General features: G+C 54.3%; 1 protein-coding gene and 2 long non-coding RNA genes across 4 annotated transcripts in view; all 3 read left to right on the top strand.

Moving 5' to 3' along the window:
• The window catches only part of SAPCD2 (suppressor APC domain containing 2), a 24,143-nt gene extending 13,859 nt beyond the window's left edge, over positions 1 to 10,284 (top strand). Inside the window, exons 3-6 of one of the 2 annotated variants that reach the window (XM_044992146.1) lie at positions 4,116 to 4,262; positions 5,431 to 5,532; positions 6,604 to 6,711; positions 7,367 to 10,284. In XM_044992146.1, the coding sequence (XP_044848081.1) occupies positions 4,116 to 4,262; positions 5,431 to 5,532; positions 6,604 to 6,711; positions 7,367 to 7,377 (368 nt within the window). In that variant the 3' untranslated portion in view covers positions 7,378 to 10,284. The remainder of the gene's footprint in view (positions 1 to 4,115; positions 4,263 to 5,430; positions 5,533 to 6,603; positions 6,712 to 7,366) is intronic. The other variant, XM_044992144.1, reaches the window with a different exon arrangement.
• Positions 10,285 to 25,954: 15,670 nt separating this feature from the next.
• On the top strand, positions 25,955 to 32,718 carry LOC123352290. The gene is made up of 6 exons (XR_006574135.1): positions 25,955 to 26,193; positions 26,553 to 26,675; positions 30,267 to 30,626; positions 31,085 to 31,180; positions 31,808 to 31,912; positions 32,617 to 32,718. It is a non-coding gene; the product is annotated as an uncharacterized LOC123352290 (long non-coding RNA).
• A 12,737-nt stretch (positions 32,719 to 45,455) lies between these two features.
• Positions 45,456 to 66,073, top strand: LOC123352289. Its single transcript, XR_006574134.1, has 6 exons — positions 45,456 to 45,575; positions 45,997 to 46,144; positions 61,725 to 62,103; positions 64,868 to 64,973; positions 65,183 to 65,278; positions 65,969 to 66,073. It is a non-coding gene; the product is annotated as an uncharacterized LOC123352289 (long non-coding RNA).
• The last annotated feature ends 4,030 nt before the right edge of the window (positions 66,074 to 70,103 follow it).

Genomic DNA, 70,103 nt, shown 5'->3' with positions numbered 1-70,103 from the left:
GGCTTGCAAGGGATTGCTGTGGCTGCGGGTGCCTGGCAGGCTGCATGAAGCATTAGGAAGGCTGATAGACCTCCAGTCTGTCCCTCTTTTAAAGAAGTGAAATGCATGCGAGTGGCCTCTAGGATTATGAGCTGAGTCCCTCTTATTACGCGAGCCGGCTATACACCCGCTATGTGAGAAGCGTGAGCAGCGCTCAGTGGTGTCTAAACTTGCTTTCTCCCCTCAGTAATATTGAAATTCCTGGATACTGGCAGTCGTCTCCTGCTCTGCTGTGCTTGGTTCACAGGCTTGGCAGGTCAACGTTTGAATTGCAAACTCATCTTGTGTTTGAAAAAGCTAAGCCCAGAGAAAGGTGTGGGCTCTGGGTTGTGTTGCAGGCGGGGTGCAGCCTGGAGAAGAGGGGATTTTGTGTGTTTAGCTTCATCATGATGTGGCCGTTTGAATAGGATTTTTTAGTAATGGCTTTTTAATAATTCTTGCTGTTGCTCCTTAGACGTGGACTCAATCACTTCCTGCAGTGGTTTTAAACATGCAGTTGCTTGTGTCTCTTGTTTGTATTAGGGCTGCTGTAAACAGCTATAGAAGCTTTTTTCCAAGCATCTCAAAGTGCTTTTTATTTATTTGTGTTAGGGGAGCACTTGTAGGCCCTCACTTGTCTCAGGACCCCATTGTGTTAGGTAAAAGCAGCAGAGAGTCCTGTGGCACCTTATAGACTAACAGATGTTTTGGAGCATGAGCTTTCGTTGGGTGAATACCCACTTGTCGGATGCAAGGGACTCCAGACTAACACGGCTACCCCTCTGATTGTGTTAGGTATCAGTCTAAATAGATAACAACAGTAGTACTTTTCATCAGTGAATCTCAAATATCTTTCAACAGGGAGAGAAGTATCATTCTTCTCATTTTACAGATGGGGAAACAGGCACAGGGAGGCGAAGTGTTTCCCAGAGTCACAAATCAGGTCCCAGGTTAGCACATAGGTGTCTAGCCCACATTGCTGAAGCCTTGCATTGTCTCCAGTTAGTGGGTGCTCCAGAAATGAAAGAACCTAAACTTGATTTGACAGGAAGATGTATAGCTCTGAGCTTTAGTCAGAGAATCATAGGTCTCTTCCAACCCTAATCTCAGGAATCTAGTCTAACCCCCTTCTCAAACCAGAACCAACCCCAACTAAATCACCCCAGCCAGGGCTTTGCCAAGCCGGGCCTTAAAATCCTCTAAGGATGGAGATTCCACTACCTCCCTAGGTAACCCATTCCAGTGCTTCACCACCCTACTAGTGAAAAAGTTTGTCCTAATATCCAACCTAGACCTCCCCCACTGCAACTTGAGACCATTACTCCTTGTTCTGTGATCTGCCGCCACTGAGAACAGTCTAGATCCATCCTCTTTGGAACCCCCCTTCAGGTAGTTGAAAGCAGCTATCAAATCCCCCCTCACTCTTCTCTTCTGCAGACTAAATAACCCCAGTTCCCTCAGCCTCTCCTCATAAGTCATGTGCCCCAGCCCCCTGATCATTTTCGTTGCCCTCCACTGGACTCTTTCAAATTTGTCCACATCATTTCTGTAGTGGGGGGCCCAAAACTAGACTCAATGCTCCAAGTGTGGCCTCACCAGTGCTGAATAGAGGGAAATAATCACATCCCTTGATCTGCTGGCAACGCTCCTCCTACTAATGCGGCTCAATATGCCGTTAGCCTTCTACTGGTGTCCTGATGGCATAGTTTGACTTCTGGATGTGGTGGGGCAGCTCAAGCCAGGCCGATGGGACTCTGCATGCGGGGGGGGGGCGTGGCCGGGAAGGGAGGGAGCAAATTCCATGCCTACCTGACACTTGCAGTTTGGGGGGCAAGATGTCTCCTGCCCCCCCCCAAACTAAGCCCACATTGCACCACCCGCCTCCTGATAGCAGATAATTAATAGCCCTCGTTAAGCCCAAACAAAGTAGAACAATGTGCAATGCTTTCTGCTCTGTTCTGAGAATATTGTTTGGTTGGGGCAGGGTTAAGGTTATGGCAGTTATCAGTGTGTGAGTCAGTGCCTGATTGGATAGAGGAGAACTTAACCCTGCATTTCCTAGGTTTCTAGTATGTGTGTTTCACTCTGCTGTTCTTTGCCAATAATAAACGTTCCACACAGTGTGAGCTCGCAGCCTTAAACTTCTGTAAGGTGGCTGCTTTAGGCACCAAAGCTAGAAGATGTTGGGTTAAATGACCAGGGGTTTTCAAAGGAGCCTGTGAATTTGGCACCTAACTCCCTTAAACACCTCTGAACACTGCAGTGTAGAGCTCTGGAGTATCTGAGATCCAGCATCAAGGACTGGAGGCTAAACTTCAGGTTCCTGCAGAGTGATCAGGGAAATGCTTAATTGCAGCTCAGAGGAGGAAATATCCTATTGACCTAACCCATGAAGCCACTATTTATAACAGAGCAACAGGACTGATCTAATGTGGGGCAGGGTGGGAGCTGCAGCCTGGGGGGAAGAAGGAAGGAAGGGTGTTCGGAGGGGAGACTCTACCATGACCTGCACTTGATTCAATCTAGCTGAGAAACCTGCTTCCCATGGAGCAAGAACCTTCCGAGTAGTAGCGATCTGAGTATGGATCTGCTCTCTGGTTGTCTGTCTTCCTCTGGATTTGCAGCAGCGGCATGATGGATTGGACTGGTGTGTCATGGTCTCCACCTCCCATTAGGAAAAACTCAAAGGACATTGAAACATAATACATGAAAGATAATACTTAGTCCTGCCATGAGTGCAGGGGACTGGACTAGGTGACCTCTTGAGATCCTTTCCCGTCCTACAGGTCTATAAGCTGAGTAAAGGGGCTTTTTGTGTGTCTGACCAGACAACCATGTCCATGCAATTCTGATCTAGCTAGTCTCTTGGATGCCAGTATGGTGCAGTGGTAAAGGGACACCTAGACTTGCTGAGAAAGGAGGCTCCCATGAGTGATCCCCACCCCAGAGCATCTGATTGGAACCAAGCTTCATATTCCACCGTAAAGAAGCCCCATGCTCCAGTTAGGCTACGGGTCTCCATGTCTGTTCTAATTCTACATCCTCTTGAAGGCTGGTTATAGCTGAATGTGCAGGTTGACGGGATGCCAGGGTCATGAGAAGGGGGGAGGGGGCAGAGACAAGCTTTCCATCCCTTCGCTCATCAGCTGATGTCAGGATGCCCAGATCTGGCAGCTCTCTCCCTAAAGGAAACCGAACTTTTTGCTCCTGCTTTTCTAAAGCTGCCACAAGGGGATAAGCCACCTTTCACCTGTCTGGTCCTTGCCAGGGTCTGCAGCTGGTAACTGAATTCCTGCATGTGCCATGGCTAGAGGTTGAGCATCTCCTCTGTGCTTGATGTGGTCATGAACTGGACCCAAAGCAAAGTGACTTGAGCTTTGGATTAGGTCACTCCTGGCTGGCTCCAGAACAGAGACTGGCAGGACTGTTTCTCTGAACACGTGGCCTCGGTTCGCTCCAGGGATGGATGGATGGTGTTATGGACCAGGATGTAGGTGGCTAGATCTAAAGGCAGAGCAGGCGTACAGGTTGGGGAATGAAGCCAAGGCTCAGGGGCCAAGCCAGAGTCCGAAGCTGAGGTCCGATGCAGCTGAGGTCAGATGCAGGAGTCAAGGTCGGAAGGCAGAGGCCGGGGTCAGAGCCAGGCCTGGAGGTGAGGCATAAGGCAGGAGGAGAGGCAAGGCGCAAGCACGGTGGGAACAGGAGTGAAGACAGCAGAAAGGCAGGAACAGGGGTGGGTGCAGCAGTCAGGCACAAGCAGGGTCCAATGCAGCCACAACAGGAATCCACCTTGTTGCTCAGACAAACTTCCTGTTCCTCCTCTTGGCTTAAATAGTGTAGTTGGACCAATCAGTGGAGCCAGGTGATCCTCCAATCAGAGCTCCTGTGGGTGGTGCCCTGGCTGGGGCTATCGCCCTAGCAGCTTCTCAGTCCAGGTGGGTTCAGTAGCCATTGGGTAGAGGCCAGGATGCGGCAGCTTTCTGGGGACTCCCAGCCCTGGGTTCAGGACCCATTCTCAGGAGGGCAGGAGCTGTGATTGGTTTCCCATAGGGTTGGATGGAGAGGGTATTAAAGTTCCTGGGTTTTGTGTCTTGCAGCTGAAGCAAATGAAGGAGCTGGAGCAGGAGAAGGACTTCCTGCTCCAGGGGCTGGAGATGGTGGAGCACGCCCGGGAATGGTACCACCAGCAGATCCAGACAGTGCAGGAGCGCCAGAAACACCTGGGGAAAAACAAAACCACCAACGTGAGTGTGGGGCTCTCCAGGGACCGTCTCGCCTTTGAGTGCCCTGCCTGGGGGGACTGGATAAAGGACTGGTTAAAACCAGAGACGGGAAAGACCTCAAGTTCTAATATCACTTCCCCTTAACGATCTAATGGAGACACGGGGTGAGATCTGTAGAAGCACCCGGCACTGACACTCTGTTCCCACTGCAGTCAGCGGAGGTGGGCTGTGAAGGGGATGGGGGGAGTGGGTACATGTGGGACTTACACGTGTGGAGGGGTCAGGGTAGCTGGGATCACTTAACCTGTGAAGGGGAAGAGACATATGACAGGTCACTTCTCTTCCCCCTCTTTCTTACCTTGTCCCACAAATGAGCCGAGAAGCTGCCTGGCCTGTTATAGAGAACTCCGCTTTGTCCAGCGTGGAGCTACCCTGTGGGACTTAATCGCAGGCTCAGCTCATCCCTTGTGCCAGCAGGAGTGACTCTTCTGGCCTCAGTGGCATCACTCCTGCTTCCACCCTGGCAAAACAGTACCCAAAAAGGCAGTGGGATGCTCAGTGGATTGTTTTCTTTTTGGAGAAGGGTCCGAATCTCTTAGGCCCAGATCTGCAAAGGGATTTAGGCCTGTAACTTCATTCATTTCAGTGGGAGTTAGGAGCCTAAATACCTCTGAGGATCTGGGCCTTAATGATCATTAATCACCCTGGTAGCTCTGCAGATGGGAGATAATGAAGGGGATCAATTCTGTGGCATCCAGGAAGGATTCCTCACTCCCTGTGTGCATACACATACCTATGCCTCCTTGCCCAGCTGGCTAGGTCATGTGCTTATCCCATCACCCTCCTCTGACGCATCCGGCATTGGTCCAACGTTTCAGAGCAGGAGAGAGATGTGGCTGGGCCAGGATGGTTTTGTAAATGGAGATGAGCCCCAGCAGCCTCCTTGGCATGCACCCTCCTGGGCTCTCTGGAGAAATGCACATCCCACCCCAGTCTAAAGTCAGCATTGGCTGGAATATTCCCTTCCACCCGCCCAGTCTGCCAGCCAGGCTGGGTCCTGATAGAGGAGTCCCATGGAGTTACGATGAAGGCCAGCGAGCTCTTGGGTTGTCTCTGCTTGCCCATCGCAGCAGCATGAAGTATTGGAGAACTGGCTCCTCATTCCACCTTCCCACTCTGCTTCTTCCAGGACTTCTTCCTGGAGGGGAACCAAAGCCACCTGTGTCGCCTTCTACCCAAGCTGCAGGAAGTGAACCGCTGCCTCGGAGAGCTCCTGTCCGCCTCGGGGAAGGTGAGAGCGCTGTCCTGGTAGCACCAGTGCCCCTGCTGCCAGGGCTGGCCGTTTGTATTGCTCTCCATTAGGTCAATGGGAGCAGTGTATAAAGAGGGACACCAGACCAGAAAGAGAGTTATTAAGGCCCTGTAGGAATGCCTGGTCCCTCAGCTGAGAGACAAGAGCAGGTGCCTGGAGACTCTTGGCTCTAACCTAGCAAGTGTTTAGAGCCCACCTGGTCATGGGACGCTTGTAGGTGGTCACAGGGGTGAAGCACTTCTGCATGTTCTAATTATCTACATACCGGCTAACCCCTTCCTGAATCCTGCAGAACTATAACCCTGCCTCCTTCAGAGCTCCAGCCCCTTCCGCTGGGTCTGGCTGCTGTCAGAGACAGGCCACTGGGCTAGATGGACCCCTGGCCTGATACAGTCGGGTAATTCCTCTGGTCCCAGGGAATGAGCAGTGACTCTCCGGCATGTTAAAACAAAGTCTCCATGCTGGGGAAGGACAGACCCAGGTTGCAAAGGGACCCAGTGAGATCAGTGCTGTGGGGGCGGGCTGCAGACGTCTCAGGAATGGGAAGCCCTGTGCCCCTGGGAGAAGGGGTGAGGATGTAACCCAGCCGCTGCACCTGTCACGTCATGGCCAGTTTCTTTTCCTCTCCTCCCTCTTTGCTGCCGAACATCTGAACGTGACTCTTTCCACTGCTCTCAGGCCAGTAGCCCCCTGGTTCTGGGGTGGGGGCGAGGAGCGGGAGGGCTGCACAGCTTGAGGAAACCCTGGTGCAGAGGATTGGGGCTGAGGGATGAGCTCTCGGCTGGTGAGCTGAGTCCATTGGCACCTGCTTCCCCCCAACTCGCCGTGGGTTAAGCCGTGAGCTCGCAGTGCCCTCTGCAGGCTGAGCGTGTGTATTGACACGCCAGGCCGACATGCACCTAGCGGAGACAGGTCAGCGAGGCGGGAGGCCGGCGGGAGGAGGGCTGTGGCGGGTGATCTACATGGAGAGCCCAGCGCTGGCCTGAGGCTGGGGAAGCAGGAAGCTAGTGGGGACAGGCTGCAGAACGATTAACTCCCTCTTCTTCCCAGCCTCTGAACTCCTCCGCGTCGGCGCTGAGCAGACAGGTCCCTGCTGCCCCGGCAGGGTCCCAGCAAGCCATCACTATGCTGAAGGAGCAGAACCGGCTTCTCACCAAGGTGAGGGGGTGGGGGAGCCCCCCCACCGGGAGGGGGTCAGGAGCTTGGAACTGGGGCCAAAGGAAGGGCAGGGGAGCCGGGAGCCAGCCCCTGTGGCAGGCGGAGCCAGAGGGACGGGATCTTGGGGGAGGAGGTTAGCGGGGTGGGGGAGAGAGGATGGCTGTGGGAGTGGGACCCAGGCCTTAGAGAAGCGCAGAGGTGAGAGGGGAACCCTGCACAGCAAACGTACTCGGAGCCCCCCAATTAAATGAGGCTGCTGAGCGGTGTCCTCTTCTGGTTCTGCCACCTCACCACCAGGGGCCTGGACGGCTCAGGGAATTGAGCACTTCAGCCACTGGAATCCGTCTCACTGAGGCTGGTGGAGGGGGGACGCCGGGTGCCAGCTGGCAGCTCTGGCCTCTGTGAAATGGGCTGGGAGGGAGGGGGCAGGTGAACCCATCGTGTGACATGCCTTGTAGACAGGCTAAGCGGGGACTGGCGACCAGGGGCTGCAGTCAGGGCTTTGGAGTTTGCTCTGGCCAACTGAAACTGCCTGGAGTTGAGGAGATCCAGCCGGTCGTCCGGGGTGTCTGGGGAGGGGCAGGACCCTGGGGAGGGCTTGCTGCCCCCAGGGAGTGTTCCCCACTCACCAGGGCTCTGCCTCCGTCCTGTGCAGGAAGTGACTGAGAAGAGCGAGCGGATCACCCAGCTGGAGCAGGAGAAATCTGCCCTGATCAAGCAGCTGTTTGAGGCACGGGCCCGAAATAACCATGAAACAAGCCAGCTGGACTCCACCTTCATCTAGCCCCCCAGCTGACCTCCCACACCCCAGGCCAGGCCTCTGGGGAGGGGCTGGGCAGGGACACCACTGCAAAAGCAGCCCCAGCCAGCCTAGTTCAGACACCAGGTCTGAGCCTCCATGGGGCCTAGACTGATTGTGGGTTCCTATGGGGCCGTGACCTCTGCCTAGGTCTCATTGGGTCCCTTGCTCCTTGGAGATGCTGCGCCTCATTTGTGATAAGTCCGGAGGTGCTAGCAAAGCACCTGAACTGATCCCTGTCTGATACCAGAGCCTGTCCCAGGCCTCTCTTGCAGAGCTCTGGCATCGCCCCACATCTGTGCCCTGGGTTGTGACTGGACAGCATCTCTGTCTTGGGTATGCTGCTGCCCTTCTGCCTTGGAAACCGAGCGGGGCACCATGCAAGTCTTCTCGATTCATTTCACTCGTGGCTGGGGGAGCACCGTACTCCAAGGTTTTCTCCTCCCTCCAAGTGCTATCGCTGCAGCTGTACAGTATTCAGCCCATTGCATGACACGGCTGAATGCTGGCTGCTTTCTGAAGAGGACTGTGTATTGCTGTTTAACACTCCTGTTGGCATCTAAGGGGCACAGGGACCACTCAGAGGCTATTCCCTCATGTGCCTAACCCCTCCCTCCAGCACTGGGCTAGCTTCAATGTCCGTGATGGTACTGTCCCAAGCTTCAACCACTCATGACACCAAGACCCTATTTGCAGGAGCTGTGCAGATCCTCATAGCACGATAGCCCCCCTCTCTCGTGTTCGAAGTAGCGATGAAATAGTCAATGTTTACACTTCAACTGACATAATTAAGTTTTGGGGTTAACACCCCAGTCAGATGCATGGGACAGTTCCCGGCTCTGAGGTACTGTTCCAGGCTGCCTGCAGACTCAGGCACACATCCCTGCATCAGTTACACTCAGTATAGAAAAGATTTTCCTTGTCACCCCACCAGGGGTAACAAGTTTTGGTTGGTTTGTTGGCTTGAAGTGCACAAGGGAGCAGCTAGCAGGCTCCTGGAGCCAGCCCACTCCTTCCCCTTGAACCCAGGAGGGTTCGGGACTAAGAATCCCGATCGAACACCCTCAGCTGGAGGGCAGGATGTAGCTGGACTGTTCCCTTCCCTCCCCACTTCGGCCTGCCTGCGAGCGGTGAAGAAATTGCAGCTGGGCTGGGCTGGGCTGAATGCTGCAGTCCCCTTCCCAGGGCATGGCCTGTTTACAGAGGTGGATGGGTTTTCTGGAAACATGAGACACGCTGAGCAGCACCTGTCCCCCCCCCATGTTTCTCTTCACACTCCTCATCAGCGCAGAGCTGCCTTGACCAGGCAGGGCCCTGGGATCGTACTGTGACACTGAAGGACCTGGCTGACACCAACGTAGTTTAGCTGCTGTTTCCCTCTCCCCTTAATGCGCTTTCCTGTTCCCAGCTGCCCCCTTTCCGGAGCCCCGCCTCCATCCAAGCACCGCCCTTCAGCCTTGGCCCGTTTGCAGCACGTGAGATCTCCGGCCTAGGCTGGGCCCAACAGCCTGGCTCCCTGCCCCAGCCCGCCTGGCTCCCTGCCCCAGCCCGCCTGGCTCTTTATAGCTTCGAGGGGGAGGGGACAGGGAAGGCAAACACAGTCCCATGCTGCTGTATGTGGCCGGGGCTGCCAGTGGGGATTGTGTCCAGTCTCCATGCTAAGCAGGGACGGGGCCTTCGTTCCTCACCCGGCATTCATCCTCCACCCTGCCACCTTCAGACAAGTGGCTGCCAGAAAAGCCTCTTGTAGCTGCTCCCTTTGTCTCCCGTGACTCCCCAGCGCCACAGAGCGGTGCCAGAACAGAGTTCTCTCGGGCTCAGGCATTAACGGAGCTGCCTGCTCCCCCCACCCACCCTAAATCTCTGCCTAGGTGACTGTACAAAGTGGAATGGACCTTTAATTCCCCCAAAGCACGGCACGGACACAGCAGTTTGACAAACCTTCCTCTGATCTGCCTGGCTGCCCACAGGCTCTAAACCCAACTCCCACATCGACTGAACAATGCTGGGAAAGGAGGTGACCGTCAGCGCAGCGGGGTCCCAGTGCTGAGTGGCAGACAGAGTTGCTGTAACGATATCGCCCCCCCTGCAGCTATCGGAACGGGGGGGCTCTGGCCAGGCACTAAGGAAATGGCTCTGCCCCTGCTAAGGCCAGTCCCCACCAGGTTCCTGGGAAGAGCTGCACTGGCAGGAGGCCCAGTTGCAGAGATCTCTGGGCCTGAGTTTGCTTTCCTGCCCTTTCGCTAGGCTTTGCACCCTCTGCCCCGGGGAGCTGAGCTGAACATGCTGTTCCTGGGGCTGTCACAGGAGGAGCAGAACAAAGCCTGGGGTTTCAGGCTGAGCTCGCCTTCCCGTTCTGTGCTTAAGCACATGGAGCCTGGTGTGTGTCTGTTCACGTACCAGCTTACCTTGGACCTTTGCCCTGGGGCTGTTTCCTTCCAGCTCCTCCCATGAGAGGTGTGCGCCTGGCCCTGCTGCCTGCAGGCACTTGTTTCTGTTCCTAGGAGGGGGTTAGAGGGCTGCCCTACCTCCCTGCTGCTACGGGCATTATGAATCCCCTCGTGAATGTTTACAGCTTGGCCTCGAGGCAGCTGCCAGCTGCGTCTGTGGCAGTAGCTGAGCTGCTTGGTGAGGTTTGATATTGTCTAACGACACTGTGATAGTCCACAGGCTTTTTTCAAATAAAAACCAAAAATAACGCCAGGGGCCTGTGTTCTCTGTGCCCGAAGCGCAGTGACAGCGGTGGCTGCAGGCGCCTTGGTGAGCTCACCCCATCTAGCGGGTGCAGCTACTGCTTTGGGGGACAGCACCCCTTCCCGCAGACGCCTCCAGCTGCTGCCAGCTGAGGGAGCCCGGCACCAGGCAGCTCATGCTGAATGCTAGGCAGGGTGGGGCTTTTGGCTGGGTTCAAAGCAGCCTGACCCAGGCTGAGGCCTGTGTGGCTGTGGGGGGAGTGGAGGGCAGGGGGTGGAACCAGAGCTGGTACTAGGCTTTGTTGCCTCTAGGGCTGCAGGACCTAAGGGCTGGCCTGGGACTGCTGAGGTGCAAGCAGGGGGGCAGGGGTTGCATTGCTTGTGCCAGCCTGCGGGGATCCTGGCTGATGGGGCGACACTGGTTACACCAGGGGTGGGTGATGATTTTTGCAGGGGGGCCACTCGACAAATTTTGGTAAGTCATCACAGGCTGCACATTTCTACTATATAAATGGAGGAGGGGCAGGGTCTGGGAGGGAGTTTGGATGCAGCCCCCCCCCACACACACACTTTTGGGAAGGCTCTGGCGCCCTTGCCTGGTGTAGACAGTGCTAGGTCGATGTAAGAATTCTTCCACTGACCTAACTCCGGCCTCCCGGGGAAGTGCATTACCCGTGCCAATGGGAGAACCCGGCCGGTCCCCGTAGGCAGTGGCTACAGCTGTGCCGCTCTCGCATTTCCAGTGTAGACAAGCCCTTGGTCTTGGTAAGAGCCTGCAGCTGGGGCTCAGGGTCTGACTGCCGCAGAGGGTGAAGGGGAAGCTTCCAGCCCAGGGGCTGGGCTCTGGTCTGGCTGGAATTTCTGGGCACGGCGAGGGAGGGGAAGGGAAGCAGGATTAGCAAAGAGCAGGCGTGTTAAGTGCTTGTCCTCACACCCACCTGCTTGGTGTGCAACGTGCTCCCCTTAACTGAAGTGTCACTTGCACCAGCACCTCAGTCACCTCCCTACTTGGCCCAGGCTGTTAATGAGGATCCCCTGTGCCCCATACGCTCGCTGCAGCTGCCCCACACTCAGCCCTATGCCCAGCCACAGCTGCAGTACAGCGATGCACCTTACAGTGCATTGGGCTCAGCAATGGACTCGGACTCCACCACCCGCTCCTGAGAATTTTCTTCCCTTGGCCCCAGCAGCGGCGAAGGCAGGAACGCGCCAGCTACTCTCAGTGCACGTCTCATGCACTGCCACTTGCTCCGAGATCGGCCGCAGAGAGGAGGAAAGATCCCGCTCTACCCCTCTGGGAACCGGGACTCCTGCGGTCTTTGGCCTCTGCTGGACTCACAGTTGGTGTCTTTGGTGATGGGGTCCATGAGGAATGAGCTGGAGACACAGTCCCTTCAGCCAGGTCCGTGCAGAGCCAACAGGAGACCGGCTTGATCACTGCTATGAAACTGCTCTGAGCATGGACAGGTGGCCTAGAAATAAAAAGGCTCTTAACAAACCCCCTCCCCCCAAAGTCAGCCTGTCCCTCAGGCCTTAATTGCAAACACTTTGAATGAACTGCTCCCATGCCTTTGAAGTGGCCCAGAGCCCTAGGAGCTCAGTCTCTCCTGTATTAAAGGATAGAGCCCAGTCCCTCTGTGAGGTGAACTATTATCTCCATTTTAAATGGGGAAACTGAGGCACAGAAGTGACTTGACAAAGGTCCCACAACGAGTCGGTGGCAGAGCTGGGAATAAACTCCATCTCTCCTGCCTCCCAGCTCTGTGCTGTAACCACTGGGCTATTACCTCACACAACAAATCTGCAACCAGCCACCAAGGTTGAGGGGTTGGCCATGTATCCTGGCAGCGAACTAGAGAGCAAGGCTGGCCCCGGGACTTGCTTGGAGCTCAAGAGACCAGGGTTCCCTTCTCTGCTGTGCTACAGACTTTCTGCGTGACGTTGGGCAAGTCACCCTGTTTCCCATCTGGAAAAGGGACACGTCACAGGTATGTTGTGAGGATAAATACAGCAACGATGGTGAAGGGCTCAGCTCTGTCTGTACAGCACCTAGCACAATGGGACCCGGGTGCATGACTGGGGATAATACAAATCCAGGGCCAGGTAAGTGTCATCAATTATTTGACACAGAAAACTTGCCCCAGTAGGTTCGCCTTTGCTGTCTGGGTTCTACGGACAAAGGAATAACGCTGGCACTCCATTGAAGCCCATGGAGCTGCATCCTCCCTCTGAACAGAGGCCTCTGTGTCTGGGTTCATGGCCCCTAGATAGCCTGGAAATGAAGTGTGATGGCATCAACAGCAGCATCAAAAGCCCTGACCCTGCTAAGTGGGTAGTAATTGCTCTCAGTTCCCAGCTGGTTCGTGCCTGTCCTCAGATGGGACATCTCTGAGGTCTCCTAAGCAAAAGAGACAATCATTGTCCCCTATCAATACCTCTGTGCTAAGAGCCACAGGCACCTCAGCCACTGCCCTGGTTCTGTGGGGCTGCTCCTTGCGGCGGGGACAGCCCTGTATGCCAGAGAGCAAGGGGCTGGGCCCGCACTGCGCCTCTGTCCCGCTGCTGCCTAGATGTCTTGAGTGCAAAGCTGGCAAATCGTAACACTCTCATGGGGGGAGGCTGCTACAGACTGACGCAGGGGTTGTGCGAAGGTCTCTCACCCAGTTCTACCAATGCCTCTCGTTCCTGGCCTGCAGCACCCTGAGTTCCATTCCTGAGGCCCTGCCCAGCTTCGCCAATGAACCATAGGGTATGTCTGCACTGAAACCGCTACAGCAGGGCTGCTGTGCCACTGTAGTGCATCCGTGTAGACACGACCTGCGTCGCTGGGAGTTGGTCTCCCATCGCTGTAGTGAATCCACCTCCCTGAGAGGCAGTAGCTAGGTCAATGGAGGAATTAGTCCATTGATGCAGCGCTGTCTGCACCGTGGTTGGCATCACAACATCTCTCAGGGGTGTGAATCGCCGGTGTAAGTTCTCAGTGTAGACCGACCCTTAGTCTTTACCTGCATCCTTGCTTTGGGTTGCTGCTAAACCCTGGGGCCATGTCCTGAGCAATAGCTTTAGTTGTGCTCATTGCATTATAGGAGACAGTGTGGTTCAGGGGGTAAGGCACTGGGCTAGGACTCAGGAGAGACCTGGACTCAATTCCTAGCTCTGCCACTGATTTGTTGTGCGACCTTGGGCAAGTCACTTTCCTTCTGTCTAGCCTGAGGGACACTCTCTCACTCTGTGTTTGTGCAGACCTAGCACAATGGGTCCCTGGTCTCAGTGCTGCTTGAAGTCCAAGAAGGAATTCACAGTAAGATGCCCCTGGGTTGGATGGCAGCTCCATGGTCGTTGAAGTGAGCAGCTGGCTGTCCTGCTCAGCCCTTTGCCTTTCAGCGCCGTAATGGAGATGTTTTCAATGTCCTGCCCAGGACTTTGGAGCCAGTGAAGAGGAGGTGGCTCCCAAGAATCCATCCCTGCTTTTAGAAGAAACCTAACGCCTGCTAGGATGGACTTATGGGAGTTTGTTGGACCTACACAGGCCTCCAGCAAAGCTGGATGCATTAAATCAAGGTGGCAGGATGGGTTAATGGCGAGTATTGGTGTATTTGTCATAGTCCCCTAGTGATCTGAGCCACACAGCACCACCTGCCCACAGAGCTGGGCCACCCAGAGTGGTCATGAGCTTAAAGAACCCGGGATAGTGTTAAAAAATGGAGAACTCTGCAGCAACAAGCCAGCTGGCTTCAACCTGCCCCCGCCTCTCCTACATCCGATGGGAAGGGACATCACATCTGGCCCCTCAAAGCTGCTCCACGGACGTTCACGTGACCTCTGTCCTTGCACATGCCGTGCTGTATCTAAGGTGCTGAACTAGAAGGGCTGCTGGGAGGACAGACACGGCTCCTGATCTATTTGTTCTTTCTCTCCGTCCTCCCCCGCACCTCCTGTGCTGACTCTTCATTTCCTGCACATTATTACTTTTCCTGGCTCCCCTCAGGTGTGCCTCCTGAGTTCTGCACAGCCCTGGGTACTTCCAGAATGGGTGTGGCTAAGTTTGCAGTAAATCCCTCCCCCGATTGCTGGGCCCTTTAGGGAGGACAGTGGCCTGGTTTGGTGGCAAGCCCAAGCCTGATTGTCTTACAGTCACGGTACATTTCACTGCCGCGTTAACTCCAGTAAGTGGCAGCGGGGTCGGAGCACCCAGCCTGGCTGGAGCTGGGGCAGTTGTGAGCAGCCAGAGCGCAGGGCTCTGCCCGAGCTCCCGGTGCTTCGCTCCCGGCGCTGGGGCTGCTGCTTGGGGGTACGGCTCACGGGTCTTTGTGCTGCACTGAGCTGAGCCGAGCCATTCTGACATTCTTCCCCAGTGCATTGTGGGAGAAATGGTCTCCCTCTGGGCCCACGGGGGACTTGTGGGAAGGCACTGGAGGGCTGTCAGCACTGCAGGGGTTTAGCCAGTGTCCTCACTGCACAGTGGTGGGTCTCCAGCCCGAGTGAAAGCTGAACCCGGGCTCTACGCCCACCCCCCCCGGACCAGCTAGCCTGGGTTGAAGGCACCACCTCTCTGAGGTGAGGGGGTTTTGTGTGTGGACGGGAGTGGGGTAGGGGAACACCCAGTAAGAGCCCGAGTTAGCTCTGACAGCCCCTTAGAGTAGAATTGGCTCAGGCCTTTGGGGGCTTATGTGCATGTGAAACAAACACACTCTGCCCATGTGTGCCAGCAGGGCTGGATTAAAGGGGCCCTGGGGTTAGGGCCTTCCCCCCAACTGTGCCCCCCCCACTAAGGTCGCAGGGGTCATTCACATGAGCCATCTTCTGGGCCTCTTCTCACTGCTGCGCCCTGCCTTCATGCAGGCTGGGTTCCATCCCACAGGAGATTCAGCCTCCACCCACCTGAGCCGGGGATCCTGTGGCTATGTCTCCAGTATGAGCTAGGGTGTGATTGCCCTGCTCGCACACAGCTGCTCGCTCATGCTCATCGAGTGCAAATATAGAGAGCAGCGTAGCCATGGTAGCAGGGGCAGCGTGGCTTAGCAAGGCCAAGTATGCACCTACTGCTCTCAGGCTGGTTTGTTCTTGCCTCCACTGCTGCTACCTGTGCTACCATGGCTCCACTACTACTTACACGCACGCTAGCTTGGTGAGACTAGCGTGAGTGTATGTGTGTGAGCAGGGAGATCACACCCCTAGCTCAGAGTGCAGCTGTCGCCTGAGTGCGAGGGCCCAGCACTGCCATGATGGGGTGGAAGCAGCGAAAAGTCCCCCCCCTCCACAGAATGCCCTGCTGGGGCGGTGAGGGCAGGACCCGTAGGGCAGCAGGTTTCAGAATTGACAGGCCCTTGAAATGTGTGGGGCAGTTCCCCCTTTGAGCTATTATTTCAGGCTCCTTGCAGACTCAGGCAGAGGTTGCTGAACCAGTTGCACTCATGTCACATTTTCAAGCTTTTCTTCCCAACCATGAGAGCTAAAAACATAACAGTTCCCCTAAGCCCCCAGCAACATCCTCAGCTGTAAGTTGCAGGCAGTGCAGCCTGCAGCTCCAATGCAGAGAGTCACAGAGTTTAAAGCCAAAAGAAAGCATTACATCATCTACTCTGACCTCCTGTGTAGCACAGGCCCTTACGTATCATGCAGTTACCCTGTCTTGGGCTCAGTCGCTTGTGCTGATTAAAGCATGTTTTCTCGAATGGCATCCAGTCTGGAACTGAAGATATCAAGGGTTGCAGAATTTACCATTTCCCTTGGGAGTTTGTTTGATAGCTAATCACCCTCACTCCTAAACATCTGTGCCTTATTTCTCCTTTGAACTGGTCTCGCTTCCGCTTCCAGCCATTTCTTGCTCTGCTATTCTTCACTTGGTCAAAGAACCCTTTGGTTTCTCCTTGGGATGGTGCTTAGGCACCATAATCACGTTACCTCTGAAACATCCTCTCGATAGGGTAAACAGATTGAGCTGTTTAAGTCTCTCACCGTAAGGCATTTTCTTTAGCTCTTGGATCATTTTTGTGGCTCTCCACTACACCCTTGTTATATCCTTGGGGCAGCCGGTGTAGGAAGCAATCACTTGAGGCCAGAGAGCAGACAGCTAACCAAAACCTCCATTTTATTTACAGATCCAGAGAGCTCACTCAGCCGGTTGAAACCGGCTGAGCTATCCCTTAATAGTCTAACTCAGTTGCCATAGTAACAAAACCCATGACAACCAAATACACAACATATTCCTCCCCCCCTAATAAGAACATCCCCTAAATAAAACACACACTAAACTAGAGAAGGAGGGTAGACTGCCTCCATTCCCGGCTAAACCCTGGGGATTATTTTGCCCCATAACCGTGGGTTCGCCCTAACTAAAGATCCAGCCGATGAGGAGGCCTTCTGTCTCTAGGTGGATTACGGCGAACTTCTGGTGTTGTTGCACCCGAAAGTACTAGGGGCTCAGGGTCCGCAGCACGAATAGGTGAGGAGGTGGTATCAGCTCGTGCTGGGCAAAGGGGTATCTCAGCTGCCGGCAGTAATGGAGGAGAACAGTCAGAAACAGGTGACTCGTGATTCGATCCCTCACCAGAAGAGGTGAAGTCAGACCCCTCAACTGCAGATGGGTCCTGAAGACTGGCATGACCTGGCAACAGCTGATCTACATGTCGCCGCCAGGTAAGATTCTCTGCAGTCCGGACTGTGTAGGAAACAGGTCCTGTTTGAGTGATGACTGTGGCCGGGACCCATTTAGCTCTGGAAGTATAATTCCGAGCCAAAACTGGCTGTCCCGGGCTAAAGGTTCGGTCTTTTGCTCTGGGTGCCCGTCTGATGACTTGATATTGCTGCTGATGTTGCACAGTTTGTCTGGGTTCAGAAGGTTTCAGCAGATCAAAGCAAGTGCGCAGCTGTCGTCCCATCATTAAAAAGGCTGGGGAAGCCTGGGTCGTAGCATGAGGTGTGTTTCTATAGGAAAGTAAGAAGGTATCCAGACGCTTTTGAATGGAGTGTTGTCCCTTTGCTGATTTCAAAGCGTTTTTCATTGTCTGCACAAATCTTTCAGCTAATCCGTTGGTGGACGGATGATATGGTGCTGACGTGATGTGGTGTATCCCATTTGCCTTCATAAAATTTTGAAACTCCTGAGAGACGAGTCCGTTGTCGCTCACAAGTTGTTCTGGCAGACCAAAACGACTAAGGAGTCCTCGTAGTTTTTGGATAGTACTCTCTGCAGTAGTGGACTGCATTATAGAGACTTCTGGCCATTTAGAATGGGCATCTACTGCCACCAAGAACATGCTTCCTTCAAGGGGGCCAGCAAAGTCAACGTGAATACGTTGCCACGGGTTTTCAGGCCAGTCCCATGGGTGTAGGGGTGCCCACTGGGGTGCATTTCTTACACCCTGACATGACATACAAGCTTTTGCCTTCTCTTCAATAGCACCGTCCAATCTAGGCCACCAAAAATAGCTTCGTGCAATTTCCTTCATGCGCACTATTCCACAGTGACCGGAATGTAGCTGTTCTAACATCTGTGATCTCAGGGGTGGTGGAATAATGACACGCCTCCCCCACAACAAACAACCAGATTGGACCGATAACTCCGTCCGCCTGGACATGTAGGGAACAAGGTCGGGTGAGACCGGAGAGGTTTGTCGAGATTTTCCATGCATCACCAGGTCCATAACTTGGGATAATACTGGGTCAACGCGGGTTGCCTTCTTTATCTGAGTAGCAGTGATGGGTGTATTCTCTACCTGTTCAAAGTAGAAGATTTCCTTTTGGGCACTATCTTGATGTTTGACCGGTAAAGGCAACCTTGAGAGGCCATCTGCATTGCCGTGCAGAGTGGATTTCCGATATTTGATTTCATATGTGTGTGCAGAAAGTATCAATGCCCAACGTTGCATACGACTAGCAGCTAATGGGGGAATGCCTGTGTAGGGTCCAAAAATTGATGTCAGAGGTCGATGGTCTGTAAGAAGAGTAAACTTTCGCCCAAACAGGTACTGATGAAACTTCCTAATTCCAAAAACAATTCCTAATGCCTCACGTTCGATTTGGGCGTAGTTAGTTTCTGCTTTGCTTAGAGTGCGTGAAGCAAAAGCAATAGGTCTTTCTTCTCCCGAAGGCATAATGTGTGACACGACCGCTCCCACTCCATAAGGGGAAGCATTGCAGGCCAATTGCAGGGGTAAGGATGGATCAAAGTGTGTTAGAACTTCAGAATTTAACAATGCATCCTTAGCTTTGTTAAATGCAACATCACAGGCTTCAGTCCACTTCCAGGCCTTGTTCTGCCCAAGGAGCTCATGAAGTGGTTTTCACAGTGTGGCTAACTGTGAGATGAACTTTCCATAATAGTTCAGTAGTCCTAGAAATGAGCGCAGCTGGCTTACATTTTGAGGTGGGGGAGCCTCCACAATAGCTTTAACTTTTGCAGGGGCCTTATGAAGACCTGCAGAATCGATGATGTGTCCCAAATATTCAACAGAGGGCTTGAAGAATTCACACTTGTCTTTGCGAACTCATAGGCCATACTCTTCCAGTCTTTGTAGGGTAGCCTCTAAATTCTTTAAGTGATCCTCTTCATTTCTTCCAGTGACCAGGATATCATCCAGATAGCACTGAACTCCTGACAAGCCACACAAGATCTGGTCCATAGCCCTCTGGAACAGGGCGGGAGCCGATGTGATTCCGAAGGGTAGGCGACAGTATCGATAAAGCCCCTTATGAGTCACAATAGTCAACAGCTCTTGGGACTTTTCATCGACGTGCATCTGTAAATATGCTTGACTCAGATCAATCTTACTGAACTTTTGTCCCCCAGCCAGGCCTGCGAAGAGGTCATCGATGCGGGGAAGCGGGTATTGCTCTGCACACAACACTGCGTTGACAGTGACTTTAAAATCACCGCAAATCCGGAGAGAGCCATCTTTCTTCACTATTGGAACGATAGGAGTGGCCCATGAGCTATGGGTAACTGGTATTAGGACTCCATTGGTGACCAGGCGCTCCAGGTCTGCTTCAACCTTTGGCCTGATGGCATATGGCACAGTTCGGGCTTTCAGATATTTTGGTGGACTGCCAGGTTTAATGTTCAATGTCACAGTGATTCCCTTCATACTTCCCAAATCATCTCCAAAAACAGCAGCATGTTTCCTTAGTATAGGGGTTAGACTGGTTTCTTCTTTAGTCATCCGGTGCACTTCTGCCCAGTTCAGCTGAATCTTCCCAAGCCAAGACCTACCCATTAAGGCTGGGTAGTTACCTCTCACCACAAACAGTGGCAATTTAGCCGCCTGTCCATTGAGCTCCACCTTAACATCAATAGTGCCCAACATGGGCACAGCTTCACCTGTATAAGTCTTCAGAACAGTTTTTGTTGCCTTAAGCGGAAGATGCTGTAGCTTTTCCTTATACACAGTCTTCTGGAATCTCTCCCGTCTCCCATGATTTTCCAAAGATAATAGCTAGAGGCTCAGATATCTCCTCTGTTAGCTCCTTGAGTATTCTAGGATGCATTTCATCAGGCCCCGGTGACTTGCAGGCATCTAACTTTTCTAAGTGATTTTTAACTTGTTCTTTTTTTATTTTATCTTCTAAACCTACCCTCTTCCCATTAGCATTCACTATGTTAGGCATTCCTTCCCATTTCTCGGTGAAGACTGAAACAAATGAGTCATTAAGCATCTCTGCCATTTCCAAGTTTCCTGTTACTGTTTCTCCCTCCTCACTGAGCAGTGGGCCTACCCTGTCCTTGGTCTTCCTCTTGCTTCTAATGTATTGATAAAAAGTCTTCTTGTTTCCTTTTATTCACATAGCTAGTTTGAGCTCATTTTGTGCCTTTGGCTTCCTAATCTTGCCCCTACATTCCTGTGTTGTTTGCCTAGATTCATCCTTTGTAATCTGTCCTAGTTTCCATTTTTTATATGACTCCTTTTTATTTTTTAGATCATGCAAGATCTCGTGGTTAAGCGAATGTGGTCTTTTGCCACATTTTTTATATTTCCTACCCAGCGGAATAGCTTGATGTAGTTTAATGACGACTAGATGCCTTTCTGGAATGTGTTTGCCCCAAAAGTAGCTATTGTGTCATACATGAGGCCTGTGATATGCAGGGGGTCAGATTAGATGCTCTAACAGTCTCTCCTGGCCATAAAGTCTACTAATTTCTGAAAAACTGAGTGTAGTATTGGGAGCAGCGTCTGATGTTTTACTATCTAGCCGGCTTGCTTCCTAGAACGAATGCTCCTTGAGTGGGGTGATCCACAGGGAGTAGCTCAAACCTCCAAAGTGCCTGGCCAGGGGCAGGACATTAGCACAGCAAGGGAGGGGTGTGGCACTGACATCACAAAGGCCTTTTTCAGGACCTTGGCATATTGGTCAAAGATGGTGGGGAGGTGGTGACCTCACAAGAGAGATGCTGACCTCAGCCAGGCAGGACAGGGGCGAGGGGCCAGGGACACCTCAGAGACCCCTGTGGCTTTGCTTCAGCAAGTCCCTGTCTCGAAGTCTCTCTTTGAGGACTGAGAGAGTATTCGGGTTCACTGATGTGAGCGCCAGGAGGAACCTCTTTCGAGCTTTCTCCTTCCCTTTTAGTGATTTTACTAGAAAACAGACGTCCCTGTTTAGAAGGTAAGAGCCTCCTCAAGGTTTGAAACCTGTTCAGTCTGATCCATCTGGTGACAGTTGAATCCTAGGCATGGAAAACACGAGCTTAAGGAGGCAGAATTTTATTCCGCACCTAGGATTTTGTCCCTTAGAATCACTGGGGACATTAGGGTTTGTCCTTTTTGTTTCACCTTTTCCTCCATCTCTCCCTCCCACCTTTCTCTTCTTCTCTTGCTTCTTTTGTCCTTTCTCCTGTTCCACTTCCACCACCAGGAGGGGTGTGTGTGTGTGGAGGGGGTGCTCTGCAGCTCCCATTGTAGGAGGTCCACCCAGAAATGTGGTGCTGAAATAGTGCTCGGGTAGTGATCCCCACCGGTGACCTGGGCCATCCTTTGGGCTCTCTGGTGAGAACCCTCAGCCTCCCACCCCTCGGTCTCTATCCTGATTGGCTGAGCAGGGGGTTATTGACAGGGAGGAGACTCAGGTCCCAGTTGTTCTCTTTTAAAACCAAGTAAATAAATCATAACCAGTCATATGTTCAACAAATTTTGCTGCTTCTCTGGGTGGAGGATGGGGATCTGTCACGGACTCACAGATCGTGCCCATTCGTGGCCCCGTGCGATCTGTGGGGGGTGCCCCTTTCAGTGAGACAGCCCTTCTCAGGGGTCCACTCCCTCTCAGGGTCAGTCCCCTCCATCTCCTGGAGCCGCACCTCTCTGAGCCTTAGCACACCTGTTTCTCGCCGTGGGCCCCCTCTGGGAGTCCATGCGCTCTGGACCCCTCAGGCCTCCTCACCCCCGAAGGGGTTGATGCAACCCTGTTCTCTAGCCCGGAGCGACTCTCAGCCAGCGTAAAACAGGAGGGTTTATTGAGAGTTGAACCCAGCACAGGAAAGTCTCCGGGCCTCAGGCCTGGCCTCCCTCAGCCCAGCACATCCCGGTTCCCCTGCATCCCGGTGGGCTCTGCCTGCTCCCCCTCTCCAGCCCAGAGCCCCCCAGCTTCCCGGCTGGGCATCTGATATCCCAAGCCCCGCCTCTGTCCATAAACAGGATCGTAAACAGGAAGGCCTGGGTCTCCTCTCCTCTCAGCCCTCCTCTGGCCCCTCTGGCTGGAACCGGCTGGTCAGGTCACTGGGGTCCTCTTTTCACAGCCCATTGTCCTCCCACTGGCCAGAACCAGCTGTGACTCCTGAGCTGGGTCTCCGGGTCACCAGGTCACCAGTCGCTGGGGATGGGGTCTCCGTCCTCCAGACCATTGGCTGGGGTCCCAAGTTCCCTCTCCGGTCCTCTGTAACAACAAACTCCCTCTCCCCTCTACTCGGTAAACCAGTAACACCCGGGGACACTGAGTCTCCCTCCCTCTGCATGCAACCCACTGGAAAACACAGAAAAACCAAGAAAACCCCCCACTTCATCACAGGATCTACTGGAGAGTGTCACTAGGAGCAGTGCATAAGATGAGGTGTCCTATCACGTTTACTCTGATCAGATTATGACATAACTGAAAAGCTGAAATAGTCTATTTTATTTGTATTGTATTATTTTGCAATTGTAAAGAGCAGCAACTACTTAGCTCAGACTGAAGCATCTTATCTAATTTTCGAGATCTAAGTGTCTCCTCTGTGTGCGACGAGACAATTTAATACACTGTGACAAACAGGAGATGCTTTTGTTTTGCAACAACATATTTTTGCAAAGAATTTCATCCCACTTGTTATGAATTCAAGAAACAAACTGGTTTAGTCTGAGTGGGATTTTCTGACACAAATGTTTTCAATGAAATTTCCTCACCATCTCGATTCCTGGGCTCTATCTCTGCCTCTGGGGGGGTGTTGCTGTCTGTTAGAACAGGAGTCAGGACTGGTGGCTTCTCTTTCTGGCTCTGCCACCTCCTTGCTGTGTAGGCCCTTGGGTAGGTCACTTCCCTTCTCAGGCTCCCCATCTGTGCAATGGGAACAGGGACAATTCTCAAACTCTGGGCAATTGTGAGCCTGGGTGAGATAAGGGGCATTAAAGCCCTTTGTGAAGGAGAAAGGGGATTTTCACGGTGTTGAGCACCAAGGAATCTAAACTTTGCTAAAATATTTAGTCTGCGAAAATCAGAAATGGTCAAGGCCAAATTTTAACCATTGTCTTTTTAAAAGCCCATTCAGGGATGTGAGCCCCACTCTTTTAGGTACCTGGGGGGAGAGAAGAGGTTGCTGCCTCTATTTTTGTGGCCTTAACAAACCAGGTGCAGTGCCCCAGTTCTCGTGTGAGATCCCCGAAAAAGAACATCTTCCCATCCATTAGGAAGACAGGACCTATCTTTAAAGGGGGAACAAAGAGAACTGGGACTTACAGACTAGCCACCCTCCCTTCCATACCTGGAAAGATACTGGAACACATTATTAAACAATCAGTTTGTCAGCACCTACAGGATAATTTAGTTCTTAGGACTAATGAGCATGGATTTGTCAAGAAGAAATCATTCCAAACCAATCCTAGCTCCTTCTTTGGCAGGGTTACGGGCCTAGTGGAGTTGGGTAAACAGTAGATGTGATGTATCTTGGTGTTAATAAGGCTTTTGACACAGTCCCATAGGACATTCTCACAAGCCAACTAGGGAGATGTGGTCTAGATGCAATTAGTAGAATGTGTGTGCAGAGCTGGTTGAAAGCCCAGATTCCAAGAGTCCTTCTCCATGTCTGGCTGTCCAACTGAGAGGGTGTACCTCGTGGGTCCGGCAGGGATCAGTCCGGGGTCCGGTACTATTCAATATTTTCATTAAGGATTTGGAAAATGGAGTGGAGAGGGCTTCTAAAATTTGCAGATGACCCCAAGCACTTTGGAGCACAGGACTGGAATTCAAAACGCCCTAAACAAATTGGAGGTTTGGTCTTCTTGAGCCAAACTCCATGGCTGGGCCCCTCTCCAGAGACTGGGCTGAAGTGAAACCCCAGAGCCCAACACTCCTCCTCCTGGGCAGTGCACTCCGACCTTTCATGGTCAGCTGCTGCTTAGCGCTGTCAGAGCAGCTTTTGCTGGGGGATTCTCCCAGCACTTTCCAAAAGCGGGAACGTATGAAACCCCCATTTGATTGCTGGGGACAGAGCCCCAGAGGGGGGAGCAACTTGCCCAAAGTCCCACTGGTCAATAGGAAAACCAGCAATGGAACCCAGGAGTCCTGACTCCCAATCCCCTGGTGCAGTCACTACAGCAGAGCACACTCCCTCTCAAAGGCAGGGGGACCGGACATGAGGACCTGGTTGTAACTGCCAGCCGTGGGAGGGAGTGTGCAGCAGGGGTTAGTGAAGGGTCCTGGAAGTAAAGACTGCTGGGTCCCATCCATACTTCAGACACTTGGTGTGACCCCGAGCCAGTAGCTTCCCCTCCCCAGGCCTGTTTCTCACCAGTAGGGTTGGGGGTCGCAGCCCCTACAGCCCAGGGGGTTGGGAGGCTCCAGGAAGGTGTGTAAAGTGCCGGGATGTGAGGAGCTGGGAGGTGCTGTCACCCCCCGCACTAGGGCAGTGTTCTGCACCCCCTGCTGCGGGCTGAGTTTCTCCGTCCCTTGGCAATAAGACAGACTCTTGTTTTCACAGCCAGTCGATCGCCCAGTGTCATCACCCTGCCTGCTGGCTGGGCAGGATAACTCCTCAGGTCACCCCACCCCCCACACAAGCCTGCCTTGGGCTTGGGGAGTGAGGAGAAGGGCGAGAGACGACACTGAACATCCTCCATCCATCGTTCCATCACCTAAAGCAAGTGAGTGGTACTAGGGTTCCTCTATGGCGTCCCTTGTCTGTCTGGGGAGGGGCAGAAAGAGGGGGAGAGAATCTCTCTCAAAGGAGATTGGATTTGCAAACCGCCCCCAGGAGCCCCTCACTCTCAGACTGGGGAGGGGCTTCTCCAGAGCTGTCTCCAGTGTGTTTGGCAAGATCCCAGCAATGGGGCTCCCAGCCCTTCCCTTGTGGGAGGCTGTTCCCCAGGCTGAGAGTCTCTGAGCTAGGCCACACCTATGAGCTGCTGAGCATGGAAATCAATGGGAAAGCCCCTGGAATTGATATGCCTAGGGACTTTGATGTGGGAATGGTTTCCCAGGAGAAGTCCTGTCTTCTGGGTTCTGTTCCTTCTCTAGCCTCGGGGGGAGTGTGGCCTGGGATGGCAGGAGGGAGCTGCTTGTCCAAAGTGACTGATGATCTTAGTGACTGAGCCCGGTGCTGAAAAAGGAGGAGAGTCCCCGGGCATTGCAGCCCCAGGAATGACGAGGGGGAGCAGATCATGCAATGAACTCCGGCAAGTGTGTGTAGCCTGCACCCCCTACACACCTGTGGTGGGAGGAGGAGATACTCTGGCTGGGGTAGGGATGGGGAGGGACCAAACAGGCTAGTTAGTGAGAGGCTGCCTTGACCCCAGACTCACGCCTGCTCCCCGCTCGGTTCCAGGATGGCCGGGCTCCTGAGGATGTTCAGGAAGAAGGCTCTGCAGGTGGCCCCAGAGCCTGAGGGAAGCAGCTGCCATCTTCCCCGGTAGCGGAGCGGCCCCTCCTTCCCGGCCGGGTCAGGAGTTGGAATTGCCCAGCCTTCTGGTGGAGAAAACCTGCTCCTGGCGCAGACGCTGAGGTGGGAGAGGCCAGGGCGAAATGGAACTTCCTCAGGATGCGGCTGGGCAGGCAGGACCCAGCGCAGGAGGGGAGTCGGGCAGAGTGGCTCTGGGGCTTGTTGTGTGGGAAGCACCGGCCCCAGCCCTGATTCCCAGCAGGAGGCATCGCCCTGCCCGGTCAGTGAGGATCTTCCAGCCTCCCCAGGGCAGGAAGTGGAGGATCCCTGTCCCAGCACCAACAGCACGGCCTGCTCCCCGTGGGACAGCAGCAGCGCCTGGGACTTGGGCAGCAGCGAGGCCGATGGGCACGGCTGGTTTGTCCTAGATGAGGAGTCAGGCTGGGCTCAGGGAGGGGTGACGAGGGGGCTGTGAACGCCCTGGGCACAGGCACTCGACCAGTGCTATGGGAGCGAGTCCTGAGCCCAGGGGTCTGGCCTGAGCCATATGAACCCCACTGACACTAGATGCTGCCACTTTGGTCCTTGGTGCTCCAGTTTGGGCGAGGCAGGGGGTGAGGCTCCTCCCAGGAAGTCCAGGACAATGTGGGGGTGTCTCTTTGCTATGGACTCCTGAAGGAGTTGGGGGCTGAAGGCATCACTGAGAGGGGGGAGCATGGGGCCCGACCTGCCCTGGGTCTGGCGATGGGAAGGGGGCACATTGCCCCATCATGTCCCTGTCCTTTCCCTGAGTGTCAGCAGGCGTCACCCTGTCCCCTTCTCTCCCTGGTGCAGAGACCCCCAGGAACTCAGAGGACGAGGAGGAGGAATGGGTGGATGTAGCCACAGAGGAGGCTGCTCTCAATAACCTCCGAGAGCAGCTCCAGGGCCGAGAAAAGGTACAAATGTTCCCCAGCTGTGCTGGAACCGAGATTGTCCTGCCCTATCCCAGAACCTTGATCCCCCTGCAGAGGGTCTTGTCCCTGATGATGCACCAGCCCTAATGGGGACCTTTCTCCTCCATGATCTGGGACCCTGGAGGTGGGGGTGTTTGTCACACGCCAGCCAGGGTCTTCTCCCCGCACTGGCACTGTCCCAGTTCCTGACCCTGCTTGTGTCGGAGTGGTGGGTGATTTGGACAATGGGTGGGTCCCCACTATCCCCATTCAGGCCTGATCCCTGCAGCTGGTGTGGGTGGGGCAGGGGGTCCCTGGCTAACTGGCTTTCTCTCCCCTAACCCCACTCCTGGTGGGTGCAGGATGAGGCCCAGCAGCTCGTGTTCCTGCACGCCATGCACCCCGCGTGTCTCTCTGCATAGCAGAGAGGGCAGGACACATGGGAGCCGCACTGCTGCAAGATGGCTGAGGTGGAGAGGATTGTGGTGAGTGAGACACGGTGCCCAGAAGCTGGAGGGAGGACAGAGACATGGGAGGGGCGGGGGTCTCTCCGGGCCGATGGGTGTGGCTTGGCTGGTGCTGGAGGGGCAGCTGAGGGCAAGGATTGCCAGGGCTGAAGACTGGGGGAGAGGAGATGGGAGAAATTTGGAGATTGGTCACTAGTGGGCAGGGATCAGATGACTGGGAGGCAGGTGGGGGATCCTGCTGGCTGTGTGATTATATGCGCATATGTTAGGGAGAGTTTGAACTCCATCTTGGCGTAAAGTGACCATACGTACTGGTTTTACCAGTACAGTACTGGTTTTTTGGACATTGGTCTGGTTAGTCGTGAGATGTAACCAGTACAGTTTAGGACTACAAAATCAAAAATTATTAATTTATCAAAAGATTGAGTACACCAAATCAATCCTTGATAAACCAGCCTAAATCAATTTTATTAATTTATCAGCACAAGCACAAGCACTCTCACTATATTGTGGCCGCGGCGACTCTTCGATAATACTCCCGTGCATTACATACAGCCCGACCGTGGGAACTCGATGATGACGTCATCACACAGAGCCCGCCAAAATCGACCAATTCGGTGTTAGCTTCGGACTATAAAAGGCCCTCCGCAGCACAGGACAGGCACCAGTGATCTGGCATCTTCGGACTGTGACACTGGCCCTCAGAGCTCTGCGCTCTCTCGGTTACTCGAGCTTTTTGCTCCGCCGTTTTCACGGCCCACCTCGCTGCTTCGCCAGGACCCGATGACTTCGCCCCCTTGGACCAGGATCGACGCCTTCGCCCCTTTAGACCAGGACCGGTGTCTTCGCCCCCCTCGATCCTGGACCGGAGACTTCGCCCCCTCGGACCAAGACCGACATCCGACGAAGTTTGTAATAATTGTTTATTTTTGGACACCCATGGCGCCAAAACGACGAAAGTGCGTCTTCAATGACGAGTTAAAATCGAAATATACATTCATCAAAGCAAGTACTAATAATGACAATAGTGAGGTGGAATGTGTAAAGTGCAGAAGTGTATTTTCTATTGCAAACAGTGGAAAAACCGACATTGAAAACCACATACAAGCAGTCAAACATAAACGGGCCGTGTCTGCAGCAATTGCAAGTACGAGTGTGACATCATATTTTAAGAAAAAACGATTTGAAGATGCTGAAAGAAAACTAGCTGCAACTGAAGGTTTATGGGCGTACCACACAGTAATGCATAATCACTCATTCCGATCAATGGATTGTACCTGCAAACTGATTAAAACATGTTTTGATGCCAGGTTTACATGTTCTAGAACAAAATGCGAGGCAATAGTTACCGATGTGCTGGTGCCTTATGCGAAACAGTTATTGGAAGAGGATTTAGATGCTGCAAATTTTATTTCTATTAATTCGGATGCATCAAACCACAAGGAAGTAAAGTTGATTCCCATAATAATAAGATATTTTTCGTACCAGTCTGGAATACACGTCAAAATTTTGGAAGTAAGAGATTTGCCAGGTGAAACATCTGACATAATTACTGATTATATTTTGGAAGCGTTAAAAAAGTATCGTTTAGATACCAAGGTACTTGGATTTTGTGCTGACAACACCAATACTAACTTTGGAGGAATGCGAAGAAGTGGGAAAAATAACATTTTTACCAAACTGAAATCAAATTTGGGTGGAAGAGAGCTTGTGGGAATTGGTTGTGCCGCTCATATTTTGAACAATGCTATACAAACTGCAGCCGACTGTGTACCAATTGATGTGCAAACTTTCATCACCAAGATTTATTCATACTTTTATATATATACAGTGCACGTTAATGAATTGAAAGAATTTTGTGAATTCGTGGACATAGAATATAAGAAAGTCTTGGGATACAGTGCCACATGATGGTTGGCGTTACGACCCGCGATTGAGCGCATCTTACAAATATATCCTGCCTTAAAATCATATTTTGCCTCAAACGAGAAGAGCCCCACAATTATCACAAATTATTTTGATAATTCAGAGACAGAGTCTTGGCTTTACTTTTTGCATAACGTGTCATCAGTGTTCCACAATGCTATTTTGAAAATAGAAGGTCAGGAGATTTCTATTATAGAAACCAGCAATATTTACAGTGACTTAAAAACAAAATTAACTGACAGAAAAGCAAACGTTTTCTTGCCGTTACAGGTGCGGCAAAATTTGAAGCAGCTTGAGGAAGAAGGCATATTAAAACCTGCTATTTTCAAAGAAAAAGTGGTAGAATTTTATGACACATGTATTCAATATCTAGAGGAATGGGAAGGACCTATTAAGTGTGAAAGTAGAATGAATTATATTACAAAAATAGATAGGATTAAAGAAATGCTGTCTGTACCTTTAAGGAAAATCGCTGGAATGCTGGAGTCCAGGTGTCAGGAATACAGACATTAACATAGAACAATTGCACCGTTTAAGGGCAATTGTTGAAGCATTAGCCTTAGATCGATAGGAGTTAGTAAGGAAGTAGGATATGCATGCTATGCCCCAGGTGAATTTTGCTGTTTTTCTCTCTTTGTCCCTTTGTTTAATTCCCGCTCTTTTATCTGTATAAATAAGACTGTTTGGGTCTTGCATGGCCACTCACATTATCTGGGTGTTATTGGCGGAGCGCTGCGCTAATAAAAACAGAGTGGTCTGACAAATTGTGAGTCTTGATTCTAACTTTGACATAAGCATACCAAAAAATTCAATTGGGTTTTGTTAAACACTAAACTCACCCATGACAACATTCAAGTTTGCAGTGATTACATTCTTCAGTATTTTTCTGAAATCAATTTAGTAGATGAACTGTTTGATGAAACCTGCTTTGTCCTGCGCTACATTACAGATGAAAAAATTACTCACTGGAGACAAAATTTTGTACCAGTATCGAACAGATGGATTGAAATATTCAAAGCCTTCAGTGAAAATGATGTTTCCTACAAAAATATTGGCAAATTGGTAGAATATTGTCTCTGTTTACCAGGAACCAATGCACCTGCCGAACGTCTTTTTTCTTTGATGAACAATATCTGGTCCAGTGATAAAACTCAATTACATGTTGAAACTTTGAAATGTTTGCTAATTACTAAATATAATTTTAACCAAACTTGCATGGAATTTTATAAAAACATCCAGGAAAACGAATTATTAAAATGAATCCACTCTTCACAAAAATATAAGAAGCAAAATTAGGAATGTAGATTAAGTACTTTTGTACCATTTTTTATTAAAACCATTTTGTTTTACTGCTACACTTGTTTCTTTATTACTTGGATCCCAAAATCCTAAGTATACAATTATGTACTAATCTACCCATATCAAATTTTTTTTTCTTCGCAAAATTACTTTCATAATATATAATATAAATAAAAGAAGTACATTTTATTGTATTCTTTCACTTAAAGAAAAAAAAAGATAAGCATACTCCACAATATTTTTTCAACTTATATTCTACGACAGCGACTATTACTCATGCTGGCTGAGCTATTTTAAATGTCCTGGTTTTAAATTTGAAAAAAATGGTCACCTTATCTTGGCGCCCTGGCTCATGGCATTTTCCCGGCAAAACTCTCTTTCCAGGCAGAACTTGAGGGGCTGAGAACTGGCTGGAACCGGTTGGGGGCAGGGCCTGTCAGCGGGCGCCTCAGAAAGGCGCGTCACAGAGAGCGGAGACGGGACGGTCAGCGGTGACGCAGGGGCTGTCCCCCATCGAGGCAGCCACGCCCAGCGTCTTTGCGCGGCATCGGATCAAGACTGTCCCTACTAACATCTGTCAAGGACTCTGATACTTACCTGACTCCTGTAATCCACCAAAGGAGCCAGTGAAGGCTTTGCCGTCAGCTCAGATCTGTGATCTGCTTTGGCAGTAAGAGAGCCAGACCCTCCGATGTTCCAGGGATCCTAAGACGAACCATCCGTCGCCGGTGTCCTCCATCTGCAGTGAGAAGAGAGACAGTCATTATTTTGGGGCATTTATTACTTTAGCCAAGGGAGAGTTTAAGGGCCTGGGCTTTATGCCCCCCCTTACTGGAATCTGTTCGTGGGTAGTTGTATTTGTAGAGAATCTTCCCCCAGTTGAATCTATCCCTTAATAAATCTTCTTTCTGTTTAAGGTTATATTCTTTCTATCCTTTATTTCAATGCCAAACGGGTGGGAGGCACACAGATTTCTAATTCTCCCGGTTGATAGATGCTGTTGTATATGTCACCTCTTTATTATTCTACACAGAGATTTGGGGTAACACTTGCTAATTGCCTGCAGTGGGATGTGAATGAGAGAGGCCAGGATATGTGTTTGGGGGCCTCACCAGTGCTTCCCAGAGACCCCTCTTCCCATCCTGTGGCAGGTGTAGCCCCAGTTTCCCTAACTCTGACCCATGGCTCTCCCTTGCTTTCAGGATCTGCATAGGGTCTTGCCAGACCTCCTGGACGACATGCTGGGGAACCTGCTGGCAGAGTCCCCAGACACCGGCCGGCTCCACTACATCTTGGAGGTGAGCCCGAGGAGAGGGGTGGGGGCGATTTTACCTTCACTCTTAGATCCATTTTGCAGTCTGTCCTGCCAGCCGGGCCCCCAGTGGGCCGTCCTTGGTCAGGGCAGTCAGTGCAATGCAGTGCCAGGCCCTTCCTCCTTGAAGGACAGAGGAAGGAGCTGGGACTTCAAGCCAGAGCTCTGCCTGGTTCTGTTGAGCACTAACCACAGGGCTCTGGCTGGCTTGGGGAGTGAGAGTCTGAACCTCTCCTGTGAGATCCAGAACATGGTCCTCAGAGAGGAGTCAGTCTCCTTCCTAGAGAAACAGGAGGACCCCAGAGAATCAGCCCTTCTCTCTGACGGGCCCTGAGATTTCTGAGGGGATTGTTCAGGTATCAGGAGTGCAGGGAGGATGGGACCAGCCTCAACACTGAACATTGTTCCAATCTAGAGAGACAATGACAAGTTGTGACCTGCAGGATTCAAGAATCATCCTGTAGGGAACAATCCCCTTCTAAAGCTCTGTGATCAATGAATCAGATATTCCACCAAATGCACAATGTCTCTCCCCTGGGTATGGGGGAGGGGGTCTCATTTCCACAATAGGTACACCTGCCCATTGATCCTGATCTTCCTCCTTTCCCCACAGCACATTAACTACCGGATCGTGTCCAGGGTGTCGCAAGAGAGAGCCAGGGCTGTTAGGAGCAGCACGGCCCTGCTCAGATCCACCATCACCCTCCCTGAGTTTGATGTAAGTGACCTCTGACCCCAGCTTCCTGACTCCAGATGCAGGTGGGCTTGCTCTGATGGGCAGTAGGATCTGCTGCTGCAGGGGATGTGCATTAGGAGTTTTCCTCTTGGGGTGGCAGAGTGAGAGCAGAGAATGAGCTTGGCTTGAGTCAAGTTCTTCTTGTCCTAGTTAAGTGGTGACTCTGGGCTTTTAAGGGGACCGTGCTCCAGGTTCATGCCTTTCTGTCATCCTGGAGCAGCTCGGGAAGCAAGTCCTCATGGAGAGCCCTGCCCACATCCCTGTGCTCCAGGCTCCCTTGGGTTCAGTGGAAATTAAGAGTCTGGCTCTAGCTCCCATCCTCTATCATCTCCTGCAGAGGGGCTGAGGGGAAGGAGAGTCCTGGCCCGGGGGTTACTGGGAGCTGACAGGAAAATGCTGATGAAGTCCCCTCTCCCTCTCCCATCCATTAGAACTCAGTGGAATTCCCCAGGATGGGTCACCACGTGGCACAGCTGGCTCTGTCCCTCAGTGACCCAGCCAAGGACATCAGCCGGCAGGCCAGGGAGGGGGTTTCCCGGCTCTACCAGCTGCTGCTGCACCAGAGGGGTAAGGAACCCAGCTGGGAAATGGCACCTGCTGGAAGAGTGAGACTGGGACCCCAGCCAATTTCTCTCAGACCAAGCCTGGCTGGAGGACGAGTCTCTCTCTCTTTCTGTGTTCTACAGCACCCCCTGCCATTGTGTTGGGCCAGGCATGCAGCGAGGACTCTGCCCACTGTGCATCCACCAATGGGATTGGAAGGACACAAGCACTGCAACCAGAATGACAAATGTGTGTGTGTGTTTCTTTCACAGCCCTGACCATCCATGAAGCCGAAGACCTGTGGGTCTGGGACTGGCATCAGGACAGCAGGCTCCTGGGCTACAGGAACACAGCCAGGGTGGGGGAGGTAAGGACACTTCGCCAGGGCATGAAACAGTTCAGGGCGTGGGGGTGGCTGGGTCCCCTGCAGTGACTGCATCCTGGGGCCACTAGACGGAGACACCGTTCTAAGCTCAGGACGTGGAGCTTGGTTCTGGGCAATCTGCTAATGCCTCATGTCCTGTTGGTTTTAGGTTTTTGGACCCCTGTGGCTTTGCTTCAGCAAGTCTCCTTCTCGAGGTATCTCTTGGAGGACTGAGAGAGTATTAGCGTTCACGTACGTGAGCGTGAGGAGGAACCTCTTTCGAGTTTTCTCCTTTCTTTTTCCTGATTTTACTAGAAAACAGACATCCCCGTTTAGCAGGTAAGAGCCTCCGAGAGGTTTGGAACCTGTTCAGTTTGATCCAACTGGCGCCAGCTGAATTCTAGGCATAGAAAATACTAGCTTAAAGTGGCTAAATTTTATTCCCCACCTGGGATTTTGTCCCTTAGAATCACTGGGGACATTAGGGTTTGTCCTTTTTTGTTTTACCTTTTCCTCCATCCCTCCCTCCCTCCCTCCTTTCTCTTAATCTCTTACTACTTTTGTCCTTTCCCCGTTCCACTCCCACCACCATGAGGGTTGTGTGTGTGCGTGTGTGTGTGTGTCGTGGGGGGTGCTCTGCAGCTCCCATTGTAGGAGGTCCACCCAAAAATGTGGTGCTGAAATAGTGCTCGGGCAGTGATCCCCACTGGTGACCTGGGCCATCCTTTGGGCTCTCTGGTGAGAACCCTCAGCCTCCCGCCCCTTGGTCTCTACTCTGATTGGCTGAGCAAGGGGTTATTGACAGGGAGGAGAATCGGGTCCCTCTTGTTCTCTTTTAAGACCAAGTAAATAAGTCATAACTAGTCATATGTTCGACAAATTTTGCTGCTTCTCTGCATTAATTGTCTCTGAGCAGTTCAGGATTCTCTCTACCATTCCAGTTCTCCTAAAATACTCACTGAATAATTACTATGAACTGTTGCTGGTCTGGAACTCATTTGAGAGCACTTTATTCAGGTCATTCAATGTATGAAATTCAAGATCTGATGGTTAGTTTGAAAGTCAGGGCTCTTGGGTCCTATTCCCAACTCTGCCACTGACTGGCTGTGTGACGAAAGACAAGTGAATTCTCCTTTCTCAGCCTTAGCTTCTCCCTCTTTCAAGTAGGGATAACGATCCGCTCCTACCTACCTCACGGTGGGTGGAGGATGGGGATCCACTGGAGAGTGTCACTAGGAGCAGTGCATAAGATGAGGTGTCCTATCATGTTTACTCTGATCAGATTATGACATAATAGAATTTTTGAGTCTAAGTGTCTCCTCTTTGTGTGCAATGAGACAATTTAACACACTATGACAAACATGAGATGCTTTTGTTTTGCAACAACATATCCCTGTCTCTGGGGGGTTTGCTGTCTGTTAGAACAGAAGTCAGGACTGGTGGCTTCTCTTTCTGGCTCTGCCACCGCCTTGCTGTGTAGGTCACTTCCCCTCTCTGTACCTCAGAGGTCTGGCAGCAGGACAGCAGGCTCCTGGGCTACAGGAACACAGCCAGGGTGGGGGAGGTAAGGACACTTCGCCAGGGCATGAGACAGCTCAGGGCGTGGGGGTGGCTGCGTCCTGGGGCCACTAGATGGAGACGTCGTTCTAACCCCAGGACGTGGAGTCTGGCTCTGGGCAATCTGCTAATGCCTTTTGATTTTAGGTCTTCGGAAAGTTCTTATCAGAGGGGCAGAGAAGGTTCTTCGTCCACATGGCAGTGCTGGCCATCCAGGACATAGGCTGAGCTGGTTCTGGCCTACTCCCTCCTGGGGGAAGCCCAGCAGCTGATGCGGGACAAGGTGAGCAGCTGCATTAGACTCAGGAGATTGGGCCGGGGCCCAGGCCTCATCCCCATCCTATGGCCATTCTTTGGCCTGGCAGCAAGGAGCTTGGTGGGGAATGAGAGGGAGCCTGGCTAATTAATGATAAGCATTGGCTCATCTTGGACTTATGTTCTTAGGACATGGTGCTATTGCTCTTGGGAAGGGCAGGGGAGTCCCCCAAGTGCTCTCTGCGAGCCTCTCCTACACCCAGTTCCCTGTGGCCTAGTGTCTGTGTCCCCCGAGCCAACACTCAGAGTTGCTCCCATCCCTGGGAGCCTGGGAGGCCAAGGACTGACGGGTGATGGCGAGTGACCAGGCAGGGCTGAGGTACATGTGTGGGGGAAGCTTGTCCTGCTGCTGGCAGGGCTGGACCCGCTCTGGAGACAGGGCTGGTGCAACCACGAGGCGGCCTGGGTGGCCGCCTAGGGTGCCAAGTGGTTGGGGGTGTCAAAAAGCGGTGCCCCCCAATTTTTTTTTAAACAGTAGAGCACAAGGCTGCTGCTGCTCCCTGCCTCCTGGCTCCAGAGAAGCCGCCCACGGCGCGGCCAGTCCCTCCTCCCGGGGGAGCAGCCGGTTGTGGAGCGGGGAAGGGGAGGGTCTAGTTCCAGCAGCTGCGACTTCTTCCCCGTGCCGCCGGCGGAGCCAGGCTGTCCGCTGCCCCCAGGGCTCTCAGCGGCGGCGGTGGCAGGATCTGGAGCGGGGACGGCGGGTTTGGCTGCCTGTGCCACGGCTGAGAGCTTCGGGGGTGGTGGGGAGCCCAGCTCGGCCTGTGGCGCAGGGAAGAAGGCACAGCTGTGCTCCACTCTTCGGGCGGAGAATCTGGGTGTCTATTCTGCCTGCAAGGTACCTAGCCGGGCCATGGGGAGCCGCATGGGCTCACGGAGCGCCGGGGGGTGAGCAGGTGCAGTCCCTGGCCTGGGGAATGGTGTAACCTAGGCACCCCTCCCCCAGCCACCGCCACCCCCTCCAACTAGCTACCTTCTCCTCTGTGCACCCCCCACTCCAACAACCCACCCTGTCCTGCCACTTTTGCCTCTAGGCAACCTCCACCCGGCAACCCCCTGAGCCAGCCATGGTCACCTTCACTCCTGCATCAACCTCGGGACCTCTCCCCCGCCTGCCATCTCCCTCCTGCCCACTCCTCCCTTGTGCAAACCCCTCCCTGCCACCTTCACCCCCCTGCAACAACCCCGGGCACAGACACCCCCCTACCTGCCAGCCCCTTGCAACAACCCCCTCCTGCCCACTTCTCCCTTGTGCCGCTCCCTCCCTGCCACTGCACCCCCTGCAACGAGCCCCTTTTGCCTCTGTGCAATCTATTCCCTGCCACTACATCCCCGCCCCCTCCACCCATTGGCCACCTCCACCCCCTGCAACAATCCTGTGCACCCCCCTCTCTGCCACCTTCACCCCCTGGAAGAGCCCCCATATGACCCCCCTCTTTGCAGCCCCCCCCCATGCCCACTGCACTTTGTGAACATCTGGGCCCCTGGGGGGAACTTGGCCATAGGAAGGTGGGGGATGGACATCGGAGATGGGGTGCAAGGTGGAAGTTTTGCCTAGGGCGCAAAATATCCTTGCACCGGCCTTGTCTGGAGAGAACGGGAGGATTCAGTCAGCAGGGGCTGCCGATCCGCCCCATTCACCGGGGCTGCCATCCTGCGGCTTCAGCGTTAGTGGCTGGGGTGACTTGGGGAAAGATCTCAGCCTCCCCACATCACACTTCACTGCTGCCAGAATCCCTCCTGCCCCGCCCCCACTAGAGCCCCCTCCCTGCCCAACCTGGGTGGGGGTGGAGGAGATTGGTCTGAGAACTTGAGCTGTGGATTGGAGGTGGAACAGCTGTGAGGGGCACTGAGGGGGAGGTGGCAGGAGCTCCTCCTACAAGGAGTGGGGTTGGTGCTGGAGGTCACTAGAAAGGACAACAAGACTCCATCCTGGGGGTCAGGAGGGTGAATCCATCCCTCAGAGGTGGGCAGGGGCTGGAGAAAACTGCCTTCTAGTGAGCTATTGAAAGAGCTCAACCTGTTTAGCTTATCAAAAGAAGATAGAAAGGTGACTTCATTGAAGTGTTGAAGTGCCTTAATGGAGAGAAAATATTGGGTATTAAAGGGCTCTTTAGTCTATCAGAGAAAGGCATAACAAGACCCATAAGAACATAAGAATGGCCATGCCAGGTGCCCCAGAGGGAGTGAACCTAACAGGCAATGATCAAGTGATCTCTCTCCTGTCATCCATCCCCACGCTCTGACAAACAGAAACTAGGGACACCATTCCTTACCCATCCTGGCTAATAGCCATTAATGGACTTAACCTCCATGAATTTATCCAGTTCTCTTTTAAACCCTGTTATAGTCCTAGCCTTCACAACCTCCTCAGGCAAGGAGTTCCACAAGTTGACTGTGCGCTGTGTGAAGAACTTCCTTTTATTTGTTTTAAACCTGCAGCCTATTAATTTCATTTGGTGGCCCCTAGTTCTTATTTTATGGGAACAAGTAAATAACATTTCCTTATTCACTTTCACTACATCACTCATGATTTCATATACCTCTATCATATCCCCCCTTAGTGTCCTCTTTTGCCAGCTGAAAAGTCCTAGGCTCTTTAATCTCTCCTCATATGGGACCCGTTCCAAACCCCTAATCACTTTAGTTGCCCTTCTCTGAACCTTTTCTAATGCCAGAATATCTTTTTTGAGATGAGGAGACCATATCTGTACACAGTATTCAAGATGTAGGCATACCATAGATTTATATAAGGGCAATAATATGTTCTCCGTTTTATTCTCTATCCCCTTTTTAATGATTCCTAACATCCTGTTTGCTTTTTTGACTGCCGTTGCACACTGCGTGGACGTCTTCAGAGAACTATCCACGATGACTCCAAGGTCTTTTTCCTGATTAGTTGTAGCTAAATTAACCCCCATCATATTGTATGTATAGTTGGGGTTATTTTTCATTAGCTATCTTCCAATCATTGGGTACAGAAGCTGATTTAAAGGACAGGTTACAAACCATAGTTAGTAGTTTCACAATTTCACATTTGAGTTCTTTCAGAACTCTTGGATGAATGCCATCTGGTCCCTGTGACATGTTACTGTTAAATTAATCAATTAATTCCAAAACCTCCTCTAGTGATATCTCAATCTGTGACAATTCCTCAGATCTGCCACCTACAAAGCCGGCTCAGGTTTGGGAATGGCTGGAAGGTGAAAAGAGACAAATTTATATGACAAATAAGGCAGAAATATTCAACAGCGAGGATGATTGACCACAGGAACAAGCTACCAAGGAAAGTGGTGGATTCTCCATCTGTTGATGTCATTTAATAAAGACTAGATGCCTTTCTGGAATGTTTGCCCAGAAAGTAGCTATTGTGTTATACAGGAGGCTTGTGATATGCAGGGGGTCAGATTAGATGCTCTAACAGTCTCTTCTGGCCATAAAGTCTACTCATTTCTGAAAAACCAGAATGAACACTCCTTGAGCGGGGTGATCCAAAGGGAGTAGCTCAAACCTCCAAAGTGTCTGGCCTGCAGCAGGACATTAGCACTGCAGGATTGGGAGTGTGTGTCAGTGACATCACAAAGGCCTTTTTCAGGACCTCAGCATATTGGTCAAAGATGGTGGGGAGGTGGTGACCTCACAGAGAGATGCTGGGCAGCCAGGCAGGACAGGGGCGCAGGGCCCGGGAAACTTCGGAGACCCCTGTGGCTTTCCTTCAGCAAGTCTCCTTCTCGAGGTCTCTCTTGGAGGACAGAGAGTATTAGGGTCCACATACGTGAGCGCGAGGAGGAACCTCTTTTGAGTTTTCTCCTTTCTTTTTCCAGATTTTACTAGAAAACAGACATCCCTGTTTAGCAGGTAAGAGCCATTGACTGGCTGTGTGACCCAAGACAAATCAATTCTCTTTTCTCAGCCTTAGCTTCTCCCTCTTTGAAGTAGGGATAACGATCCGCTTCTACCTACCTCACAATGGGTGGAGGATGGGGATCCATTAGAGAGTGTCACTAGAAGCCGTGCATATGATGAGGTGTCCTATTATGTTTTCTCAGAGCAGATTATGACATAATAGAATAGCTGAAATAGTCTATTTTATTTGTATTGTATTATTTTCCAATTGTTCAGAGCAGCAACTACTTAGCTCAGACTGAAGCATCTTACCTAATTTTTGAGATCTAAGTGTCTCCTCTTTGTGTGCGATGAGACAATTTAACACACTGTGACAAACAGGAGAGGCTTTTGTTTTGCAAGAACATATCCCTACCTCTGGGAGGTTTGCTGTCTGTTAGAACAGAAGTCAGGACTGGTGGCTTCTCTTTCTGGCTCTGCCACTGCCTTGCTGTGTAGGCCCTTGGGTAGGTCAATTCCCTTTTCTGTACCTCAGGCTCCTCCCCATCTGTGCAATGGGAACAGGGACAATTCTCGAGTTCTGGGCAGTGGTGAGCCTGGGTGAGATAAGGGGCGTTCAAGCCCTTTGTGAAGGAGAAAGAGGGTTTTCATGATGTTGAGCACCAAGGAATCTAAACTTTACTAAAATGTCTAGTCTGCAGAAATGCTCGGGGCCAAAATTTAACCATTGTCTTTTTTTAAAGCCCATTCAGGGATGTGAGTCCCACTTGGATTTGCAAACAGCCCCCAGGAGCCCCTCGCTCTCAGACTGGGGAGGGGCTTGTCCAGAGCCGTCTCCAGTGTGTTTGGCAAGGTCCCAGCAATGGGGCTCCCAGCCCTTCCCTTGTGGGAGGCTGTTCCCCAGGCTGAGAGTCTCTGAGCTGGAGGCCAGACCCTCTGAGCTGCTGAGCATGGAAACCAATGGGAAAGGCTGTCGGGGAAGGAGCTCCCGGCTGGGCCAGGAGGTGGAAGTGCCCAGCCTTCTGGCAGAGAAAACTCGCTCCCGGCGCAGGCGCTGAGGTGGAAGAGGCCAGGCGGAAATGGAGCTGCCCCAGGATGCGGCTTGGCAGGCAGGACCCAGCGCAGGAGGGGAGCTGGGCAGAGTGGCTCTGGGGCTTGTTATGCGGGAAGCACCGGCCCCAGCCTTGATTCCCAGCAGGAGGCATCACCCTGCCCGGTCAGTGAGGACCTTCCAGCCTCCCCAGGGCAGGAGGTGGAGGATCCCTGTCCCAGCACCAACAGCTCGGCCTGCTCCCCGTGGGACAGCAGCAGCGCCTGGGACTTGGGCAGCAGCGAGGCCGATGGGCACGGCTGGTTTGTTCCAGGTGAGGAGCCAGGCTGGGCTCATGGAGGGGTGGGAAGGGGGCTGTGAACACCCTGGGTCCAGGCACTCCACCAGCGCTATGGGAGCGGGTCCTGAGCCCAGGGGTCTGGCCTGAGCCACGTGAACCCCACTGACACTAGATGCTGCCACTTTGGTCCTTGGTGCTCCAGTTCTCGGGGGAAGCAGGGGTGAGGCTCCTCCCAGGGAGGCCAGGACAATGTGGGGGTGTCTCTTTGCTATGGACTCCTGAAGGAGTTTGGTGCTGAAAGCATCACTGAGAGGGGGGAGCGTGGGGCCCGATCTGCCTGGGTCTGGTGGTGGGAAGGAGGCATATTGCCCCACTATGACCCTGTCCTTTCCCTGCAGCAGGCGTCACCCTGTCCCCTTCTCTCCCTGGTGCAGAGACTCCCAGGGACTCAGAGGATGAGGAGGAGGAATGGGTGGATGTGGCCACAGAGGAGGCTCTGAGAGCAGCTCCAGGGCAGAGGAAAGGTACAAATGTTCCCCAGCTGTGCTGGAATAGAGATTGTCCTGGCCCTTTCCAGCACCCTGACCCTCTGCAGAGGTTCTTGTCCCTGATGATCCACCAGTCCTAATGGGGACCTTTCTCCTCCGTGATCTGGGACCCCGGAGGTGGGGGAGTTTGTCACACACCAGCCAGGTCTCCTCCCCCCCATAGGCACTGTCCCAATTCCTGACCCTGCTTGTGTCGGAGTGGTGGGTGATTTGGACAATGGGTGAGTCCCCACTATCCCCCATTGAGGCCTGAGGCCTGCAGCTGGTGTGGATGGGGCAGGGAGGTCCCTGGCTAACTGGCTCTCTCTCCGCGTGGGTGCAGGATGAGGGGCAGCTGATGGAGAGGATTGTGGTGAGCAAGACACGGTGCCCAGCAGCTGGAGTGAGGACAGAGACATGGGAGGGGCGGGGATCTCCTGGGCCAATGGATGGGGGATGCATGGTGCTGGAGGGGCAGCTGAGGGCAGGGATTGCCGGGGCTGAAGACTGGGGAGAAGAGATGGGAGAAATTCGGAGATTGGTCAGGCCCAGGGCTGGGAGTCACTGGCCCTCCCACTCCCAGGTCACCTCCCAAGGGTGGCTGCTCTGGCAGAGGTGGGGGGAAGGTTCACTCTCTCCTGGCTGCGCTGTTCTTTTCACTGCAGTAACATTGCAATGGCTTTGGGGAGAGGCTCACTCCCAGGATGAGATACAGGAGAGGCAGCAGGGTCCAGGGAACAGTCACTATTCCTGCCCTGCCACTGTCTGTCTGGGAAACCTTGGCCTTATCATTCCCTGACTCGGTGCAAGTCCCACCCCCGCACTGCACAGTCTAATACCGGCTCCTGTCTCCTGCCAGTACCATGACACATGCCCTGGAGCCAGAACTGGAGACCCACCTCCTCCGAGCTGCCCTGCACGCTGTCTTCACCCTGGTCAAGGAGAAGGACACCACCCAAGTCCAGGTAGATCATGCTAAAGTCATGGATTGAAGAGCCAGCTGCCATCCTGCCATGAATCCTTGCTAATTGCCTGCAGTGGGATGTGAATGAGAGAGGCCAGGATATGTGTTTGGAGGCCTCACCAGTGCTTCCCAGAGACCCCTCTTCCCATCCTGTGGCAGGTGTAGCCCCAGTTTCCCTAACTCTGACCCATGGCTCTCCCTTGCTTTCAGGATCTGCATAGGGTCTTGCCAGACCTCCTGGACGACATGCTGGGGAACCTGCTGGCAGAGTCCCCAGACACCGGCCGGCTCCACTACATCTTGGAGGTGAGCCCGAGGAGAGGGGTGGGGGCGATTTTACCTTCACTCTTAGATCCATTTTGCAGTCTGTCCTCCCAGCCGGGCCCCAGTGGGCCGTCCTTGGTCAGGGCAGTCAGTGCAATGAAGTGTCAGGCCCTTCCTCCTTGAAGGACAGAGGAAGGAGCTGGGACTTCAAGCCAGAGCTCTGCCTGGTTCTGTTGAGCACTAACCACAGGGCTCTGGCTGGCTTGGGGAGTGAGAGTGTGAACCTCTCCTGTGAGATCCAGAACATGGTCCTCAGAGAGGAGTCAGTCTCCTTCCTAGAGAAACAGGAGGACCTCAGAGAATCAGCCCTTCTCTCTGACAGGCCCTGAGATTTCTGAGGGGATTGTTCAGGTATCGGGAGTTCAGGGAGGATGGGACCAGCCCCGACACTGACCATTGTTCCAATCTAGAGAGACAATGACAAGTTGTGACCTACAGGATTCAAGAATCATCCTGCGGGCAACAATCCCCTTCTAAAGCTCTGTGATCAGTGAATCAGATATTCCACCAAATGCACAATGTCTCTCCCCCTGGGGATGGGTGCGGGGGGTTCTCATTTGCACAACACGTGCACCTGCCCATTGATCCTGATGTGCCTCCTTTCCCCACAGCACATTAACTACTGGATTGTGTCCAGGGTGTCGCAAGACAGAGCCAGGGCCATTAGGAGCAGCACGGCCCTGCTCAGATCCACCATCACCCTCCCTGAGTTTGATGTAAGTGACCTCTGACCCCAGCTTCCTGACTCCAGGCGTAGGTGGACTGGCTCTGATGGGCTGTAGGATCTGCTGCTGCAGGGGCTGTGGGTTAGGAGTGTTCCTCTCGGGCAGGCAGAGTGAGAGCAGAGAATGAGCCTGGCTAGAGTCAAGTTCTTCTTGTCCTAGTTAAGTGGTGACTCTGGGCTTTTAAGGGGACCGTGCTCCAGCTTCATGCCTTCCTGTCATCCTGGAGCAGCTGGGGAAGCAAGTCCTCATGGAGGGCCCTGCCCACATCCCTGTGCTCCAGGCTCCCTTGGGGACAGGAAATTAAGGGTCTGGCTCTAGCTCCTATCCTCTATCATCTCCTGCAGAGGGGCTGAGGGGAAGGAGAGTCCTGGCCCGGGGGGTACTGGGAGCTGACAGGAAAATGCTGATGGATTCCCCTCTCCCTCTCCCATCCATTAGAACTCAGTGGAATTCCCCAGGATGGGTCACCACGTGGCACAGCTGGCTCTGTCCCTCAGTGACCCAGCCAAGGACATCAGCCGGCAGTCCAGGGAGGGGGTTTCCCCGCTCTACCAGCTGCTGCTGCACCAGAGGGGTAAGGAACCCAGCTGGGAAATGGCAGCCGCCAGAAGAGTGAGACTGGGAGCCCAGCCAACTTCTCTCAGACTGACTCCGGCTGGAGGACGAGTCAGTCTCTCTCTCTCTTTCTGTGTTCTACAGCACCCCCTGCCATTGTGTTGGGCCAGGCACACAGCGAGGACTCTGCTCACTGTGCAGCCACCAATGGGATTGGAAGGACAGAAGCACTGCAACGAGAATGACAAATGTGTGTGTGTGTCTCTGTCCCAGGCCTGACCATCCATGAGGCCAAAGACCTGTGGGTCTGGGACTGGTACCAGGACAGCAGGCTCCTGGGTTACAGGAACTCAGCCAGGGTTGGGGAGCTGAGGACACTCTGCCAGGGCATGAGACAGCTCAGGGCGTGAGGGTGGCTGGGTCCCCTGCAGTGGCTGCGTCCTAGGGCCACTAGACGGAGACGTTGTTGTTCCAGCCCCAGGATTTGGAGCCTGGCTCTGGGCAATCTGCTAATGCCTCACGTCCTGTTGGTTTTAGGTCTTCGGAAAGTTCTTCTCGGAGGGGCAGGGAAGGTTCTTGGTCCACACGGCAGTGCTGGCCATCCACGACCCCCTGCTGCGTGTCAGCCAGGCTGGGCTGCTCCTCACCTACTCCCTCCTGGGGAAGCCCAGCAGCTGATGGGGAACAAGGTGAGCAGCTGCATTAGATTCAGGAGATTGGGGCGGGGCCCAGGCCTCATCCCCATCCTCCGGCCATTCTTTGGCCTGGCAGCATGGAGCCTGGTGGGGAATGAGAGGGAGAGCAGGTGCTCCTGGGAAGGGAGATGAATTCATCTCCATGAGCAGGAGGGAACCAACTTGTCCCCGGAGCAGCTCCAGCCCAGCTCTTTAGCCTGGCTAATTAATGACAAGCATTACCTCTTGACGGACTTATGTTCTTAGGTCACAGTGCTATCGCTCTTGGGAAGGGCAGGAGAGTCCCGCAAGTGTCGTCTGCAAGCCTCTCCTACACCCAGTTCCCTGTGGCCTAGTGTCCGTGTTACCCGAGCCACCACCCAGAGTTGCTCCCATCACTGGCAGCCTGGGAGGCCAAGGACTGACGGGTGATGGCGACTCCTCAGGCAGGGCTGAGGCACATGGGTGGGAGAAGTTTGTCCTGCTGCTGGCAGGGCTGGACCCACTGTGGATAGAGGGTCTGTGCAACCACGAGGTGGACTAGGTGGCGGCCTAGGGAGCCAAGTGGCTGAGGGTGTCAAAAAGCGGTGCCCCCCGACTGTTTTTTAAACAGCAGAGCACAAGGCTGCTGCTGCTGCCCGGCTCCAGAGGGGCAGCTCGTGGCGCGGCCAGTCCCTCCCCCTGGGGGAGCAGCCGGTTGTGGAGCGGGGAACGGGAGGGTCTAGTGCTAGCAGCTGCGCCTTCTTCCCCGCGCTGCCGGTCGAGCCAGGCTCTCCGCTGCCCCCGGGGCTCTCGGCGGTGGCGGTGGCAGGCTCAGGAGCGGGAGCTGTGGGTCTGGCTGCCTGTGCCGCGGCTGAGAGCTGCCCACTTCTCCCTTGTGCAAACCCCTCCCTGCCTCCTTCACCCCCCTGCAACAACCCCAGGCACAGACACCCCCCTGCCTGCCAGCCCCTTGCAACAACCCCCTCCTGCCCACTTCTCCCTTGTGTCACTCCCTCCCTGCCACTGCACCCCCTGCAACGAGCCCCTTTTGCCTCTGTGCAATCTCTTCCCTGCCACTACATCCCCGCCCCCTCCACCTATTGGCCACCTCCACCCCCTGCAACAATCCTGTGCACCCCCCTCTCTGCCACCTTCACCCCCTGGAAGAGCCCCCATACGACTCCCCTCTTTGCAGCCCCCCCCATGCCCACTGCACTTTGTGAACATCTGGGCCCCTAGGGGGAACTTGGCCATAGGAAGGTGGGAGCTGGATATCGGAGGTGGGGTGCAAGGTGGAAGTTTTGCCTAGGGCGCAAAATATCCTTGCACTGGCCTTGTCTGGAGAGAACGGGAGGATTCAGTCAGCAGGGGCTGCCGATCCGCCCCATTCACCGGGGCTGCCATCCTGCGGCTTCAGCATTAGTGGCTGGGGTGACTTGGGGAAAGGTCTCAGCCTCCCCACATCCCACTTCACTGCTGCCAGAATCCCTCCTGCCCCGCCCCCACTAGAGCCCCCTCCCTGCCCAAACTGGGTGGGGTTGGAGGAGATTGGTCTGAGAACTTGAGCTGTGGATTGGAGGTGGAACAGCTGTGAGGGGCACTGAGGGGGGAGGTGGCAGGAGCTCCCCCTACAAGGAAGGGGGTTGATACTGGAGGTCACTAGAAAGGACAACAAGACTCCATCCTGGGGGTCAGGAGGGTGAATCCATCCCTCAGAGGTGGACAGGGGCTGGGTGAAAATGCTGCTGGTTCCAGGGGCCTTTAATCCCCCCTGATTCCTCGGGGGCATCTGAGGTCTCTGACAGGTTCTCGCTCCCTTGCAGCAGGAGGACGTCACGGCCAATGTGATGCAACAGCTCCCCATCATCCAGCCCTTGCACCAGGTGCCCGAGGCACCGCAGGGCTTGTGCCTCTGAGGCCACCAGCAACTCCCTGCTGCAGGTACTGCTCTGGCTCCCTGTAAATGGGGAGCTAGTGGAAGGGGAAATGGAGTCCCCTGGCACTCACAGAAACTCTCTCCCCTCTCTGTGGAGCAGGGTCCTTCCCTCTGCCCCCAAATTCCTTCATCTGGGGCAGGAGCTCTTTCCCTCACACCCATTCCCCTCCCCACTTGGTCTGCCCCCATCCCATTCCCCCTGCGCCCAGGAGAGCTCTCCCTGCCCCATGTGGTGCAGAAGGGCCGTTGTGTCAGGGCCCCACCCCTAGCCCCACTGAACCTCGGAAAGCTCCACTTTTGAGGAGGTGGGGGTGGGACAGAGGCTCAGGGCTAGCTTCACCTCCACCCCTTTATTCTCCCCTTGGCCCTTCTATGGGTTCTCTGGGTGTGAAATGAATAGGAGCCTCATTCCCAGCTGTTTTCCAGGCCCTGGGATCTGGCACAGCCTCCCAGATGGGCGCAGCCTGCAGCTGAGCCACCTCAGGGAGCAGTGGAGACAGGTCACCTCATCCCATCAAAGCAAGCAATGCTGGGTGTCAGAGAGGCTTAGATGGAAGACTCCTCTCTCATGGAGGTAAGAGCCATTTACTCTTTGGGGCGTGTGGGTCTCTTGGGAGAGAAATGGGATCCCCGATGCATAGCCTAGCTGGGAGCTCCCCTGTCCCTGGCTCCCAGCTCTGGGACAGAGACGCCTTCATCATCGTGCCACCCTCGTTTTGTTCCTAAGAACATGAGCTCCCAGTTTGATGCTGTGGTGAACAGGGCTAAAGCCATCCTGAGATGTATGGGCAGAGCCGTGAGTAGGAGAGGGAGGTGACACAGCAACAGTGAGACTGCTATTGGAAAACTGCCTCCAGTGTCGGTGTCCTCCTTTGAAAAAGATGTTGAGAAAGAGCCACCAAATATTCTGAGGGTTGGAGAAAACTGCCTTCTAGTGAGCTATTGAAAGAGCTCAACCTGTTTAGCTTATCAAAAGAAGATAGAAAGGTGACTTCATTGAAGTGTTGAAGTGCCTTAATGGAGAGAAAATATTGGGTATTAAAGGGCTCTTTAATCTATCAGAGAAAGGCATAACAAGACCCATAAGAACGGCCATGCCATGTGCCCCAGAGGGAGTGAACCTAACAGGCAATGATCAAGTGATCTCTCTCCTGCCATCCATCCCCACCCTCTGACAAACAGAAACTAGGGACACTATTCCTTACCCATCCTGGCTAATAGCCTTTAATGGACCTAACCTCCATGAAATTATCCAGTTCTTCTTCGAGTGATTGCTCCTATGCATTCCAGTTAGGTGTGCGCGCTGCGCGTGCACGGCTCTCCGGAACATTTTTACCCTAGCAACTCCGGTGGGCCAGCTGGGCGCCCCCTGGAGTGGCGCCGCTATGGCGCCTGCTATATACCCCAGCCGGCCCGTCCGCTCCTCAGTTCCTTCATACCGCCCGTGACGGCCAGTTGGAACATTGGAGTGCTATCTCACCTCCACAGCCCTAGCGTTTCTCCGTAATAGTATAGTAGGGAATTAGAGGGGTTAGCCCCTCTTCTTCCACAACCGGTGCGGGCTCATGCCCAAGGCACCTGGCTTTAAGCCCTGTGCGGCTTGCCAGCGGCCTATGCCCATCGGCGACCCACACGATTCCTGCCTGCGCTGCCTCGGGGAATCGCACAGGACAGATAAGTGCCCGATTTGCACGGCATTCAAGCCTCGCACAAGAAAGGAGCGAGACTCTCGACTTAAACAGCTCCTTACGGAGGCGGCACTTCAGCCCCCCGCTCTGTCCCCGACACCGCCGAAACCATCCTCGGCGCGCAGCGCACCAGCGTCACCGAGCCGTCCCGGTACCGAGGCTCCTAAAGGCACGCAGACGGCACCGAAGTCCCGGCACCGTTCCCTCTCCCCCCAGAGGAAGCGGAAGACGGCGCACCCGGCTCCTAAACCTGCAGCTTTGGGTCAGCTTACCCAGCCACCTCCGGCACCTCCGGCACCGGCTGTGGTAGTGCACAAGCCGTGCACGGTCCCGTTGACTCCGGCACCTCAAGAGCCGTCGAGTCCGGTACCTCCCTGCTCCCCGGCGCCGGCCGCGGTAGAGCTGCATCTCCCGTCCACCCCTGAAACATTTGTGATGGCGAGAGAGCTTATTCAGCTCGTAGAGGCACCGAGCCTCCGGCCCCCGGCACCGCCGGTGTGGGCTGTTCAATCGTTGGGCAAGCCTGCAATGATGCGGCCCCAGACCCCTGACGGAAGAGAGGGGCGACGCTTCAAGCCTCGGACGCGGTCCCGGTCCAGGCAACGGTCGCCGTCACGTCGGTCCCGATCCCGGCACCGATCCCAGTCTCGGTACCGCACCCCGTCCCGGCACCGGTCGCAGTCCCGGTACCGCTCAGTCTCGCGGTACCGGTCGCACTCCCGGCACCGCTCACGGTCCCGGTCACCGGACCGACGGTACCGTCGGAGATCCAGTTCCCGGTACCGATCTCGACGTCGCGACTCCCGAAGCCACTCTCGCCACCGACGATCAAGGTCACGCTCTGGCTCCCGGTACCGAAGTGGCCGACGGTCCAGATCACCATCCTGGCACCATGACGGCCGGCACCGCTTCTCAGCACCGTCCGGGGATAAGCTGCCTCCTTCCGCGGCGCACTCCATCAGCGCCTCTGCACCCCCGTGGCCTTCGCGTCAGCCATCGGTCGTCTCCCAGGCGGACAGCGAGACAGATCTCCGGGCTCCCACCCAGAGCCAACATCTTGGACACCAGCAGTGGGGTTTTTGGGTCCCCTGGGCCGGCTATGAGTCCCAAGGGCTCCCCTTGTCCCAGCGCCCAGTGGGTGCTGAACGCAGGATACCGGAAGCCACGGTGAGCCGCCCTCCCCCAACACCACTGGGGGAGGCCCTACCGTCGTCGGATCCCGCAGGGCTTTAGTCAACCTCCCAAGCCCCTGAGCAGCCTCCGGCAGAGGTGGTGGTACAGACTCTGTCTTCATCCTCCTCTCCGGATGAGGCAGTGGCGGGCGCCACTACGGTGGACCCTCCCCCGATCGACCTGCGGGCCCACCAGGACCTTCTCCGCAGGGTGGCAAAGGCCATTGACCTTCCGGTGGCGGAGGTCCCGGAAGATGAAGACCCGGTGACCAACGTCATCGGCGCGGAGGCCCCGACGCGGGTGGCCCTGCCTTTTATTAAAACAATTCAGAAAAATGCCACGACCATCTGGCAGTCGCCGGCGTCCGTCCCCCCCTACTGCAAGGGGCGTGGAACGTAAATACTCGGTCCCCCCCACGGGATACGAGTATCTGTACACTCATCCCGCTCCGGACTCACTGGTCGTCCAGTCCGTTAACGACCGTGAGCGGCATGGACAGCCAGCCCCAGCGCCGAAGTCGAAGGACGCCAGGCGCATGGACTTGTTGGGCCGCAAGGTGTATTCGGCGGGGGGTCTCCAGCTGTGCATTGCAAACCAGCTGGCCCTCTTAGCCCGGTACGCCTTCGACATTTTTGTGTCCCTCACGAAATACGCGGAACTGATCCCGACGGATTCCCGACGAGAGTTTTCGGCTCTGGTCGAAGAGGGCAGGACAGCCTCCCGCTCTTCCATCCAGGCTGCTCTGGATTCGGCGGACTCAGGGGCCAGAACCTTGGCCTCTGGAGTAGCTATGCGGCGCATCTCCTGGCTACAGTCCTCCACCTTGCCGCCGGAGGTGCAGTATACCCTCCAGGACCTGCCCTTTGAGACTCATGGCCTGTTCTCAGAGAAAACAGACTCGAGGATACAGACCCTGAAGGACGGTCGTGTAGCTATCCGCACTCTGGGTATGCACACACCAGCTACCCAGAGGCGCTCCTTCCGCCAACAGCAGTCCTTCCGGCCTTTTACCCAGGCCAGGTCAAGGCCCTATAATAGTCGGCGCAACGGCCTCAACCGCCGTAGACCTTCAGGCAGCAGGCGCACCCAGGCCCAGGCGTCGTCCAAGGCCCCGCAAGGGCCCAAACAACAGTTTTGATGGGACGCCTGAGGACGGCTCATCAGTCTATTCCCAGGATCCAACCCCTTTGTTTTGCAACCGCCTTTCCCGCTTCCTCCCGGCTTGGTCCCAAATAACATCGGACAGCTGGGTACTCCGTACTATCCAGTATGGTTACCACCTTCAGTTTATTTCGCCCCCTCCTTCCCACCCACCTTCCCCGTCCCTCTTCAGGGACCCCTCTCACGAGCAATGCCTCTTGCAAGAGGTCGAATCTCTGTTGAGGTTGGGTGCCATAGAGGAGGTGCCGCAAGACAGGCGGGGCAGGGGATTCTATTCCCGTTATTTTCTCATCCCCAAGGCGAAAGGAGGCCTCAGACCCATTCTGGACCTCCGGGAGCTCAACAAGTACATGATTAAGCTCAAATTTCGCATGGTGACCTTGGGGACCATCATTCCCTCCCTGGATCCGGGAGACTGGTTTGCCGCCCTCGACATGAAGGACGCATACTTCCATATTGCTATTTACCCTCCCCATCGACGCTACCTGCGTTTTGTGGTCAACGGTGCGCACTACCAGTTTGCGGTGCTACCCTTCGGCCTATCCACCGCTCCGAGGGTCTTCACCAAATGCATGGCAGTAGTTGCTGCAGACCTCCGCCGTCGTCGAGTTCACGTTACCCTTATCTCGACGACTGGCTGGTTCGCGGGCCATCCCACCAATTGGTAACAGACCAAGTTGCCGAGATACTCTCCCTATTTCGGGCACTGGGCCTTCTCATCAATGTGGAGAAGTCCTCACTGACTCCATCACAGAGAGTGGAGTTTATTGGAGCGGTCCTCGACTCCATGGTGGCCAGGGCCTGTCTCCCTCGTGCCCGGCACCAGACGATGGTCTCCATCATCCGAGACCTGCACGCTTTTCCCACTACGACGGTTCAGTCCTGCCTACGCCTCCTGGGCCACATGGCGTCGTGCACGTTCGTCACCGCCTACGCGAGACTGCACCTTCGCCCATTTCAATCTTGGCTGGCGTCGGTGTACCGCCCACACCGCGACTCCATGGACAGAGTAGTCACGGTCACGAAGCCTGCCCTCGCTTCGCTCAGTTGGTGGCTGAACCCAGAGGTCGTATGTGCAGGAGTCCCGTTCCGCCCTCCTCGTCCGTCCCTGACACTGACGACAGATGCCTCAGCGTTGGGATGGGGGGCACACCTGGGCGACCTACACACCCAGGGCCTCTGGTCGCCCCAGGAGCTCTCCCTCCACATCAACGTCAGGGAGCTGCGGGCAATTCGCTTGGCGTGCCACGCCTTCCACGCCCGTCTGCGAGGCCAATGCGTAGCAGTGTTAACGGACAACACCACAGCGATGTTTTATGTGAACAAACAAGGCGGAGCCCGCTCCTCCCCGCTCTGCAAGGAAGCGATGCTCCTGTGGGACTTCTGCGTGACCCACTCAATTCACCTGGAAGCATCCTTTCTTCCGGGAGTGCAGAACACGCTGGCCGACCATCTCAGCAGGTCGTTCCTCTCCCACGAGTGGTCCCTCCGTCCAGATGTCGTCCACACAATCTTCCGGAGGTGGGGGTTTCCCCAGATAGACCTATTCGCCTCCAGGGAGAACAGGAAGTGCCACCTGTTTTGCTCGTTCCAGGGTCGCTCGCCAGGCTCCCTGTCGGACGCCTTCCTTTACCCCTGGACGGATCGTCTCCTCTACGCCTTCCTTCTGTTCCCGCTAGTGCACCGAGTGCTACTGAAGCTTCGGAGGGACAGAGCCCGTGTCATACTCGTAGCTCCGGCCTGGCCGAGGCAGCACTGGTACACCCTGCTGCTCGAGCTCTCCGTTCGGGATCCCATCCCCCTTCCGTTATGGCCGGACCTCATCACCCAGGACTTCGGCAGACTCCGCCACCCGAACCTGCAGTCCCTCCATCTTACAGCTTGGTACCTGAGTGGTTGACCCACGCAGAGAGGGACTGTTCGGCGGCAGTACAGCAAGTCCTGCTAGAGAGCAGAAAGCCTTCCACTCGCTCCACTTACCTTGCGAAATGGAAGCGATTCGCACTCTGGTGTGATCAACGAGGACTCAATCCATTCATGGTCCCGGTCCCTACCATCCTCGACTACCTCTGGTACCTTAAGGAGCAAGGTCTTGCGGTCTCCTCCTTGAGAGTACACCTGGCAGCAGTGTCCGCTTTTCGTCCATCTATGGGAGGTCGGTCCATCTTCTCTAACCAGATGGTTTCCCGCTTCCTTAAAGGCCTGGACCACTTGTACCCGCCGGTGAGGCGTCCTGCCCCGACCTGGGATTTGAACCTCGTTCTGGCCAAACTTATGGGACCGCCCTTCGAGCCTCTAGCCACATGCTCTCTGCTCTACCTCTCCTGGAAGACGGCCTTCCTCGTCGCAATTACATCAGCGAGATGAGTCTCTGAGCTCCGTGCTCTAACGGTTGGGCCACCATACACCATCTTCCACAGAGACAAGGTGCAGCTTCGACCACACCCGGCCTTCCTCCCCAAGGTGGTGTCGGCCTTCCACCTCAACCAGGAGATCTTCCTCCCGGTCTTCTTCCCGAAGCCGCACGCCTCCCCTCGGGAACAACAGCTTCACACCCTGGACGTCCGCAGGGCCCTTGCCTTTTACATCGAGCGGACGAAGCCCTTCCGGCGTTCGACCCAGCTGTTTGTGGCAGTTGCCGACCGCATGAAGGGTGAGCCGGTCTCCTCCCAGTGGATTTCCTCCTGGGTAACGGCATGTATTCGGACATGCTACGAGCTTGCTCGCGTGCCACCATGCCGCCTCACTGCTCATTCAACGAGAGCGCACGCCTCGTCGGCCGCCTTCCTGGCCCATGTCCCCATCCAGGACATCTGTAGAGCGGCCACCTGGTCTTCGGTCCACACCTTCGCTTCCCACTACGCGTTGGTGCAGCAATCAAGAGACGACGCAGCCTTCGGCTCCGCAGTATTGCACTCTGCCACGTCTCACTCCGACCCCACCGCCTAGGTAAGGCTTGGGAATCACCTAACTGGAATGCATAGGAGTAATCACTCGAAGAAGAAAAGACGGTTACTCACCGTTGTAACTGTTGTTCTTCGAGATGTGTTGCTCCTATCCATTCCAGACCCGCCCTCCTTCCCCACTGTCGGAGTAGCCGGCAAGAAGGAACTGAGGAGCGGACGGGCCGGCTGGGGTATATAACAGGCGCCATAGCGGCGCCACTCCAGGGGGCGCCCAGCCGGCCCGCCGGAGTTGCTAGGGTAAAAATGTTCCGGAGAGCCGTGCACGCGCGGTGCGCACACCTAACTGGAATGGATAGGAGCAACACATCTCGAAGAACAACAGTTACTACGGTGAGTAACCGTCTTTTCTCTTTTAAACCCTGTTATAGTCCTAGCCTTCACTACCTCCTCAGGCAAGGAGTTCCACAAGTTGACTGTGTGCTGTGTGAAGAACTTCCTTTTATTTGTTTTAAACCTGCTGCCTATTAATTTCATTTGGTGGCCCCTAGTTCTTATTTTATGGGAACAAGTAAATAACTTTTCCTTATTCACTTTCACTACATCACTCATGATTTCATATACTTCTATCATATCCCCCCTTAGTCTCCTCTTTTGCCGGCTGAAAAGTCCTAGCCTCTTTAATCTCTCCTCATATGGGACCCATTCCAAACCCCTAATCACTTTAGTTGCCCTTCTCTGAACCTTTTCTAATGCCAGTATATCTTTTTTGAGATGAGGAGACCATATCTGTACGCAGTATTCAAGATGTGGGCGTACCACAGATTTATATAAGGGCAATAATATGTTCTCCGTTTTATTCTCTATCCCCTTTTTAATGATTCCAAACATCCTGTTTGCTTTTTTGACTGCCGCTGCACACTGCGTGGACGTCTTCAGAGAACTATCCACGATGACTCCAAGGTCTTTTTCCTGATTAGTTGTAGCTAAATTAGCCCCCATCATATTGTATGTATAGTTGGGGTTATTTTTCCCAATGTGCATTACTTTACATTTCTCCACATTAAATTTAATTTGCCATTTTGTTGCCCAGTCACTTAGTTTTGTGAGATCCTTTTGAAGTTCTTCACAGTCTGCTTTGGTCTTAACTATCTTGAGCAGTTCAGTATCATCTGTAAACTTTGCCACCTCACTTTTTACTCCTTTCGCCAGATCATTTATGAATAAGTTGAATAGGATTGGTCCTAGGACAGACCCTGAGGGAACACCACTATTTACCCCTCTCCATTCTGAAAATTTACCATTTATTCCTACCCTTTGTTCTTTGTCTTTTAACCAGTTCTCAATCCCTGAAAGGATCTTCCCTCTTATCCCATGACAACTTAATTTACATAAGAGCCTTTGGTGAGGGACCTTGTCAAAGGCTTTCTGGAAATCTAAGTACACTCTGTCCACTGGATCCCCCTTGTCCACATGTTTGTTGACCCCTTCAAAGCACTCTAAAAGATTCATAAGACATGATTTCCCTTTACAGAAACCATGTTGACTTTTGCCCAACAATTTATGTTCTTCTATGTGTCCGACAATTTTATTCTTCTTCTTCGAGTGATTGCTCCTATGCATTCCAGTTAGGTGTGCGCACTGCACGTGCACGGCTCTTCGGAAGATTTTTACCCTAGCTACACCGGCGGGCCGGCTGGGCGCCCTCTGGAGTGGCGCCGCTATAGCGCTAGATATATACCCCAGCTGGCCCGTCCGCTCCTCAGTTCCTTCTTCCCGCCCGTGACAGCCAGTTGGAACAGTGGAGTGCTCGTTTGTCCTCCACATCCCTAGCTCACCTTGGTTCTAGTTTGTAGTTAGTGTATATAGTTGTTAAACTAGTTAGTTAAGTAAGTTATTAGGTAGATTAAGGAGAATTAGGGGGGCTTAGCCCCTCTTTTCCCGTCCGGTGCGGGCGTATGCCCAAGACACCGGGGTTTAAGCCCTGTGCGGCTTGCCAGCGGCACATGCCGATTGGGGACCCTCACGACTCCTGCCTGCGTTGTCTTGGTGAGGCCCATCGACCAGATAAGTGCCCTATTTGCAGATCGTTCAAGCCTAGAACGAAAAAGGAGCGGGACATTAGATTAAGGCAGCTCCTAATGGAATCGGCGCTTACCCCTGCGGTGCCGACACCATCAGCTCTGCCGTCGTCCTCGGCACGAAGCGCTCCAGCAGTCCCCGACCGGTCCGGTACCGAGACTCTTAAGAAGCAGCCGGCACCGAAGCCCCGGCACCGGTCCCTCTCACCATCTGGGAAACGGAAGCCGCAGCCAAAGTCTGGGAAGACTGCTGCATCGAGACTGCCTGTCCAGCAGCCAGTGTCGGCCCCTTCGGTACCGACCTCGACAGCGCACGGACCGTGCGCGGTACCGTCGACTCCGGCGCCAACAGGGCCGTTGAGTCCGGTACCTCCGTGCTCCCCGGTGCAAACCGTGGTCGAGCTGCCTCTCCCGTCCATGCCCGAGACGTTCTCGACGGCGAGGGAGCTCATAGAGCTAACAGAGGCACCAAGCCTCCGGCCCCCGGCACCGCCGGTGCGGGCTGTGCAGTCAGTGGGCAAGCCGGCCATGATACGGCCTCCTTCCCCTGACAGACGGGATAGAAGGCGATCCAGCTCCCGCTCCCGATCTCGGAGACGGTCACCTTCACGCCGATCCAGGTCCTGGCACCGGTCACCATCCCGGTACCGCTCTCCGTCTCGGCGCCGGTCGCAGTCCCGGTACCGCTTTTCATCGCGGTACCGGTCGCACTCCCGGAGGCGATCCCGGTCCCGGTCTCTGGACCGTAGGTACCGAAGAAGGTCCGGATCACGGCATCGCTCCCGTCGCCGTTCTCGGAGCCGCTCCCGTCGACGACGGTCGAGATCGCGGTCGACCTCCCGGTACTCACACGGTCGAAGGTGCCGCTCTCGCTCCCGGTACCGCGACGATCGGCACCGGTCCCCGGCACTGTACACGGACAGACTAGCGGCATTGACGGCACAATCCCTGAGCGCCTCTGCCCCCCCGTGGCCTTCCCGCCAACCGTCGGTCACCTCGCACAAGGGCAGCGGTGCAGATCACCGGGCAGACCCCCAAGGACAGGACCACGGTCCACAGCAATGGGACTTCTGGACCCCCTGGGCCTTTCATGAGGCTCAGGGCGCCCCCTCCCTCCAGCGACCCAGGCCCTCCGACCACAGGGTGCCGGAAGCCACTGTCAGCAGGCCCCCTCCATCACCTCCGATTGAGGTTCCGCCGCCACCAGTACCGGCGGAACATCCCGTAGAGGCGGAGGCTTCGCACCCCATGGATGAACCACAGCTACAAGCCATGGGTCAAGGCCATTCCTCGTCTTCCTCACCGGACGAGGCGGTGGCGGGGTCCTCATCATCGGATCCCCCACCGATTGACTTGCGTGCCCATCAGGACCTCCTCCGTCGGGTGGCACAAGCCATCAACCTCCCGGTCGCAGAGGTCACTGAGGACGAGGATCCAGTTACTAATGTGATTGGAGCTGAGCCCCCATGCGAGTGGCCCTGCCCTTCATTCGCACTATTCAAAGGAATGCCACTACAATCTGGCAATCACCTGCGTCCATCCCTCCCACTGCTCGAGGCGTGGAGCGAAAGTACTCCATGCCCCCGACCGGGTACGAGTACCTGTACACGCACCCGGCCCCAGACTCCCTCGTTGTGCAGTCGGTGAATGACCGGGAAAGAAATGGGCAACCCGCGCCAGCACCGAAGTCCAAGGACGCGCGCAGGATGGACCTGTTGGGCCGAAAGGTCTATTTGGCTGGCGGCCTCCAACTACGGATATCCAATCAGTTGGCTCTCCTTAGCCGCTATGCCTACGACAACATCGTGGCACTCTCTAAGTTTACGGAGTTGATTCCCACAACCTCCAGGCAAGAGTTCTCTGCCCTGCTAGAAGAGGGCAAGAAAGCCTCCAGGTCCTCCATCCAGGCCTCACTGGACTCTGCAGATTCCGGAGCCAGGACTTTGGCATCAGGAGTGACCATGAGGAGGATCTCCGGGCTGCAATCGTCCACCTTGCCGCCAGAGGTCCAGTATACCTTGCAAGACCTGCCCTTCGATACCAAGGGCCTATTCTCGGAGAAAACAGACTCCAGAATCCAGACCCTTAAGGATGGCCGTATTGCCATCCGCACCCTGGGCATGCACACACCTGCTACCCAGCGGAGGTCCTTCAGGCAGCAGCCCTATCGCCCATTTAATCAGTCCAGGTCGAGGCCTGGTAATGGACGCAGAGGCAGACTGAACCTCCGTAGACCATCGGGCAATCGGCGTACCCAGTCCCAGGCGCCCTCTAAAGCCCCTCAAGGGCCGAAACAGGCGTTTTGATGGGACGCCCGAGGACGGCCCATCAGTCTCTCCACCGGATCCTTCCCCGTTATTTTTCAACCGTCTTTCCCACTTCCTCCCGGCGTGGTCCCAGATTACAACGGACAACTGGGTGCTACGCACGGTAGAGTCCGGTTACCGTCTTCAGTTTGTTTCGCCCCCGCCCTCCCACCCACCCACCCCGTCCCTCTTCAGGGACCCCTCTCACGAGCAAGTCCTCTTACAAGAGGTCGAGTCTCTGCTGAGCTTGGGTGCCATAGAGGAGGTGCCGAGCGATATGCGAGGCAGGGGATTTTATTCCTGATATTTCCTAATCCCCAAGGCGAAGGGAGGTCTACGACCCATACTCGACCTCCGAGAGCTCAACAGGTACCTGGTCAAGCTCAAGTTTCGCATGGTGACCCTGGGGACCATCATCCCCTCCCTGGATCCGGGAGACTGGTTTGCCGCCCTCGACATGAAGGACGCATATTTTCATGTCGCGATTTACCCTCCTCATCGACGCTACCTGCGTTTCGTTGTCAACAGCACACACTACCAGTTCGCAGTGCTACCCTTCGGCCTCTCCACAGCGCCGAGGGTCTTCACTAAGTGTATGGCAGTGGTTGCCGTGGCCCTCCGCCGTCGTCGGATACATGTCTACCCGTATCTCGACGATTGGCTGGTCCGGGGACCATCCCGCCAACTGGTAGCGAGTCACATGACCACGATCCTAGCCCTGTTTCAGCACCTAGGACTTGTGATAAATGCCGAGAAGTCAACGTTGACTCCATCGCAAAGGGTGGAGTTCATCGGAGCGGTCCTAGATTCCAATTTGGCCAGGGCCTGCCTGCCCCAACCTCGGCATCAGTCTCTGGTCTCCCTAGTTCGGGGCCTACAATCCTTTCCAACGACAACGGTGCGTTCCTGCCTCCGCCTCCTGGGCCACATGGCTTCGTGCACGTTCGTCACTCCGTACGCGAGGTTGCACCTTCGCCCGTTTCAAACTTGGCTTGCGTCAGTGTACCGGCCCCACCGCGACTCCATGGATATGGTAGTCACGCCCACGAAGCCGATCCTCACTTCGCTCACCTGGTGGCTGGACCCAGAAGTGGTGTGTGCCGGAGTCTCTTTCCGCCCTCCTCAACCATCTGTCACTCTGACCACGGATGCTTCAGAGCTAGGGTGGGGGGCACACCTAGCCGACCTGCACACCCAAGGTCTCTGGTCGCCCCGAGAGCTCTCCTTACATATCAATGTCAGGGAGCTGCGGGCGATTCGCCTCGCGTGTCAAGCCTTCCGCTCCCATCTCCAAGGGCGTTGTGTTGCAGTGTTGACGGACAACACAACGGCGATGTTTTATGTCAACAAACAGGGTGGGGCCCGATCCTCCCTACTTTGCACGGAGGCGATGCTCCTGTGGGACTTCTGCATAACCCACTCGATTCACCTGGTAGCGTCCTATCTTCCAGGAGTGCAGAACACGCTGGCCGACTGTCTCAGCAGGTCGTTCCTTTCACACGAGTGGTCGCTGCGTCCAGATGTGGTGCACACAATTTTCCGCAGGTGGGGGTTTCCCCAAATAGACCTGTTTGCCTCCAGAGAGAACAGGAAGTGCCACCAGTTCTGTTCTTACCAGGGTCGCGCCCCGGGCTCCCTGTCGGACGCATTCCTCTGCTCCTGGACGGGTCACCTCCTATATGCCTTCCCTCCGTTCCCGCTCATACATCGGGTGCTTCTCAAGCTTCGGAGGGACAGGGCCCACCTCATACTCGTCGCTCCGGCCTGGCCGAGACAGCACTGGTACACTCTGCTGCTCGAGCTCTCGGTATGAGATCCCATCCCTCTTCCCTTATGGCCGAACCTGATAACGCAGGACTTCGGCAGGCTCCGCCACCCGGACCTACAGTCCCTCCATCTTACAGCCTGGTGCCTGAGTGGTTGACCCACACGGAGCGTGCCTGTTCGGTGGCGGTCCGGCGAGTCCTGCTAGAGAGCAGGAAACCCTCCACTCGCTCGACTTACCTCGCGAAATGGAAGCGATTCGCAATCTGGTGCGATCAGAGAGACTTGAATCCGTTCGTTGTCCCTATACCAACGATCCTGGACTACCTCTGGTCACTTAAGGAGCAAGGTCTCGTGGTCTCATCGTTGAAAGTGCACCTAGCGGCCATATCCGCCTTCCGGCCGCCCGTCGGTCACCGGTCCATCTTCTCCGATCCGAAGGTTTCCCGCTTCCTCAAAGGCCTAGATCGCTTGTTCCCACCAGTGCGGCGTCCTACTCCGCCCTGGGAACTGAATCTGGTTTTGACCAGGCTCATGAGAGCCCCCTTTGAGCCCTTGGCCACGTGTTCGTTGCTCCATCTGTCGTGGAAAACAGCTTTCCTCGTCGCCATAACCTCAGCGAGGTGAGTTTCTGAGCTTCATGCCCTGACGGCTGGTCCACCGTACACCATCTTTCATGCAGACAAGGTTCAGCTTCGGCCACACCCGGCCTTCCTCCCTAAGGTGGTGTCGGCCTTCCATTTAAACCAGGACATTTTCCTTCCTGTTTTTTTCCCGAAGCCTCACGCCTCGAGTCGGGAACAACAGCTGCACACCCTGGACATCCGCAGGGCCCTTGCTTTCTACATACAGCGAACGAAACCCTTCCGGCGTTCGCCCCAACTGTTCGTATCAGTTACAGAGCACATGAAAGGCAAGCCGGTCTCCTCTCAGAGGATTTCCTCCTGGGTCACTGCATGTATCCGAACATGCTACGAGCTTGCTTGTGTACCAGCTAACCGTCTCACCGCTCACTCTACGAGAGTGCAGGCCTCGTCAGCCGCCTTCCTGGCCCATGTCCCCATCCAGGACATCTGTAGAGCGGCCACGTGGTCTTCTGTCCACACCTTCGCTTCCCACTACGCGTTGGTGCAGCAATCCAGAGACGATGCAGCCTTCGGCTCAGCAGTCTTACACTCTGCCACGTCTCACTCCGACCCCACCGCCTAGGTAAGGCTTGGGAATCACCTAACTGGAATGCATAGGAGCAATCACTCGAAGAAGAAAAGATGGTTACTAACCGTTGTAACTGTTGTTCTTCGAGATGTGTTGCTCCTATCCATTCCAGACCCGCCCTCCTTCCCCACTGTCGGAGTAGCCGGCAAGAAGGAACTGAGGAGCGGACGGGCCGGCTGGGGTATATATCTAGCGCTATAGCGGCGCCACTCCAGGGGGCGCCCAGCCGGCCCGCCGGTGTTGCTAGGGTAAAAATCTTCCGAAGAGCCGTGCACGCGCGGCGCGCACACCTAACTGGAATGGATAGGAGCAACACATCTCGAAGAACAACAGTTACAACGGTGAGTAACCGTCTTTTTATGAATGTTTCACCTAATTTGCCTGGTACTGACATTAGACTTACTGGTCAGTAATTGCCGGGATCACTTCTAGAGCCCTTTTTAAATATTTGCATTACATTAGCTATCTTCCAATCATTGGGTACAGAAGCTGATTTAAAGGACAGGTTACAAACCATAGTTAGTAGTTTCACAATTTCACATTTGAGTTCTTTCAGAACTCTTGGGTGAATGCCATCTGGTCCCTGTGACTTGTTACTGTTAAGTTAATCAATTAATTCCAAAGCCTCCTCTAGTGATATCTCAATCTGTGACAATTCCTCAGATTTGTCACCCACAAAAGCCGGCTCAGGTTTGGGAATGGCTGGAAGGTGAAAAAAGACAAATTCATATTACAAATAAGGCACAAATATTCAACAGCGAGGATGACTGAGCACAGGAAGAAGCTACCAAGGAAAGTGATGGATTATGCATCTCTTGATGTCATTTAATAAAGACTAGATGCCTTTCTGGAATGAGTTTGCCAAAAAGTAGCTATTGTGTTATACAGGAGGCCTGTGATATGCAGGGGGTCAGATTAGATGCTCTAACGGTCTCTTCTGGCCATAATGTCTACTCATTTTTGAAAAACTGAGCTTAGCATTGGAAGCAGCCTCTGATGTTTTACTGTTTATTGACTCATAGAATCTCAGGGTTGGAAGGGACCTTAGGAGATCATCTAGTCCAACCCTCTGCTCAAAGCAGGACAAGTCCCCAGACAGATTTTTTTTTTGCCCCAGATCTCTAAACGGCCCCCTCAAGGATTGAATTTACAACCCTGGGTTTAGCAGGCCAATGCTCAAACCACTGAGCTATCCCTCCCCCCTGCTTTGCTGCCTAGAATGAACACTCATTGAGCGGGGTGATCCACAAGGAGTAGCTCAAACCTCCAAAATGTCTGGTCTGCAGCAGGACATTAGCACTGCAGGGGAGGAGTGGGTGTGTCAGTGACATCACAAAGGCCTTTTTCAGGACCTCAGCGTATTGGTCAAAGATGGTGGGGAGGTGGTGACCTCACAGAGAGATGCTGACCTCAGCCAGGCAGGACAGGGGTGAGGGGCCAGGGAAACCTCAGAGAGAACCCTGTGGATTTGCTTCAGCAAGTCCCCTTCTCGAGGTCTCTCTTTGAGGACTGAGAGAGTATTAGGGTTTACGTATGTGAGCGCCAGGAGGAACCTCTTTCGAGCTTTCTCCTTCCCTTTTTAGTGATTTTACTAGAAAACAGACGTCCCTGTTTAGAAGGTAAGAGCCTCCGAGAGGTTTGGAACCTGTTCAGTCTGATCTATCTGGTGTCAGCTGAATTCTAGGCATGGAAAACACTAGCTTAAGGTGGCCAAATTTTATTCCCCACCTGGGATTTTGTCCCTTAGAATCACTGGGGACATTAGGGTTTGTCCTTTTTGTTTCACCTTTTCCTCCATCCCTCCCTCCCTCCTTTCTCTTCATCTCTTACTTCTTTTGTCCTTTCCCCTGTTCCCCTCTGTAGTGAGCTGGGGTGGCTCCCCTCCTGCCTAGGGGAGGGAGAGCCCAGCCAGAGGCCAGAGTGGGCGGAGCCCCGGAGCGCTGGGCCCGCCCCTCAAAGGGTCAGGCGGCGACCCGGAACTATAAAAGCCGGCCCTCAGAGCTCAGTCAGGCCCCAGCTGGCGGAGAGAGCGGACGTACCTCAGCGAGCTCAAGACTTGGAAGCCCTGGCGACCCAGGGAAGCCGCCCAGACTAGCCTGAGCTTCCCCGTGCCCGCTACCTGGAGGTGCTGCCGGAGCTACCCTGTCCCGACTACCCCGAGGAACTGCCAGACCTGCCACCCAGCCCCGGCCGTGACGAGCCCATGCTCCTGGACCCTCCAGAGGCCAACGTTAGGACCCAGGTAGGGCCCGATGGGGAGTTTGGAAGTAGCCCGGAGGCAGCCGACCCCAGTCAGGCTGTGGCCTTACCGGAGCCTATGTCAGTGTGTTGCGGCCAGGATCCCCACTGACTGACCCAGCGGTGTAATAGCCGCTGCTGGGGCCCCGGGCTGGGACGCAGTGGAGTGGGAGGGCCTGCGTCCCCCCTGCCACCCCACCCCAGGGTGGCAGACTCCCCCTCTCCCTGGCTTGAGGAGGCCTTAACTGTTACTGTTGCTCAGCCCTGCTCCAGGGTCTGAGCTTTCTGACTCTGTGTTTGCTGCCCGCCCTGACCTAAGGCCGGGCCCTCAACTGTTACCGTTGCCCCACCCCGCCGGAGGACCTGAGCCCCTTTTCCACCAGGCGGGCAACTAACGCTAGGACTGCCGGGCAATTTTCCCGGACCAATCGGAGCATAGTGAGCTGGGGTGGCTCCCCTCATCCCCCCGGAGAGAGTCGAGCCCCGGCGCCAATCGCTTACACCCTCCCACCACCGTGAAATAGTGCTTGGACAGTGATCCCCACCGGTGACCTGGGCCATCCTTAGGGCTCTCTTGTGAGAACCCTCAGCCTCCCGCCCCTTGGTCTCCACCCTGATTGGCTGAGCAGGGGGTTATTGACGGGGAGGAGACTCTGGTCCCTGTTGTTCTCTTTTAAGACCAAGTAAAGTCATAACCAGTCATATGTTTGACAAATTTTGCTGCTTCTCTGCATTAATTGTCTCTGAGCAGTTCAGGATTCTCTCTAACATTCCAGTTCTCCTAAAACACTTGCTGAATAATTACTATGAACTGTTACTGGTCTGGAACTCATTTGAGAGCACTTTATTCAGGTCATTCAATGTATGAAATTCAAGATCCAGTTGTTAGTTTGAAAGTCAGGGCTTTTGGGTCCTATTCCCAACTCTGCCATTGATTGGCCATGTGATGTAAGACAAGTGAATTCTCCTTTCTCAGCCTTAGCTTCTCCCTCTTTCAAGTAGGGATAACGATCCGCTCCTACCTACCTCACGGTGGGTGGAGGATGGGGATCCACTGGAGAGTGTCACTAGGAGCAGTGCATAAGATGAGGTGTCCTATCATGTTTACTCTGATCAGATTATGACATAATAGAATAGCTGAAAGAGTCTTTTATTTGTATTGTATTATTTTGCAATTGTTCAGAGCAGCAACTACTTAGCTCAGACTGAAGCATCTTACCTAATTTTTGAGATCTAAGTGTCTCCTTTGTGTGCAATGAGACAATTTAACACACTGTGACAAACAGGAGATGCTTTTGTTTTGCAACAACATATCCCTGCCTTTGGGGGGTGTTGCTGTCTGTTAGAACAGGAGTCAGGACTGGTGGCTTCTCTTTCTGGCTCTGCCACCGCCTTGCTGTGTAGGCCCTTGTGCAGGTCACTTCCCTTCTCTGTACCTCAGGCTCTTCCCCATCTGTGCAATGGGAACAGGGACAATTCTCGAACTCTGGGCAGTGGTGAGCCTGGGTGAGATAAGGGGCGTTAAAGCCCTTTGTGAAGGAGAAAGGGGATTTTCACGGTTTTGAGCACCAAGAAGTTCTAAACTTTGCTAAAATGTCTAGTCTGCGAAAATCAGAAATGGTTGGGGCCAAATTTTAAGCATTGTCTTTTTTAAAGCCCATTCAGGGATGTGAGCCCCACTCTTTTAGGTACCTGGGGTTCTTTGCCAGGAGGAGAGAAGCGACATCATCGAGAGGCGTCCCCGCCGAAATTCGGGAGCGACGCCTCTCGATAACGCCTCTCGATGCCTCTCGATAACGCCGCTTGCCGTCGACAGGCGTCCCCACCAAAATGCCGCTGCGGCATTTCGGCAGGTGCTCTCCCGGGGGCCAGGACGCGTTGGGGACCCCTGATTTACAGGCTAATTTGGTTCTTAGGACTAGTGACTATGGATTTGTGAAGAAGAAATCATTCCAAACCAATCCTAGCTCCTTCTTTGGCAGGGTTACGCGCCTAGTGGAGGTTGGTAAAGAGTAGATGTGATATATCTTGGTGTTAATAAGGCTTTTGACACAGTCCCATAGGACATTCTCACAAGCCAACTAGGGAGATGTGGTCTAGATGCAATTAGTAGAATGTGTGTGCAGAGCTGGTTGAAAGCCCATACTCCAAGAGTCCTTCTCCATGTCTGGCTGCCCAACTGAGAGGGTGTACCTCGTGGGTCCGGAAGGGATCAGTCCGGGGTCTGGTACTATTCCATTTTTCATTAAGGATTTGGAAAATCCTTTGCAGGGGAGGGATAGCTCAGTGGTTTGAGCATTGGCCTGCTAAACCCACGGTTGTGAGTTCAATCTTTTGAGGGGGCCATTTAGGGAACTGGGGTAAAAATCTGTCTGGGGAGTTGTCCTGCTTTGCGCAGGGGGTTGGACTAGATACCTCCTGAGGTCCCTTCCAACCCTAAACTTCTATGAAAATGGAGTGGAGAGGGCTTCTAAAATTTGCAGATGACCCCAAGCACTTTGGAGCACAAGACTGGAATTCAAAACGCCCTTAAGAAATTGGAGGCTTGGTCTTCTTGAGCCAAACTCCATAGCTGGGCCCCTGGGCTGAAGTGAAACCCCAGAGCCAAACACTCCTCCTCCTGGGCAGTGCGCTCCAACCTTTCATGGTCAGATGCTGCGTAGCGCTGTCAGAGCAGCTTTTGCTGGGGGATGAGGCCCAGCAGCTTGTGTTCCTGCACGCCATCCCCCGCAGTGCACAGTCTAATACTGGCTCCTCTCTCTTGCCAGCACCATGATACCTGCCCTGGAGCCGGAGCTGGAGACCCACCTCCTCCAAGCTGCCCTGCACACCGTCTTCACCATGGGCACGGAGAAGGACACCACCCAAGTCCAGGTAGATCATGCTAAAGTCATGGATTGAAGAGCCAGCTGTCATCCTGCCGTGAATCCTTGCTAATTGCCTGCAGTGGGATGTGAATGAGAGAGGCCAGGATATGTGTTTGGAGGCCTCACCAGTGCTTCCCAGAGACCCCTCTTCCCATCCTGTGGCAGGTGTAGCCCCAGTTTCCCTAACTCTGACCCATGGCTCTCCCTTGCTTTCAGGATCTGCATAGGGTCTTGCCAGACCTCCTGGACGCCATGCTGGGGAACCTGCTGGCAGAGTCCCCAGACACTGTCAGGCTCCACTACATCTTGGAGGTGAGCCCGAGGAGAGGGGTGGGGGCGATTTTACCTTCACTCTTAGATCCATTTTCCAGTCTGTCCTGCCAGCCGGGCCCCAGAGGGCATCCTTGGTCAGGGCAGTTAGTGCAATGAAGTGTCAGGCCCTTCCTACTTGAAGGACAGAGGAAGGAGCTGGGCCTTCAAGCCAGAGCTCTGCCTGGTTCTGTTGAGCACTAACCATGGGGCCCCGGCTGGCTTGTAGAGTGAGAGTCTGAACCTCTCCTGGGAGATCCAGAACATGGTCCTCAGAGAAGAGTCACAGGGCCCCAGAGAATCAGCCCTTCTCTCCGACAGGCCCTGAGATTCCTGGGGGGATTGTGCTCACACTCAGTCCCTTCATCCAACCAAGGACTTGAGAGCCAGGGACGGGTGAGGGGTCTGTCTCCTTCCTGGTGACCTGTTCAGGAATCATGAGTTCAGGGAGGATGGGGCCAGCCCCGACACCAACCATTGTTCCAATCTAGAGAGACAATGACAAGATGTGACCTGCAGGAATCAAGAATCGTCCTGCGGGAAACAATCCCCTTCTAAAGCTCTGCGATCAGTGAATCAGATATTCCACCAAATGCACAATGTCTCATCCCCCTGGGGATGGGTGCGGGGGGTTCTTATTTGCACAACACGTACACCTGCCCATTGTTCCTGAGCTGCCTCCTTTCCCCACAGCACATTAACTACTGGATCGTGTCCAGGGTGTCGCAAGACAGAGCCAGGGCCGTTAGGAGCAGTACGGCCCTTTTCAGATCCACCATCACCCTCCCTGAGTTTGACGTAAGTGACCTCTGACCCCAGCTTCCTGACTCCAGGCATGGGGGGGCTGGCTCCGATGGGCTGTAGGATCTGCTGCTGCAGGGGCTGTGGGTTAGGAGTGTTCCTCTCGGGGAGGCAGAGTGAGAGCAGAGAATGAGCTTGGCTTGAGTCAAGTTCTTCTTGTCCTAGTTAAGTGGTGACTCTGGGCTTTTAAGGGGACCGTGCTCCAGGTTCATGCCTTCCTGTCATCCTGGAGCAGCTGGGGAAGCAAGTCCTCATGGAGGGCCCTGCCCACATCCCTGTGCTCCAGGCTCCCTTGGGGACAGGAAATTAAGAGTCTGGCTCTAGCTCCCATCCTCTATCATCTCCTGCAGAGGGGCTGAGGGGAAGGAGAGTCCTGGCCCGGGGGGTACTGGGAGCTGACAGGAAAATGCTGATGGAGTCCCCTCTCCCTCTCCCGTCCATTAGAACTGAGCGGAATTCCCCAGGATGGGTCACCACATGGCACAGCTGGCTCTGTCCCTCAGTGACCCAGCCAGGGACATCAGCTGGCAGGCCAGGGAGGGGGTTTCCCGGCTCTACCAGCTGCTGCTGCACCAGAGGGGTAAGGAACCCAGCTGGGAAATGGCACCCGCTGGAAGAGTGAGACTGGGACCCCAGCCAATTTCTCTCAGACCAAGCCCGGCTGGAGAACGAGTCTCTCTCTCTTTCTGTGTTCTACAGCACCCCCTGCCATTGTGTTGGGCCAGGACACTGTGCAGTCTCCAATGGGACTGGAATGACACAAGCACTGCAGCTAGAAGGACAAATGGGTGTATGTCTCTTTCCCAGGCCTGACCATGCATGAGGCCGAAGACCTGTGGTACTGAGACTGGCACCAGGGCAGCAGGCTCCTGGGCTACAGGAACTCAGCCACGGTGCGGGAGGTGAGGACACTCTGCCAGGGCATGAGACAGCTCAGGGCGTGGGGGTGGTTGGGTCCCCTGCAGTGGCTGCGTCCTGAGACCACTAGACGGAGACGCCATTTAATCCCCGGGATTTGGAGCCTCGCTCTGGGCAATCTGCTAATGCCTCACGCCCTGTTGGTTTTAGGTCTTCGGAAAGTTCTTCTCGGAGGGGCAGGGAAGGTTCTTCGTCCGCACGGCAGTGCTGGCCATCCACGACCCCCTGCTGCGTGTCAGCCAGGCTGGGCTGCTCCTCACCTATTCTCTCCTGGGGAAGCCCAGCAGCTGATTGGGGACAAGGTGAGCAGCTGCATTAGACTCAGGAGATTGGGGCAAGGCCCAGGCCTCATCCCCATCCTCCGGCCATTCTTTGGCTTGGCAGCAAGTAGCCTGGTGGGGAATGAGAGGGAGAGCAGGTGCTCCTGGGAAAGGAGATGAATTTACCTCCACGAGCAGGAGGGAGCCAACTTGTCGCCGGAGCAGCTCCAGCCCAGCTCTTTAGCCTGGCTAATCAATGACAAGCATTGGCTCATCCCGGACTTATGTTCTTAGAACACGGTGCTATCGCTCTTGGGAAGGGCAGAGGAGTTCCCCAAGTGCCCTGTGCGAGCCTCTCCTGTCCCACAGGCCACACCCAGTTCCCAGTGACCTAGTGTCTGTGTCCCCCGAGCCACCACCCAGAGTTGCTCCCATCACTGGCAGCCTGGGAGGCCAAGGACTGATGGGTGATGGCGACTGACCAGGCAGGGCTGAGGCACATGGGCGGGGGAAGCTTGTCCTGCTGTCAGCAGGGCTAGACCCAGTCTGGAGAGAACGGGAGGATTCAGTCAGCAGGGGCTGCCGATCCACCCCACTCACCAGGGCTGCCATCCTGCAGCTTCGGCTTTAGTGGCTGGGGTGACTTGGGGAAAGGTCTCAACCTCCCTACATCCCACTTCACTACTGCAGGTTCCAGTGAGGAGAACAGGGAACAGGTTGTGTTGCAGCCCTGGCACTGAGTTGTAACGTGATCCTGGCCAGGTCACTCTCCCACCTGGTGCCTCACTTTCTCTATCTTTCAAATGGGGATCATCCCGACCCACATTCAGAAACGGTTTGATCCTCTGCTCTTTCTTCCCAAATCCCTGCCCTTCTTGCCCCACGCAGGCCTCTGCCGTGTTCCTCAAACTTCCATGCCCATGTTAGTGCCTGTGTCGCTCCCCACTGCAAGGCCTCATGTACAGTCTCCTACCAGCAAACTGAAGCCGCCCCTAGATCCAGAACAGGAATCGCAGTTCCTGTACGCTGCCCTGAAGGGAGTCTAGACCCTGGGCATGGGGAAGGCCAATGCTCACATCCAGGTAGATCATCAACCTGCCCATCTGTCCCAGGAGCAGGAAGGCCTCTGGTTCTTGCTCCCTTCGGTAGCTGGAGCTGCTGAGTTGTGGGTGCGGTGGGCAGAGATGGGAACAGGCCATAAGATTAATCATATGTCAGGGGGAGACTCCCCGTGTGTGGGAGATGATGTTGCCCCCCTGTGAGGAATCCCTCCCTTGCAGATGCTGGACTTTGGTTCCTGGACTATGCCAGGAAGCCCAGCTCCCATCCCTAGCAGCTTGGCTGATCCCTACCCTGCTGTGCACTAGGCCCTCTGCAGAGAGCTGCTCTTGGCAAGGACTGCAGAGCCAGCTGTCATCCTGAAAACTGACCATTTATTCCTACCTTTTGTTTTCTGTCTTTTAACCAGTTACCAATCCATGAGAGGACCTTATGATGTACCTGTATGGCACAATAATTCTGCATTGAATCAGTTCTTTGGGGTTCAAACCCTTTGTTCTCCCGCTGGGGTGAGAGATCCTTGATTGTCACATCTGTCTTTCAGGCTCTGTGCCAGCCTCTCATACAGATATATCCTGCAGCCAGCCCAGCTCAGGGAGCAGTGGGACAGGTGATCTCATCCTGTCAAACCAAGCGGCATGGGTCTCATGGAGGCTCAGACAGAAGATCCCATGCATCTCCTGGAGGTAAGAACTGTTCACTCTTCCTGCCACTTGGGGCTCTTGCAAGAAACGGGACGCTCCTGCTACATATCCTGGTTGGGAGCTTTCCCTATACCTGGATCCCAGCCCTGGTACAGAGACCTTTTTCTCATCATGATATCCTCATGTTATTCTCAGAGGATGTATCCAGGATCCTGGAGAATATTTTCTGCAGGAGGTTTGAGCGGGGAAGAGATCACTCACTTTCACGACCCAGGGGTCTTCGACCCAGGTCTGCAGGGTTCATGGGAGCAGCCACACTCCAACCCTCCACCTGGCAGCCTGCTGGAAATTGCTTACCTAGGAAGGACCCATGAAGTTCATCCCCAGTTTGAGGCTCCACTCCTGAGGTCCTATTGGAGAAGTCCCAGAGAAGCTAATTGGCCCCCTGGCCCTGCTTAAGGCAGCAGCAGGAACAGGAAGCTGACTGAACACCAGGGCTGCTGCCTGTTTCTGCTGCCATTCCCCTGGCTTGATTTCCTGGCATCTGATTTGTGGGTGTGATCGCAAGTTTGTCTTTTGCTTCTGATCTTCCAGTATCCTGACCCAGCTGACTCTCGACTCCTGTCATGTGAGTGTGGACTCTGGCTCTGACCACTAGTTCTGGCTGCCCTTGACCCAGCCATGACATTGACTTTTGTACAATTTCTCCAATGCCCTTTTCAGCTCTCCAGCAAGATACACCAGTCCCTTGTCTCCCCAGGTCCTAGTTGCCTGCTCGTCAAGGGCTGATGGGTAGTGCTTGTATTGCCCCCACCCCCACCCCAGCTGCTTTTCCTATGGGAATCTCCCTAGAGCAGAGGAGAAATCTGCTCCTCTCTTAGGATCAGTCCCAGGAATTGGATGTGTTGGAGGATTCCCCATGTAGGTGGCAGCAGCTGCAGTGCCTGGGGTCCCTATGGGCTAAGCCTCCACTCCTGACACTCCAGGCTAATCTCCCCCTGCTCTCAGTGGGGCTTGGCTTTAGCTGCTGGGCCTGCGTGCCTAGACAGAGGACTCAAGTATTCCCATCAGGCTGCTCAATGGCAAATGCAGCCATGCCATCCACAGACATGAAGAAGAATGGAAGTGAAAACGCAAAGCTGGACC

Source organism: Mauremys mutica, chromosome 18, assembly GCF_020497125.1.
Source record: "Mauremys mutica isolate MM-2020 ecotype Southern chromosome 18, ASM2049712v1, whole genome shotgun sequence".
Lineage (NCBI taxonomy): Eukaryota > Metazoa > Chordata > Testudines > Geoemydidae > Mauremys > Mauremys mutica.
This window is presented reverse-complemented; position numbering and strand designations above follow the sequence as displayed.